Raw genomic sequence first — 72,089 nt, forward strand, 5'->3', positions numbered from 1 at the left:
GGGTTGCAGAGGTTGACTGCACAGGTTTCACTCAGAGTTGGCTGTATTTCTGGGGTGGGTGAAATGACCTCGATAAGTATGTGGCCTGATGTCAACCCTGGCTTGAAGTGGTTTCCATCATATACAGTGGTTAGAGTTTGGTTCAATGGCTCTCAGTATCCCTACAGTACAAATTGTTCCAGCACCCCTGGAAGTTGGCTGGGGATTTTGACCTTGCATCTTTGGTCCATCCTCCCACATAGTTCACTAGTGGCCTATGGATAGGGCTCTACCAAAGTCACTGTCCATTTTGGTCAATTTCATAGTCACCGGATTTTAAAAATCATAAATTTCATGATTTCAGCTATTTAAATCTGAAATTTCATGGTGTTGTTATTTTAGGGGTCTTGACCCAAAAAAGTTACGGGGGAGTCACAAGGTTATTGTAGTGGGAGTTGCGGTACTGCTCCCCTTACTTCTGCGCAGCTGCTGGCAGTAGTGCTGCCTTCAGAGCTGGGCAGCTGGAGAGAGGCAGCTGCTGGCCAGGAGCCCAGTTCTGAAGGCAGCAGCGCAGAAGGAAGGATGGCACGGTATGATATTGCCACCCTTACTTCTGCACTGCTGCCTGCAGAGTTGGGCCCTCAGTCAGCAACTGCCACTCTCTGGCTGCCCAGCTCTGAAGGCAGCAATGCAGAAGTAAGGGTGGCATGGTATGGTATGTTCACCCTTAATTCTGCGCTGCTGCTGGCAGGGCGCTGCCTTCAGAGCTGGGCACCCAGCCAACAGCCATTGCTCTCTGGCCACCCAGCTCTGAAGGCAGCACAGAAGTAAGGGTGGCAATACTGTGACCCCCCTCCCCCGCAGCTCCCTTTTGGATCAGGAACCCAATTTGAGAAATGTGGGTCTCCTCTATGAAATCTGTATAGTATAGGGTAAAAGCACACAAAAGACCAGATTTCACGGTCTGTGACACATTTTTCATGGCCGTGAATTTGGTAGGGACTTATCTATGGAGGCTTGCAGACTAGACTCCATAACTTACAATTAAAACTTAACTGGTAGTCTCAGGCCTGGTCCGCACTAACCCCCCATTTCGAACTAAGGTACGCAAATTCAGCTACGTTAATAATTCGAAGTACCTTAGTTTGAACTTATCGCAGGTCCAGACATGGCAGGCAGGCTCCCCCGTCGATGCCGCGTACTCCTCTCGCCGAGCTGGAGTACCGACGTCGACGGCGAGCACTTCCGGGATCGATCCCAGAAGATCGATTGCTTACCACCGGACCCGGAGGTAAGTGTAGACCTACCCTCAGATATGCACATAAGTTCCTATCATTTTGATTTCCATTCTTACACCATCCAACATGTGGCCAAACCAGGAAGGTTTCACTACAATCCCCATCAACCATTGATTAAGCTCCAAATGCAATCAATTTTATATAAGATGTGTGTGCACAGACATTTTTTGTTAAATGGACTAAGAACATAGAGCTGAAATTCCATTTTCAAAGCCAGTACAATTACTCTCTATCAATTGACCATATCACAGTGCAGAATTCTATATTGTGCATAGCTAAGTATGATATGAAGAAAATTTATCCTTTCTAAAATAAAATATAATCTCTTACCTTTTTAATATCATTGAGCAAGTCTATTGCAGCTGCTTCAACCTTTAAAGAAAAAAACAGTTCTCTTCCATCCTCCTTTTTATTTTTGGACATTAGAATATCACTTCCACATGAAGCCAAAAAAAAAAAGAAGTAAAATCAAAGCAATATCGTGCCCTCATATTTTTTTCTAAATGCTAGAAGCCTGAAAACCAGGAAATGCACAGTTCAGGTTGCTCATGTATCCTTAACTCTGCCCTATTTCAGCAATGCCTGAGTACACCCCATTCACACACACACACCTTTACTCTGCCAACCCAACAGTTGCTGATATGTACAAGCTCCTTTTACAACCCATTCACTCTCATCCACAGGAATCTATCTTACATTTTTAAGAGACAAAAAGCATGGGGGAAAGGTTTCCAACTTCCCTCTGCCATACCACAATATGTTCTTAATGTAAAACACCACTTACTAAGATCATCGACAACCTCCAGAGATCAAAAACCATGAGTTAGACTCCCAAAATAACCAGATATTTAAAAAAAGATATTCTGTGGTTTTTTGGTCTGTCCTTTGATTTTTGAAATCCATGTCCGTCCCCAGTATGTGTGTGACAATTACTGTTGCCCACTGTCCCCAATTTATTGGGTAAGATGACCCCTGCTTCAGGAGCTCTCACCGCCACATCTCTTCATCCGCTGCCCCCACCCTCATAAATTCAGCTCCCCTCTGTTCTCCCTGGGGGTTCTTCCCCTCCCTCTCCCAGGCTGGGAGGAGCTGAGTGGGGTTCCCTCTCCCTTTTCCCAGCCTGGGTGGGGGGTCAGCCCCAGGGGCTCTTCACCCCTCTGGCCCATCCCAGGGCGGTCACTGCAGGAAGGGGGTGCAGGAGGAGCAGAGGCACCATCCCATTACCATTGCTCACAGGAGGAGAGGGGGTGGATGGAGTGGAGCCAAGCTGAGCCACTGGCTCTTTAGCTCCCTCCTCCCTTCCTGTGAGCATCGCCTGGGGTTGCTGCAGGAGGGTTGCTGGGGGCGAGAGAGCTCTTCCTGTAGCTGCTCACCCCCCGGGGGCAGGCAGGCAATCAGAGGGTTCAAATTTACTAGAGGGCTGGAGCATCTGTCATCACCTGACTGGTTCCAGCCCCACCCGAAATCATGTCACAGGTGAAAAATCATGAGAGCTGGCAGTACTGTAAGCACGCAGCTGCTCTTGCTTGTGTTGCTGAGTCACTCCCCATGCAGCCCCTCGTAGAGCGCACTGCAGCAACATAATCACGTGAGGAAAGCATGGGAAACGATGGCAAGGTCAGTGAGAGAAGTTCACGTTTGCCCCACCAAGCATAGATGGAAAAAAGTGCTCTTGGCTTCCTCTTCTACTTGGATGACCAGCCCCAGAGCTAATAAAACACCTTAGCAGCAAGCACCTTTGTCACATCTGGCAGTTCTACACCCTCCAATACGGGCACGGATACAAGTTCAGCCAACTCTTCTGGTTAGTTCCCCCAGTCCAAAGGGAAAAGTGAACTACTATGGAAGAAAGAGGCAGAGCGAGGGAAAGGAAAAAAGTGAAGAGAATTAGGAAAGGAAAGAGCAGGACACAGAACCCAAGAGACACAGTGAGGGGAGAAAAATTTTTGGTATGTAGAAGATCTGTTACCAAAGTAAATGCTGACATTTGATTTATATTTCAGGGACTCAAAAGGGCTTCAGAAAGCTGAGCATGGGTGGCAGATGAGCCCAGTATTCTTACATATAGGGGAGGAGTTTTTCACATCAAAATGCTGGCACTTAGCGTGGTTTTTAATGTTTTAACGTGCATGTCTCGTGGGAAATGTTAGAGAGTTTGGGCCTTAATTGCTTTGGTGCTTCTGCAATGTCTTAAAATCTTCTAAACGACAGGAAACTGTTTCAGATATTTCCAGAATGTCCAGATGAGGGAATCCCAGAGCCCCATTTCTATTGATTGTACATCAGTAGCAACTTTCAACCTTGGTCATGTTTAAATGGTAGCATATTTATGGAAATGGGGACCAGGAATAGCAGAGATGTGTCCCTGCACAGCTCAGGCACTATGCGCACATTCACCCCTGCACCCTTTGTTTTTGCCGAGTATGGCTCTGCTGGGAGATATTAACTCAGATACATTTCTCTCATCTCCATTCTCTTCCTCCTGCGGCAATCCATCACCATGAGAGGACACAACCCTGCATCAGCAGATGATTCTGAGACCTATCATGACAGTCACCAAATTGGTCAGCTCTCCCTCCTACTCTGATCCACTTTAACCATTGCACAGATTCGGGCATCCTCCGCTTAGGGAATAGCACATAGGGGTAATATAGAAGAAAACCACATATAAATACTAGATGCAAGCCATTCGAAATGAGGGATGCAATTAAATGAATACAGGAATGCCCATGTCAGCATGTTTGCTGTTGCCTTGCTAGCAGGTAAAATTTTATAATATACCTGGACTTCAGCAAGGCTTTTGACACAGTCCCTACATGACATTTTGATAAATAAGTTGGAGAAATGCAGGCTCAACAGAACTACCATTAAGTGGATATGTAATTGGTTAAACAACCCCAGACAAAGAGTAACTATTAATGGAATGATGTCAGATTGGAAGGAGGTCTCAAGTGGAGTTACCTGGGAGCTGTTCTGGATCTGGTGTTGTTTAACATTGTTATTAATGACCTCGAGGGAGGAATAGAGAGTATACTGATCAAATCTGCAGATGACACAAAGCTGGGGGGGAGAGAGGGGTTGCCAACACTTTGGAGAATAGAGCTAAAATTCAGAGAGACCTTGAGTAGTGAGCTGTAGACAACAAAATAAATTCAACAAAGAGAAGTGTAAGATGGTACACTTCGGGAAGAAAAACCAAATGCACAAATACAGAATGGGGGATAACTGGCTTGGCAGCAGCACTGCTGAGAAGGATCTGGGAGTTGTGGTGGATCACAGCCTCAACAGGAGTCAGCAATATGATGCTGTTGGGGGGGGAAAAAAAAGCAAATGCAAGTTTAGGTGGCATTAACAGAGGCATAGTATGCAAGCCACGGGAGGTGATAGCACCGCTCTACTCTGCGCTGGTTAGGCCTCAGCTGGAGTACTGTGTCCAATTTTGGTCACCAATGTATAGAAAGGATATAGAAAAACTGGAAAGGATCCAGAGGTGAGGGACAAAGAGGATCAGAAGGATGGAATGCAGCCATACAAGCACAGACTGAAGGAACTGGGTATGTTTAGTTTGGACAAGAGGAGATTAAGGGAGGATATAATAGTGGTCTTCAAATACTTGAAAGGCTGCCATGAAAAGGATGGAGAAAAGTTGTTCTCTCCTGACACAGCAGACAGGACAAATGGCAATGGCTTCAAACAACAGCATAGCAGATTTAGATTAAATCTCAGGAAAAACTTCCTAACTGTAAGAACAGTAGGACAATGGAACAGATGCCTCGGGAGGGTGTGGAAGCTCCTTCACTGGAGCATTTTTAAAGGAGGCCACATAGCCATCTGTCTTGGACTGTTTAGACACAACAAATCCTGCATCTTGGCTGGAGCTTAGACTAGATGACCCTTGCAGTCCCTTCTAACCCTATGATTCTATGATCTAACAGATGGTTCGTTCATATAACAACTATGCATATCAGCGCTACAATTCTGCTAAGCATTCCTACTGGTGCTCACAGGCAAACTCACTAGAGGTCATAGCCCCATTCTCCAGTAGCAATGAAAGTCACACACACAGATCACGGGCTGCTTAAGGCCTTAGTGGTGTTACCCTTGGGTTTTCCCGGTGCTTGGAGTTTACAGTCATGTCCATGTCCACAAGGTTTACTCTTTCTAGGAGATAGCATTATTTTGGGGATAAGTGTGAACATGCAGCTGGGAGCCTAAAGAACAGCACAAGGTTTCTCTCACACAATCTTCCTAATTATAAGGGTTTAAGCAAAACATTTTAAAATGACATTTTCCATTAGCATACTCAATAAAATGCAGCCATTCCCAACAGGAAAGAAAAGCAACTTACCAAATCAATCTGTCCCCATTATTCAGATGGATGACTCTTAACTTGTGCACTGCCCGAGGGCTCTCACAACTACACGGAATGACCCCAGGGTGGAGCTATTGTTTCATCAGAACGACTTGCTCGCAAACTTTCTTTTTAAAATTACCAGCCTTTCATTAGGCTAGAGTGTTGGTGAAAGGTGCTGGACTGACCCTTGGTACCTGAACTTTTCAAGTCATCCACAGAGCTGGGCAGTGGACAGCGAGAGGGCACAGTAGCTCACTCTCTATGCCCAGTCAGTCCTCGTGTCTCTGCTGAGGCAGCAACGTACAACACCATCAATGCTGTTGCATACACGAGTCTCCTCCTTACTCACATGGTGCTTTTGAACTAAAATCAGTTCATGGGAGCAGGAGCTGCTCTTCTGACGCGCACACCAATGAGCAGACTGGAATACTGACTAGAACAAAGTTTCTCTGTTTCAGCTCAGCCTCATACTTCAACATTTCAATTTAGATTTGAAACCGAAGGCAAAAGCTGGTTGACGCAATAAATATAAGGAATATGCACCTGTCAACAATTATTTTGAGCCATTTTAAATATTTCCCTAAAAATGAGAAATTGGTCTGAATCATGGTTTTCAACTAATACAATAACTGATATTTTACGTAACACCTGAGAGTGCCAGGGCCAACGGGGAGGGACAGAGTGAAGGCGGGAGATGTTGGGGTAGAATGTGAAGGGAGTGGGGGAAAAGACCAAGTTAAAGAAGCTGATAACAAAAAAACCAACAACAAAAAAGAAAAATAAAGGGGATGGGACTGAATGGGGAACTGAAAATAGTCAAGGACGCAATGGAATGTGAGTTGTTCATTAAAAACTGATGATTCACTGCGAGGCCCCAGTTTTACATTTTGACCTGAGCCTTGAAATCCCTGTGTGACATGTAACTTACATTCCCCCCTTCCACATCACCTCTGAGGCTAGGTCTACACTACCTGCCTGAATTGGCGGGTAGAAATCGATCTCTTGGGGATCGAATTATCGTGTCTCGTCGGGACGCGACAATCGATCCCCAAATTGATGCTCTTACTCCACCAGTGGTGGTGGGAGTAAGTGCCGTCGACGGGGAGCCGCGGAGGTTGATTTTGCCGCCATCCTCACAGCGGGGTAAGTCTGCTCCGATAGGTCGAATTCAGCTACACGAATTTGCGTATCTTAAATCGACCCCCCCTATAGTGAAGACCTGCCCTGAATGTCACCCTGTGAATAAAAGGAGAGAACCTTCTTCAAGATGGTAAGTCAAACTGCAGCACATTAAGGGAATGAGCCTTTTAAAAAGGGAATAAAAAATATGTGGGCTGGAGAATGTAATGTATAGAGAAAACATATGGGTTAATAGAGTGACCCCAAATGGGTTATTAGCTGGCAGCTTTTCACATAATATCCCACTGCTTGTTGCCTTTTTAAATCGTGGGGCCATAGTCTTCTACTGTGAATCTAAATTTCAGCCAATATTTGTATGGTATGCAGTATTTATCTACATATACACACAGAGTATGTATTGTACATGCACCCCCTTCCCCCCCCCAAGATTAAATGGTCTATGCCAGTCTATATGTGTCCGTAATTACAGAGAGCTGAATAGTCCATTTGACAGAATCTTCCTCTACATTACCTCAGTTACATTTTTGGTGAGGGGAAAAGGAGGGGTGGTTAGCTGAAAAACATCTGGCCTTGGCTTCCTCTTTCAAAACTCTCCCTATCTGTTGTTAAATAGATTTTTTTCTGAGGCACCAACAAGAATTTAACAAAACAAACACAGAATGAACTGTCGTGTAAAAACCGTGATAGCACAAAAAACTCCAATGCTAACAGGAAGAGACAGAAACATAGTTAAAAACCATGGACAGTAGCAAATTTGCTTCTATAGTGTACATTCTCCCACCAAATCTTCTTCCATGCTTTCCATTAGGTCCTGGCTTGTATGAGACAGTTAGCAGCGCTTATTAAAAGAGGAACAGAAATTAAATGCATCTGGTTTTGAATCCAAGTAATTTCAGCTGGCCCTTGAAAAGCTTGCATGCCTTTTTATAAAGGCCTGACAAAGACAAAGGGTTATTGTCTCACTAAAACATGGCAAGGACAACTGCAAAGCAATTATGAACAGGCTAACATCATTGCATTGTGGACATTTTCACTTCCCACTTTGGAGTGAATACTTAATTTTACTAACAAACCTGCATGATTCTTTTTATATGTGTAGAACAGAATTATATTAATCATGGATTTATATAGATATAAAATCATGATTAGTGTAATTATATCATCATTGCTGACTATCCCTTGACACAAGGATCATATCTGCTGGGGGGGAAAATGTCATTGATGAGACTTAAGATGGCTGAGGAGTCCAATCTGTGCTCTACAAGTTATTCCACATAGGTGAAAGATGGTTGCTTGGAGAGAGCACAACTTCTGGCTGGGATGTTGTACACTTTCCTTCCTCCTCTGCCATTTCTCAGCCTCTTGAGAAAGGCGATTCTCTTCAAAATGGGCTGAGGCTTGATGTATGATGCAATGCCACTCTAGTTTATGGTCAGCCAGCTCTTCCCAATTTGTGGGGTCAATGCTTCCCTTCTTAAGATATACTTTCAGGGTGTCCTTGTAGCATCTTCTCTGTCCTCCGTGGGTCGTCTTACCATGACTAAGTTGAGAAAAGAAGACTTGCTTCGGAAGACGAATATCAACCATCTGTACACAATGGCCAGTCCAGCAAAGTTGATATTTCATAATCTTTGCCTCAACACTGGTGATGTTAGCTGCAGAGAGAGTGCTGGCATTGGTGCAATGATCTTCCCATTTGATATGGAGAATCTTGCTAAAGCGGTGTTGGTGGTACTCCTCCAGATGCTGAAGAAGGCTTTGATATGTCACCCATCTCTTGCACCCATAAAGAAGAGTGGGGATATCTACTGCATTATAGACCAAGATCTTAGTTTCCATCAGCAGATCTCTGTCAATAAAGGCACAACGAAGCAACTTTCTGAAGGATGTGGTGGCACAACGGATCCTATGTTTGATTTCCACATCAAGATTGGCTGTCTGGGAGAGGTGGCTATAAAGGCAAAGGAAATGCTCAATGTTTTCCAGGAGTTTATCAACAATGATGATTTGTGGGAGAAGGGGGACAACTTGTGCCCGGGCAGTCTGGTGGAACACCCTACTCTTCCCAATGTTGAGGGAAAGTCTTAGGCTATGATAGGTGCCTAAGAAAAGATCTAGGGTGGATTGCAAATTATCCTCAGTGTGTGCGAGGATAGCAGAGTCATCGGCATACTGAAGGTTGGTAGTAACAGTCTTGGTTACCTTAATTTTAGAATGAAGACGCTGCAGGTTGAAGAGCTGGCTGCAGTCATGAATAAGAATCAAGATCACGGCAAGATAGATGGAAAAAAGGGTTGGGGCAATAACACAGTCCTGCTTGACACCAGTATGGATTGTGAATGGGTCCATCTCCTACCCATTACAGAGGACAGTGGCAGTCATCCCATCATGAAATAGCTTTAGAATGCAAATGAACTTCAATGGACAACCAAACCTAGACAGCACCTTCCATAACTCTTCATGACTAATGGAATCAAAGGCCTTAGTTAGGTCAGTAAATGCCATAAAAAATGGCTGGTGTTGTTCTCTTGCTCTGTGAGCAAGGATCTTCCTGCCAATGGAGAGGAGGGCAATGTCTTGGTAATTCCCAAACATTGACTTGTCCCCTTTCTTAAAAATGGTCACAATATTGGCATTCTTTAGGTCGGGTAGAATTTCCTCATTAACCCAAATTCTAACAAGAAGTTGATGAAGTTTTTGCACAAGTGCTATTCCACCAGCTTTGAAGACCTCCACAGGGATGCCATCTGGGCTTGGCATCTTGTTGTTTCTAGTCTGAGTGATGACGCGCCAAACTTCCTCAGAAGATGGGGGGGTCGGCAAGAGGTTCTATTACTGGGTGTTGAGGAATGGTCTTGATGGTGGCAGCGAAGACTTCATATTCACAGTTCAGTAGAGTCTCGAAGTGCTCCTTCCAATTCTCCTAGAAGACTACATTGTCCTTAAGAAGGGTGGAGCTGTCCTAAGATTGCAGAGGGGTTGTGTTGCTTGAGCTTGGCCCGTAGATGGCTTTCCTTGCTTGAAAAAAGCTTCTCATGTCATGTTGATCAGCAAAGCTCTGGATCTCCATGGCCTTTGCTTGCCAGCACTGATTCTTGATGTCATGCAGCCTCTTTTGAACTACAGCTTTAAGCCAATAAGTCTCTCGTTTTTGCTTGTTAGAGGGTTCATTTTGCTAAGTGCAAAATGTGCTTCTCTTCTGATGAATAAATGCTAGGATTTCCTTGTTGCTCTCATCAAACCAATCCTGATGGCGGTGAGTGGAGTATCCAATCAATTCAGCACATGTACAGTAATTATAATCAGTGATTAATTAATCCATTTAGGATACAGTATTACATTTGCTATTCTATTAATGATTCTCAACAGACAAATCTAGTTTACAACATCTTAAGCACATTTTGTAAATTAGTAAATGATCCAAAAAGTAATATCACAAAACACAAATCAAAAAGACTTAGGGCCAGCCTCACATGAACTCATGGAAATGTTAGTGCACAATTGTCCATTATGGGAGTTTTTATCCTTTCTTCCAAAGCATCAGACAGTGGCTGCGGTCAGACACAGGATATTGGACAAGGTCAGTGGCTTTCAACCCTTTTTCATTTATGGACCCTTAAAAAATTTTCAAATGGATGTGTGGACCCCTTTGGAAAATCTTAGACATAGTCTATGGTCCCCCAGGGGTCCGTGGACCACAGGTTGAAAACCACGGAACTAGATGGACTGCTGTTCTGATTCAGCATGCCAGTTCCTATATTCCGACCATCAGACATATACTCAAATATCTTATTGAGTTTGGGTGCATAGTCCATGGCAGGATTGGGCCCCCAGTGTATACTACTAAAGACAGTGTAGTTTTACACCATGCAAGGCTATCTCCACAGAATTAATTAAGATATCTTGTTATCCTAACAACTTAATGTGTCATCCTTTCCCTCTTTCCTTCCTCCCTACAGTTTTTACCAAACTGATTCATTTGTGCCTATAAACTCCTCAGGGCAGGGGCTATGTTTTCTTATCTGTTTGTACCAAGCCTTCCAAATGGGACCCTGATCCTGATTGGGGTCTCTGTGTGCTACCAGAATACAAATCATAATAATAATAATCAGACTATACATTGTGATGCACAAACAGGAGTAAGTACTTCCCTGTTCCCATACCCCAATCTCTGCAGTGAATACAGGATGAGGGATAGAAAGTGATCTGTTAGTTTAGAAGCTTGGTTCATACAACACATTCTCAGAGTCTCAAGATCCAAATATAAATGGAATATAGTCGGGTTGCAAGCCACAGAGTTATGCACATCATCATATGAGTTTAGCCAACAGCCCAGATATAACTAAATATGCAGGGCCTGATTCCCCTTTCATTTTTACTGGTGTAAATGAGGAGTAACTCCCCTGGAGTCAAAGCAGTAACCATTCCACACCCCTTCGCAGCCTTACCAGTGGTCTAGGTCTGGGGCACCATCGTTGTTGGATTATAAGCATCTGTTTCCTGCTGTCTTCCGCTGAATTCCATCTCTTCTTTCCTGTACCTCAGCCTTCCTCCAACTCGGCTGACAGGTACCTCCTTCCTCTTCCACTCCCTCTCACCTTCTTCCCAGGCATGCAACATCTTCCTCACAATCTCCTCCCACCACATCACTCTCCTCCTACTTGTTTCCCACCACACTGCCATTAGCGTCTTCTCCTTGCTCTACCTCCTCTGCTTCACCTCGTCTGTGCTGTATCTCACATTGTGTGTTTAGGGAGTATCCTAGACTTTATGAGATGCTCAGAGAATTCTTTGTAGCAGGGATGGTAGCTGTCTTATGGTTTTGGAAGGTGTCTAGAATGGTCATGGGCGCTCAGGGTGAAATTCACCCTTCTGTGGAGGGCCAGCATGAAGTATCTGCACTGCATAAACTGCGTTTAAGAGAAGTTAAGTGGAACAAAGGACCTTTGTGGGAACTTTGAAATTGACCTCACTACACTGTTAATCAATAAATAATCATGTTTGTAAGAGGGAAGAGAATCAGATCCATTAATACTTAGACAAGTGATTTTAAAAAAACTGTGGTACATATGCATCATCTTCCCCCCTTAATCTCAGTTCACTACTTCTATAGTTTTCTTTCCTCTTAAAGACAACCCCAGTTAGGAAAGGCAAAAGATCCTAAGCGTTCCTTGTGTACTGAGCTCCACTTTTCCTAAATCCTCACTGGGAACATCAAAACAGAAGGAAATAGTTACCTATGTAAGTATTTTATCCTTAGAGGGAAAGAAAAAATATCTCTGTGTCTGATTACTTAGATGTCAATGGAGCTATGCCAGCTGCACATCTGATCAAAAGTATGGATGGACTGATAAGAAAGCAGAAACATTAAATAAATACTACAACACTGAACAGTAAGAAGTCTCCTGACCCCCACTATTGGCTGGATGGAGAAAAAGAAATGGGATCCCTCTGATACCACAACTAAGAAATATAGAGAGAATAGATAGCTTTGAAGTAAACGGAATCAAAACCTAAGCAATGCTTTATTGCGGTAGCCAGTAGCCAATTAAACTGGGAACTAGTACAAACAGATTGAACGAGACTCTCTTTTAACAGAGATCTACGGTAACAAGACAACTTCTTTCACATTTTTGGAAACAAATATTTAAACCATAAATCAAGTAAAACATCAAAATTATTCATTGAAACATCATGAAATACAATAATATTTTTTTAAAAAACTGCAGAAATCTACTCTTTATACAATGTTCTGCAAAATTTGTAAGAAATTTTTATAAATTAAAATAATAAAATGAACTTTATTTTTGTTTTATAAAGCAACACACGCTATTTAAAAACAAGTATACGTTACTTAGAACTGCGAATAAAACTGGGTGAAAACAAGCTGGAAATATGAACACCACCAAAAACACACAACCAAGCTTCACCTCTTAGGAAGGCCTTCTGCTATAGAAGGTGCTATGTTAATTGTATGTACAGCTTTAAACATTGCAATATACCACAAATAAACCTTAATAAGGTCAAAAATAAGACCCTTTGCAAAAAGGGGTGAGTTGGCAAATCCCAATCCAGTCGCACAAGTTACAAGGAGCAGTAACTTCAGTAGATATTTGACATAAATCAGAATCTACTTTTGCTTCCTCTCCCCAAATATATGTAAACTTTTAAGAGTACTTTAAGTAATTCTTGAAAATTAACCTCTTGTTTGGCTTAGAAATGAAAAACTCCCTTTCTTCACTTTTTGTTCAGAATCTGACTTAATCATCTCAATGTATTCTGTTTAGGGAGCTGGAAGAGAAAATCATTATGTACCATGTGAAAATCCACACCATCCCTCAGTTCAGTCATAGTACAGTATATTGCCAAATCTATCCAATAGGATATATATCATTTCCATTTGGTTTAAATTCTTAAGACATATATTCTCTCTTTACAAAGTTCCATCACATGAAACCAAATTGCTTATTTATTGTTATTGGAGGCACAACAGGACCCCAATTAGACCATTTGCTATAAAGAATTGTTCTTTAGATGTTGTGTCTGTAGAGGCTTTACGTGATATTCATAGATTTTCAGAGCTGGCCCCAGTTTTAACGCAAGTCCAGTCAATACATCATTTCTTGTCATCAGTAGCAATGATTTGCCGTCAATTTCCTAGAAAAAGAATTAACGAGTAATTAAGGGTAACGTACACATCTAAAAGATTACAAAACTATTCTCAACAGACAAGAGTATACTAAAGAGGATCATTCATCAAAAACAGAAATACTATGCTCTATTTTTTCATAAACTGTAAACATCTGTAAACAAATGATGACATCTGCTGATGGGCCGATTTTCAAAAGTGCTCACCCCCTGCAGTATCTATTGACTTCAGCACCTCTAGAAATCACGCTATTTATTCAGGTGTCTAGCTAGAAGCATTCGTATTTGAAATTTTTCCCAGTTATTTGTTTCAAATTCACAGATGCTGGTACATGTTTTAATTAGTAGGTACAGAAGGAAGGGTGGTCTTGTGGCTAATGCAGTGACCTGTGGTGCAGAAGATCTGAGTTCAAGTCTCAGCTCTACCATAGATTGTTTTGTATGACCTTTGGCAAGTCACTTGATGTCTCTGTGCCGCAGTTCCCTGCCTTTTAAAAGAAGGTAATAATATTTCCTTTCTCCCTTGCTTTGTCTGCCCTGTCTATTTAGAGTGTATGTCACTGTGGCGCTTTTGAAAATCCCACCCCAAAATCTGAGGCCACTTTTAAAAATTTGCCTCAAAGTGACTTCTCTAAGGTCACAGAGCCAGAAACAGAATCCACATCCCTCGAGTCCCAGTGCTGTGCTTTCATCACAAGACCATCCTTCCCCTCACAATACTGCAGGCAGTGCTTAATTTGTGCCAAGGCTTGCCAGGGCTGAGTGCCAGCACCTCTGGGCTTGCTGCATCAGTTATGAATGTAAATAAATTGCTGGAGCCCTGGCACCTCTTTCATTACAAATTAAGCACTGACTGCAATGATACTGTGTGGCACAATCCACAGGACGCAAGCTACACCTACAAGGCTCTATACATGCATCAAAGAAGTGTAATGAGCAATACCTTTCTGGCATTACATGGTGTAGCTGGAGTGCTTTCTGAGGTCAGCAAGTCCCAGTTTGCCTACACTGTTTTATGTTCTTTTTTTCCACAAAAACAACAGCATTTAATGATTTAGAACTTGTTAGCAAATAACTTAGACCCAGTTCACTCCCTATACTCATTGCTATTTGCCTATACAGAAAACGACCCACCAGAAATGCAATGTTATTTTGTATTTACATCTTCCAGTACTACACATTTTTCCTTACTAATTGAAATGAACCAAGTTTGTCCTGAGAATGTTAACTTCAGAGCATATTAGCTATTGGGTTCACAATCCAAACAAAAGGAAAAACATAAGATTCATGCTAGTGTAAGTATTGATTGGCCTGAACTCTGATCGTTCTTCACTTTAGATAACTATTAATAAATGCAAAGTCCACAGAGAATTCACAACAATTTTATAGACAAAATATATGCATTAATGATAGCCCAAGAATTAATTGACAAGTCTATGGCACCCACATACAATAACTTTGGAAGAACTGTTTATAAATATTTTCAATTAGGCTGCAGCAAAAGAAAAGTAGATTTTGGTTGAAACTTCCCCCACAACCTCATTACTCTGGTTAATCCCTCAAATGAAGCTCATCATAATTTAATATTTCTGATAAATGTGTGTTTTCAATATCGCATTATTCAAGTATAGTAGCTGCCTCTTACCAATTGTTGAGAATTTTAATGGTCAATAATGGTGTCTACTCTTTCTTCTCCATTCATCACAATTCTCTTGGTAGTGATTTTGATGCCATTAACTATTTTGCTGGTCGTTATGACTGATTTGAAGTTGCCTTTCCCACTGTTGTTCAGTGACGTGATAGAGGATGAAGAGCAGCCCCCAACTCGCTGGGAACCAAATGAAGTAAATCCAGTCCCTGAAATAGGAGACACTCCAGCAATAGAGACAGAGTATCCTTCACCACTTCTGCTTCTTCTTCCATGGAGTCCTCGCCGAATGCCAGAAATTCCATCAAGTAGATCATCCCAGAGTTTCACTGTAAAGGAGTCCATTCCTCTCAACACATCTGTGTGGGGGCTACTGAATGGGAATTCAGTATCAAAGTGACTCCCACCCCTGCCTTTCTCTCTACCTTTCCCTCCACCTTCACCTCTACCTCTTCTGTCTTTTCCACTTATACCTCCTTCACTAGACATGTCATAGACATCTCGTTTTTTGGCATCAGATAAAACCTCATATGCCTTAGAGACTTGTATGAATTTCCTCTCTGCTGCCTCTCTGTTCTCTGGGTTTTTATCAGGATGCACCTTCAATGCCAGTTTTCGGTATGCCTTTTTAATGTCATCTGCAGAGGCATTTCTTTGAAGACCTAGAATGTCATAATAATTCACCATCATGTCAAGATGTTCTCAGCAGCAAAATTCAGTCTCTGTCCTCAGCAACCATTGGCAATCCAGTGAAACTCTAATTCCTCTTGGCACTCTCTCTGTCCCTCAAGTTTAATCTGGTTGAGTAATATCAGAAATTTTTTAAAAGGCAAACATGTTTATATTAAAGTGATTTACAAAATGTCTCTCCGTGCTCCTCCATGTTTTTGTTAAGGTATCTTCGTTAGAGAGAGACATGGAAAACTAGCTATTTTCCAACCAACAGTCTGCTTTCAGGATAGCCATGAAGAGGCCTTTGTTGGAGTGGGGATTGTGACATCAGAGATAAGTCAGCTAATAACCATGCTAGGGACTTTAGTTCATTTGCATACTGCAATCTCATTGCTTAAGGTGCTGTGACCAGTGGTTATGAAGAGTCGAATTTAGCATTATTGAAATATAACCCTCTGGCTACATGACAGACATGAATATTATTATTGTTTTTGGTAGCTGGCACTGAAAGTTTTGCTTTCTCTGTTAAATATACAAAGTCGTAACATGTGGCAAAGGGTTACATGCATCAAGTCACCCACACACACCAGCTGCATTGTCAGGACTTGTGTTTTCATCTGCTGAAGCAATGCAGGCATACTAGCAAAGCTCTTCGAATTCAGCCTTGCAATGTGTTGCAGTCTATTTTAGTGTCTTGCTCTTTGAGCCAATTGTTCAGAATGTTTATGGCTCATATTTTCTGTCTCAGTATTTTGCATCTTCCGGCTTCTCTAATTCCCTTCTATCCTCAACTCTCTCACAGTTACAGCAACCCGTTCCCTGATAATTTGCTATTTTCACTTTTTTATAGTAATTTCTTCCACTAAAATCGACTTACATCCACTGAAATGAGAGAAATATTAAGATTTAATAATACCAGCAGAAGTATAATCACCTTATAATTAACCACTTACACTAGTATTCACAATATACAGTTTTTTAAAAAAATGTCTTTTTCCTCATCTGAGAGAGACAAGGGGGGTGAAGTAATATCTTTTATTGGACCAACTTCTGTTGGTAGAAGAGATAGGCTTTTGAGCTTCACAGAGATCTTCCTCAGATCTTTTTCCTCATCTGTAAGACATGTTCAGGTTTTAAAGCAGCTTGGAGCCATTTATCAGTGTATTTTAAGGATGAGTATTCAGAGATGTATTATACATCCCTTACAAAAAAGTGTGGACTCAGTTACTATTATGCAAAAGGTGGGATTCGAGAACAAAGCAAGCAATCACATTTTCCAACAATTCCCTAATACATATGTTGTAGCCAACCACTATACAAAAGAATGGCCCATGTGTTCCCTCTACTTAATGGAAGCAGTACAGTGGAGAACAATTTTCCATGGCAAAGGTAAGGCAAGGGGTTATGTGGGACGCTTCCCTCCACACACACAGTCACTTTCCCCCTGCAAGTGTGTGGGGAGAGAGCCACATTATATGCATGCCTGCCCGTTCTTGCCCTCAGGCGAGTACATAAGTAGGGTGGAAAGTCCTGAGATAGCATTAACTCCTGGTGCAATTTCACAGAGGATAGCCGGGGGCAGCAGCCAATGCCAGCACAGCTAGGGATCCCTCTGTGTTGCCACAGCTGGGTTCCTGATGATAAAGATCTGAGGACCCTTAGAGATCCCACAATTAACAGAAACACACAGAGATAAATGGAACCTGAACTAGCAGCTTTCCTCCCAAAACCACAGCTGCTGTCCTACTTTCATCATAATAAAAACAGCACTTAGCACTTCTATACTGCCTTCCATCAGGTGATCTCAGAAGCTCTGCAGATATTCTTGAGAGTCAGCCTCACAAGAGTGCAGTAAAGTTGGCAATTGTTCCTGATGCATTACTGACAAGGCAACAGAGGTACACAGAGAGTAAGATTCTTGACTGAACTCACCCAGGCACGTCTGTCAGAGGAAGAAAAGCCAGAGCCCCTGACTAATCGGACTGTCTCTTTCTTAATCATAAATCTACCCTTCGTGGGGTGGTGGAAAGGAGTCACAGGTGATGTTCTTGATGGTGTTAGAGAAGTAACAGACTCAGTCAAATCTCATCTGTCCTATTACTCATCTTTAAATGTAAAATATGCTGAGCAGTTAGCAGCAGCTGTAGAAAGAGGCTCCTCAAACCCTTCCAGAGAATTACCCAAGGGTTTTTCCCACAAGAATGAAACTAAATTTAGTCCCCAGGCTGCACTGATAAATCATCATCAGCTGGGACTTCATTTCTCAGGCTTTAAGATCAGTTTGATTAATTCAGTAGCAAGAAGTTAATTTTATTCCTTTTTGAATGCCACTTTTTTTTTTTTTTTGGAAAGCCTGCATTTCATTTTAGCACTGGATGGCTCTATGCCAAATAAAGAAGGCTAGAATGGAATTTTGACAGGCTTCTTGTCTGTGAGAGGAAAAGTTTAGAGCTGCAACGTTTGAAACGCGTTATGGAGGTGCTGAAAGGATGGATGGGTGGAGTGAGAGACAGAAGTTTTGTATCAAAGTTTAGAACCATCGCCATTAAATGACCAAAGTCTTTTAGTGCAAAGATTTCAGGTACATCAGAATGTAACAGGCAAAGAGGCAACCTACAGGTCCTGAAATCTGTTAAATATTTGCTAAAACATGCATGCTATAAATATATCTTTTAAGCCAAATTAAAAAGATGGTTGCTGAAATGTATGATTTTTAAAAAATATGGTTTATTTATATATATGTTACATATACATATGTTACATATATAAAAAGATTCCAGATCGCTGTCTTCTCCTTCAAAATTGTTCTTATCAGCTGCAAAAAACATTAATTTTGCAAAAATTGTAAAAATCAAGCAAAGAAAATAGAATGTCAGGAAGAGATTATTACTATGCGGTTTTTACAGCTGTAATTTCTATCTGGCCAATATTTTGTAATTTATCAAATCCTGAACTAAATGAAATAAGCAGCTTTTAAGAAAAACTTCCCCTCGAAGGATGCAGAGAATAAAAATAAAACTGTTTCCAAGTAGGTACATTCCCATATCTTCATTATGGAGAGAAGATTTTCACAGAAGAAGACATTGTTATTTATTTGTTCTTTTGTTAAAAGACATTTTGGCCCAGGTGTTCAAACTTGGGTGCACCAAGGCCTCATCTCCAGAAGTACTACACACCCACAGATGTCACTGACCCTGTGTTATGACTGCTCAGCATTCTGGAAAATCAGGGCAATTATCTGGGTGCCTAAATATGAATTTTGGTGCCTAACTTTGAGCACCCAAGTTTGAACATTTGGGTCTCAGTGATCAGGAACGGTGCCAGACTAACAGACCTGGAGATGTATGGTCTCTTGCTACAAAAGAGGCAGGCACATCATGGGCAGTTCTAGTGCAAATTTCCCTTCACTGCCCCACTGCTGCTCCTCAGCTGTGTGCAAGTAGCCCAGTTTCAATGATCCATTCAGTCATTAACCTCACAGCTGACAGACTGCCAGCAAGTGTGTCAGTCAATATCAGTAATGATGATGATGGTTATGTGAATGCTTGTCCACTCAATACAAGATACACCAAACTCATTCCACATGGACTTTAGGTCCTTGTTGTGACTTTTGTCGGTACTGAACCATGAAACAGTGACCTGTAGGAGAAAGGATCCATATTGCATTAACAGCTTACTGAGTGATCAGTCCCTGGCTACCTTTTTCATTGATTCTTCTTCACTGATCCTTCCCTGTCACATCAAGACAGCTACTGTGGAACCTTTCATCTAAGGGGAAGTGTCACCTTTGGCTTCACTGCTTCTACTCAGATGGCAGAAATGCTGCAGGAGTAGGCTGTTCCAGCCATCACCTTGTTTCCCCTGAGATAAAAAGCATACCAGTATCTTGTGCCTCCTCTCCAGCAGCCCAACTACTGAAGATCCAACATCTTTCTCAAGGCAATTACAGGCCGGTAAGCCTGACTTCAGTACCAAGTAAACTGGTTGAAACTATAGTAAAGAACAGAATTGTCAGACACAGGGCCGGCTCTGGCTTTTTTGCTGCCCTAGGCAAAAAAGCCACCTGCGCCCCCCCGCCAGCGTGGCAGGGGAGGGCGCCGAGCCCAGCCGCGGGCCCGCAATCCCCGACCGGCCGGAGCACCGGGAGCAGGACGGAGAGCCCGGCTGGGGCTCTCCGCTCTCCCCGGTGGCCAGAGCGCCGCGGGGAGGGCGGCGAGCCCTGTCGCGGCCCCGCTCTCGGGCCGGAGCACCCCGCCCTCGGGCCGGAGCATCCCGCCGCGCCGCTCCCCTCCAGGCGCCGCCCCAAGCACGTGCTTGGTGGGCTGGTGCCTGGAGCCGGCCCTGATCAGACACATAGATGAACATGATTTGTTGGGGAAGAGTCAACATGGTTTTTGAAAAGGGAAATCATGCCTCACCAATCTACTAGAATTCTTTGAGGGGGTCAACAAGCATGTGGACAAGGGGGAATCCAGTGGATATAGTGTACTTAGATTTTCAGAAATCCTTTGACAAGGTCCCTCACCAAAGGCTCTAAAGCAAAGTAAGCTATCATGGGATAAGAGGGAAGATCCTCTCATGGATCAGTTAAAAGGTAGGAAACAAAGGGTAGGAATAAATGGTCAGTTTTCAGAATGGAGAGAGGTAAATAGTGGTGTCCTCCATGGGTTGGTACTGGGTCCAGTATTACTCAATATATTCATAAATGATGTGGACAAAAGGATAAAGAGTGAGGTGGAAAAATTTGTAGAAGATACAAAACTACTCAAGATAGTTCAGTCCAAAGCAGACTGTGAAGAGCTACAAAGGGATCTCACAAAACTGGATGATTGGGAAACAAAATGGCAGATGAAATTCAATGTTGATAAATGCAAAGTAATGCACAGTGGAAAGCATAATCCCAACTATACTTATAAAATGATGGGGTCTAAATTAGCTGTTACCACTCAAGAAAAAGATCTTGGAATCATTGTGGATAGTGATCCACTCAATGTGGATCACTCTATGTGCAGAGGCAGTCAAAAAAGCAAACAGAATGTTGGGAATCATTAAGAAAGAGATAAATAATAAGACAGAAAATATCATATTGCCTCTATATAAATCCATGGTATGCCCACATCTTGAATACTGCGTGCAGATATGGTCGCCCCGTTGCAAAAAAGATATATTGGACTTGGAAAAGGTTCAGAAAAGGGAAAAGAAAATTATTAGGAGTATGGAACAGCTTCTGTATGAGGAGAGATTAATAAGATTGGGATTTTTCAGCCTGGAAAAGAGATAACGAATGGGTGATACGATAGAGGTCTATAAAATCATCACTGGTGTGGAGAAAGTAAATAAGGAAGTATTATTTATTTCTTCTGATAACATAAGAACTAGGGGTCACCAAATGAAACTAATAGGCAGCAGGTTTAAAACAAACAAAAAGTAGTATTTCTTCACACAACACACAGTCAATCTGCTGAACTCTTTGCCAGAGGATGTTGTGAAGGCCAAGACTATAACAGAGTTCAAAAAAGAACTAGATAAATTCATGGAGGATTGGTCCATCACTAGCTATTAACCAGGATGGGCAGGGATGGTTGTCCCTAGCCTCTGTTTGCCAGCAACTGGGAATGGGCAACAGTGGACGGATCACTTGATTACCTATTCTGTTCCCTCTGGGGCACCTGGCATTGGCCAATGTGGAAGACAGAATACTGGGCTAGATGAACCTTTAGTCTGATCCAGTATGGCCATTCTTATGTTGATGTAGCAGAGCAATGTGCTGTTGCTATGCAAGAAGGCTACTGCTTTTCCCCCACATTCAATTTCTCTGTTTCCTGATTACTTGTAACGACTTTAATCAAGGAACCTTTCCTCAAACCAAGAGAGCAAAACTCCCAGGCAACAAAGCAGCACGCAACTGAACTTAAGAGGTAGGGAAGTACTATTCCCATTTTACATATGGTGAAGCTTAGGCACAGAGCGTTTAAGTGACTTTCCTGAGATCACACAGAAAGGGCTGTGGCCAAGCCAGGAATAGAGTTCAGATTCTTCAGGTCCCAGTCTAATGCTTAGATCACAAGAGCAGCTTTCCTCCAGCTACAGTGCATGTCCTGTAAAATGAGGATATTGTTTAAAGATAATAATCCCAGTGGTTGCCACCCAGAATGTTCCCTTTCTAGGAGACTTACCATGCACTAACCTTTGTACAACCAGCCCGTATAATGAAAATGTGAGGAGTCAAAGGGCAGTGACAGTCAATCCAATCCGATTTACCTGTTCTTGAAAAGCATTGGCTTGTTCTTCAAATCCTGCTGTTCTGAAGTAATTTACGACATCAGTGACAGCCCAGTCAGCAGGGTCAGGAGGTCTCCCATTCTCTACTGAACTACAAAATGCAAATGTAGACAGGTAATCACTATGTGTGCAACCCACGTACTCTTTCCCCCAGAGGAAGGCATCCTTCAGAACACTCTTAAAGAAATGACAGTCACTCACATTCTTCCCCACTTCAAAGACCCAGCGTCAAGGACACCAGAGAAAGGCGGGATACCTCTCCCTTGAGAATACATTACTGCTAGTCCTCCAATTGGCCAGATGGGGTCAATAGAGACTCCTCCTCATGTAAGGGCTGAACATGCTGCCTTCACAGCTCTCCCCAGTCCCCTACTGGCCTTGGAGCACAAGACGTATCAAGTTTGGGATTGAACACCAGTCTCCCAAGACTTTGTCTGCTATTTGTTTTCTCCTACCAAACTCTGTTCAGATGATTTCAGTATTTTGCCAATGTGCATATCCCCAGTGGAATATATACATAAACTCTCTTATGAATCAGGGATGCATCTGCACTGTTAAACACTCTACATGCTCCCATTATCCAAGTCTTTCAACATTGCCTTTAAGACTTAACAAATCTATGGATTTTCTAATCAGCTAAGAATCCTAGAAAACATCTGTTAAACACAGTCAGAATTGATTCCTTTCTGTGGCTGACCTCAGCCAATTGCTTTCAGCAGCATCAGAAACAACAAATCGTTCAGAATGTTACCCATTAGTTATTAATTCAGAGTGATTCCAGACAGCATTGCTTATCCTTAACCTACCTTCTTATCTCAGATAACCTTTTTGGCTCTGCAAGTTGTTAATAAAACCTGCACATAACTAGCTTGACTCTGGCTTTCACCCAGTAATTTCAGGAGATGAACAGCAAATAGTCACTCACAGGAAACACCTGCTTTTATAAAGTGCTTCTACAGCTACAGCTTTCAATGTACAAAAGAAGTTCAGCCACAGATATTCTCCATTTTAACTGTGCCATCCCTGTCAATGGCTCAGTTGTAGCATCAATGAGGAAATAACAAGAACTAATTTATATATATATTTCTGAAATCAGGCGAAACACTTCCACGGTCTCAAACGATTAAAGGGGTTCCCAAGAGAGAAACAGAGCCACAGCCAAAGGTCTTTATAATACATATTTTGAATATGAATATAAATAATTAGAAGCCAAAATTCAGCCTTTAGATACATGGCCCAAGATCTCATTGTAACCACTGGGATTTGCATGCATGTGTCCCAGGTCAGAAATCTGGCCCGGAGACTTACTGCTCTAGCTTCCTTTGTTTGAACATGAAAGACAAGGACATTTACAATATCTTTCATCTTTGGGCAGTCTTTAGCCCTGGAGTCTAATCCCAGGTGCACAGCACATATATACATATCTATGTATTTATAATTCACTCATCGCTATGGAATGCAAAGGCTATCAAAGCTTATGTGAGCATACAAGTACTCAAGAAGACTGTACTATCTATTGGAGTGGATTTAGAAATTTTAAAAATTAATTCTCTTGCTTCACTTTTCCTTCTCTCGTCTCTTCCTGCATCTGTCTATACTGAGCTATGTTTGGATTGCTAATGGGGAAAGCAATGCCCAGGTGGTGAATCTTGCATCTGACCTCAAAACTCGTGAGGTTCAGAATCACTGTGATGGAAGGGAGTTCCTGCTGCTGAGAAGGTCTAGTCCCTGCCCCGAAGGGTCTTAGCTTACCACAGCAAGAGTATCTGTCTAGATATCTATATGGCCCCCATCAGGGTAGTAGCAGCAGGGCTCCACCATTCCTGATGACTATAGTGGTTGCTTGTGGTCTTAGGGATTTATGTGATCCCTAAAATAGCAAAGGCCAAGTCCATTTCGGGCCTTGACAGTCAGGATTCAAGTTGCAGATTGTGGCCGGTATTGGACAGAGTCAAACAGCATGCTGAGCACCAGGTGACTGATTGCTCAGGAGATTGATTTTGGCCTATTCTTCCAAAGGTTCCTCTTCCCACTATCACCGCTTCCATCTCGCCCGGGCTTAGTCAGGCAGCAACGCTAGACCACTGTGCATTTCAGAGTGGCAGGAAGATCGATTTCACGGAAAGAGGCGGTGATTATCTCTGTCAGCACAGACTCCACAGTGTCCTAACTGCTTTTGACCAGCCACAAAGAACAGGGCAGAATTGCAGATGGTGGCTCAAACTTCACTGAGCGCTTTGGGGGTCTCCCAGTTGTGTGATTGGCTGTTGCTTCTCCTCTGACTCCTGGGGTCTATATTTGTATGTGACCACAGAATTCTGGATCTTTGAAGTTGCATGGTAACATTGCTTGTATATTAGCATTTTAGCCCCTTTAAAACATTTTCTGTCATTCATTAAATATAATACAAAAGCATTCCACAGCAATAGCCCAAAAACCACAGTAAGTTAAGGGCCAGGCTGAGAGCCCTTCACAAACAGACCCACTGATTTCAATGGGGCTAATTGTGGAGTAAGATACTATTCACTGCAAGCAAAGGATTTGCTAACTGGGATGAGTACTGCAGAATACTTGTAGTATTTCTCTTAAATACAGAATGCATTTTAGTTTAAGATTTTTACATAAATCTCTGCATTTTCCCCAAGGTGCAGAATATGCCTCTCACATCACATTTACAATCTGCATCATCGCGCCACTTAAAATAAAAATTGAGCATTAAAAAAGTATTGTGAATTTTAAAAGTGCTTAATTTTCCATATTCTTTCTACATAGCAAACAAAAGATTTAATGTGCAAAAATGCCTACTAAAATTTTGTTTACTAACAAATACATTTTAATTTCAAGCTTATTGTGCTTCAAGGCATGTTTTAAAACATTTTATTTTTAGGTTTTAGTTCTCCATGCTATTGCTCTTACAGTACAGGAAATATTTATGCACAATGGTCAAGACTCACGCCAGGTATAAATACATTAACTTCAATGGAGCTACACTGGTGATTAACTTGTCCCAATAAATGCCGGCTTCTGCCTCACAAGTAGCAGCATCTTGCTGGACCTCAAGTGAGAGGTGGTTTCAAAAACTACAGAACTTAAAGCTTGGAAGGAGTGTGGCAGAATCCAGTTGAGACTGGCTGGACTTATAACCTTTCTTGGCTCCCAGACTGTGGATTGAACAGCTTCCTCATTGCTTAATTATTGTGCAAAGCTCAATTCTTTAGACAAGGAAAGGGAATGTGTGAGAATCATAGCTTAAGCCATAAATACGTGTTTATGTCCGGCAAACAGGGTGCCTTAAAACCTTAAAGGGGCTGGCGTTTTATGACCTGACAGGTTGAATTGCCTGGTACCAGATGCACTGATTACAAATAAAGTTGTGGCCTGTTTGCTTTTCACCACAGTCTGTGTGTTGTGCCTTTATTGCCATCATGTGGTGGAAGCAGAAAGGTCTGGAAAGATACAGCAGCATCTTGAAAAAACAGCTTTTACTAAAGCTATTTATAACCTCTAACATAGTGCCAAATGCTTATTTTGTACATAAGCACACACATGCTGTATACATTCACTTAGAAACCACAGCTTCTGTTCAATTTAATTACATTACCCACCAGCTTTAAATAGCCACCTTCAATTAGCAGCTGAGCCTCTCCCATTTGAGCCAAAAGGGAAAATAATTAAATATAAGCTGTCCTTGTTTTGATTACTTTCCCCCTGCAACACCTATGGCAAAGGTGAGGCTTCTAATTGAGGGTGGTTTCCAAATGGACATACATGGTATGATCCATGTATAGTTACTGCATAAATGTGTATTGCTGTGCTGTAACCAGTGCTTAAAGTAGATCTAAATAGGAGGGGAAGCTCACCAGTTTTGATAGCTATCATCAAAGGTCTTGATGTTACATGGTAATAAGGTGTTGCATCATCATCTTGTAGCGATGAGATGCAGCATGCAGGAAGAGATTAGGAACCATTTATCTAATTTATCTACCTGGTTTTATATCGTGCCCATCACCGTGCAGTCTATTTCCTTCGGGGGAAACGAGAAGGAATATGTCTGAAAGCAATTTATGTCCCCAAGCAGCAGGCCTGCAGCTAACCGAGCCAAAGTATGCGTCTGCGTGTGTACACGCATGCACGCAGCTTATTGGTCCCACCCAGTGCCACTATTTAGATCTGACCAGGGTGAAGAACCTGCACGGATGTCAAAAGGAATAAAAATAGCAGGTCTTGGAGGTTTTTAAACAGGAAAGTTGGGAATACGTTATTTCAGACAAGACATTGCATCAAATGTACGTATCATCTCCATCTGTCATCATCTCTGGATGGGAGGAGAAGCCAGCAGGGGAACAGAACTCTCTTTGGAACAGGTGGATAGATGCCTCCCAGCTGGGACACTTCTCCCATCAGGCTGCTGTGCCACCCACTGGCAGGAAGCCTGGAAGCCCCAGGCAGGTACCTGGCCTGCCAACTACCCCTCTTCTGATCCCCTGTCTGAGCAGTTCTCACCCCCTCAACAGAGGAGGAGCTCCCCTCATGCTATCTCCTTTGTTAATCCCTGGTTGTAAGGATGGAAGGTGCTGTGTAACTGCAACTTTAGATGCTTACTCTCAGCATTTGTACAAACATAAATTCATGAAAGCTCTATATGACTGGTCATGTGAACAGCAAACATAAATAAGAAAAGAAAAGTGCAATGAACTGCAAAGATTAAGGCCCAGAATTTTAAAGGTAGGTAGGCATTGCTGTGCTCAGCAGTGCAACAACTAAATGATTTAGGAGCCTGAATTTCATTTTCAAAAGGGGATTTAGGAACATCTACTGTCAATAGGATTTATGCTCCTGAGGCAGCGGATTCACTACAGATTGGAGAACAGCCTGGCCAATGGCTGCATCTACCCTAGGAGCATACACAATAGCACAGTGCCAGGAAAAGGTGCACACAGGTGACCAGGTGGTGCCCTTGCAAATGTCTGTGATGGGTAAATTCTTAAGTAGGGCTATAGAGGTGGATTATGCCCTAGTGGAATAGGCAGTGACCCTAGGTGGGGATGCATTTCCAAAGCTTTGTAACATGCTCAAAAGCATCCTGAAACCCATTTAGATAGTGTTTGGGTGGAAATGGAACATCCCGTCACTCTCTCTGAGAAGGTGACAAAGTCTGGGAGAAGCTCTGTACAGGTTACTCCTACTCAGGATAAAAGGCAAGAGCTCCTTCCATGTCCAAAATGTGAAGACTGGTTTCCTCCCATGAGGCATGAAGTTTTGGTAGAAAAGTGGTAACTGAATGTCTTTGTTTATGTGAAAGTCTAATGAAACCTTAGGTAAGAAACAAGAATGGGGACATCAGGTTGCCTTGTCCTGGTAGAATACCGAGTACAGTGGATCAGCCACAAGTACACCTAGTTCCCCTACCCTTCTGGCCAGCTAATGACTGTGACACTCTATATCTCGGGGGAACACCCTGCATCCATCCCCATGTTCATTCTTATAATAGGATTGTTGGTATCCAATGCAAAGTTTGTCATGTCGGGTGTCTTCAGAAGGCTCATGATACACTGAGCTTTGTTGTTATAGTAATGTTATAGGTTGTAATTTCATGTATATAGTTATGAGGCTAAAAATGTGTCCTCGTGGCTTAAAACAAACCCAGGCAAAACTCTCCAGGAGCAGAGAGGCAGTTCACACCTCATCAGGGCAAGTATGGGCCAAACCCAGCCCAGCCTCACAGGAACAAATGACACTGGCCTAGGCAGCAACAAAGGATCTGTTGGACTCTCGAGCGAGTCATCCCCCTTCCCTTGGTCAGTCAGGGACTACGATGAGGTAATGCTCACCTGACCCTGAAGGGGGGGGGGGCACAAAGCCAAGAGGGAAGAAAGAACATGATAAAAGGGAGAGTCATTTGCCATGCTCTTCCTCTCTCTTCCACCTCCATTTACAGACATCACCACCAAGCGACTGAAACGCTGATCAAAGGGGAGAGCCTGGCTGCAGGACAACCAGCCAGCATCTAAGTTTGTAATGGTAAGCGTTAAGATCAGCTTAGAATGCATTTTGCTTTTATTTCATTTGACCAAATCTGACTTGTTGTGCTTTGACTTATAATCATTTAAAATCTATCTTTGTAGTTAATAAATGTGTTTGTTTATTCTACCTGAAGCAGTGTGTTTGGTTTGAAGCGTGTCAGAGACTCTACTTGGGATAACAAGCCTGGTACATATCAATTTCTTTGTTAAATTGAAAAACTCATATAAGCTTGCAGCATCCAGCAGGTATAACTGGACACTGCACGACGGAGGTTCCTAGGGTTGTGTCTGGGACTGGAGATATTGGCTAGTGTCATTTGGTTGCACAATCCAAGCAGCTTACATGCCAGAGGCTGTGTGTGAACAGGCCAGGAGTGGGGGTTCTCACAGCAGAGCAGAGTAAGGCTGGCTCCCAGAGTCGAGGACTGCAGTGACCTAGCAGATCACCGGTCCAGATAACACCAAGGGAACGTCACAATGACTATGAGGAATGAGGTAACTGAAACAAGGGAACAGCTTCACATGGATTCAAATGGGGTTTTTCTCAAGGCAGTGAGAAGTAGATTCAGGTTCCAAGGTGTAGTAGGCTTTTGTATGTTATAAAAATGGCTAGAGAAGCCCTTAATAAACCTGGCAGCAGGAAGATGTGTGAATACTAGACACCCCTGGACTGGTGGGTAGAAAGTTGTAATGGCAGCTAGGTGGACCTTACTGGAGCTCAGAGACAGGCCCATAGTTTTTAAATTTAGCCAGTGATCAAGTATGTACATGTGGAGAGACTCAGAAGGGCAGAGTGGCTGCTCTGCGCACCAGGATTGGAAACGCTTCCACTTTTGCAGGTAAGGTTTCAGTGGTGGTTTTCTGACTAGAACATACTCCCAATTACCCAAATAGTGTAGGGGTGACCGAACTGTAGTCAAACCCTACACACTACTGTAATAATCTGTGTACATAATATGCCTTGTGAGGTATCATTTGAAAACTAATAACCCACTGGTCAATAATATCATGGTAAAATGTTTGTAGTAACGTTCTATGTAAAGTCATAAACATAACCTGAAATGAGGTCTGAAGCGTGTTTAGCAGATAAGTCTGGGTAAACCAGTTTCTCAAAGACAAAGGACAAAATGACACCTCTAGCCAAATGTCATCAAAGCTGTTGGGCAAAAAGCTCTCAAGTGGCCATTTATTGGCAAGGAAGGGGGCAGGAACAAAAAGAACAAACAAACAAACAGCGTGAACAGCAAACCTCTTTCACCTAAACACTCCATGACTCCAGCCTCACAGCGGGAGTGAACTTTATCTAGTGGTAACCCTCAGGAAAATCCATTTCAAAAGGGAACTGAACAGTAAAGTGAGGGGCAAAACCACCCCAAGGTATCTCCTCCTATTTGATTTTCTCTCTTTCACCTAAGACAACAAAAGAAACAGCCTTTGGAGCAGATCTTGGCCTGAGAATTCGGTCAGCAACATTCCTGGGAACATGTGGTACGGATTTCACCTTGACCAAGTCTGGTTTGTTAAGTTTTAGCATTAGAAAGCACTTTATCTTTATTTCTATTGTAACCATTTCCGACTTTAATGTCTGGAACTTGTAGTCACTTAAAATGCCTTTGTAGTTAAATAAACTTGTTTTATTGTTTAATCAAAACTAATCCAGTGTTGTGTTTAAACTGAATTGAGTGGGTAACTCTCCATTTAAAGTAACAAACGGTTGGATATTGATTCCCTTACAGGGGCAACAGACCTAAGATATCTGAACTGTCCAGGAGAGGGCTGGACAGTGCAGAACACACATTTTGGGTGAAAATTCAGGGCTGAATTCAGTTGGCCTGTCAGATAAATGGCTCCGATGTCTATGTGGTGGGCGATGCACCAGGCTCTGGATCTTGCTCCTTTTTGGCAATTTACATGGTAAATAGACTGCTCTGTAGACTGTCATTACTTTGACTCAGAGAATCTTTGATCTTGGGTAGGCAGCGTTAGCAAGCATATCAAACTGCTCCGAGTTCAAGGATGCTGATTAGAGCAAGAGTCCATTTGCCTTGAGCTGTGCAGTGCTGAAAGTGGGTACCCTAACTTAACATGGAGGCAAGTAGTGATGATCTTTGTGGGAGGTCAGAGAAAGAATGGAACTCCCACATAGAGCTTGTGGGGGGTCTCTCAACCAGTTGAGAGAGTTGAGGACTCTATGAGGAACAGACAGCTTGTGCTTGTTGGGAGTGTAGACAGATTTGAGCCAGGTTTGAAGACACCAAAAGTCCAATCTTGCATGGAGTGTCACAAGCTGCCCTCTGTCCCAAAAGTTGAAGGGCTTGCTGTGGTTTGGGGGCTCTGATGTAGTGTAGCAATGAGAGTGACTTTGTGGGGAACCTGTCTGGGGGGCAGGTATGCTCTGGCAACTGCAGTCTAGAGTGGCTCCAACGCAGTCTATGTGTGGACAGGTATCAAGGCAGACTTTTCAGAATTGAGATGAAGGCCCAGAGAGTGGAAGAAGGGTAGGTCCTTGCTGGTTGCTGACTGTACCTTGAGGATGGAGCAACCCTTGAAGAGTGAGTCATCCAGATAGGGGAGGATGACGATTCCCATTTGTTGAAGATGGACTGTGGTGACCAAGAAGACTTTTGTGAAGACTCTCTTGCTGGCTAAAAGGCCAAAGGAAAGAGCCCAGTGCTGGCAATCGTTGTTGCCCACAACAAACCATAAGTCTCATCAGTGAGCTGGATTATTAGCCTTATGGAAATACGCATCTTGGTAGTTGAGGGCAACAAACAATTCCTCTGGATCTAATGAAGATACAGTTGCTGCTAGCTGAGGAATATCTCTTGCGGCTGAGAAGGTGAGGGGTTTGAGCTCTTTATCGTGAAGGGTCCATCTGGACCAGTACTATTTTTTTTTTTTGTTAACAGTGTTGACCACTAGAGAGTTTGGGATGGGATGGGAGAAAAAGATACTCTGAACGCTTGGCTGGTACTTAGTAGTTTTTGTTAGCCCTCTTGCAGGTAGGCAGGATGATCACTAGAGTTTGTCATATTGGACAGGCTGGCAACAGTAGAGCATCATTGCTAGGCAAGGCAATCTTTCCTCGAGGGGAGGTATGCAAACCAGGGGATGCTGAGGTTCCTATATCTATTCCAAGGGGATCTGCAGGGCCTCTGATATTCTCTTCATTAGCTCTTGGAAGATCTTGAAGTCATCTGCATAGGATGATGGAGGGGGCATAACAGTCCTATCTGTTGAGGAGGAGGACTTCACTGATGGAGATACCTCCTCCTCTGACCTTAATTCTTGTGCCCCAGGAGGGTCTGGCTGGGGAAGAGGGTCCCTAGGTACCAGTGGCTGTTGTTCTGGTGAGTCCCATTGTGTGACAGCAGTCTGTACTGCTGATCACGATAAGGGGTCTGCCACGGTGTGCTCTACTCACCGCTTGAGGTGCCTCCTCCTGGCTGCTCTGGGGATTAGCTCTTTTCAGGTCCAAGGCCCCCTTCTGCTGCTCGCTGAACACCCTGCTGCCACTCTCTCTTCCAGGTGCTACTCAGGGTGCTCTGCCTTCATGGCTTGGCCCACCAGCCTGGTCACTATAGTCCTCCCGTTCCAGGGTATCAAAGTTTTTCCTTACATTCTCAGGAAGTCTTCTCATTCACTGCCCCAATGGTGTCACTCCCCTAGTGGCTGGTAGGGGAACCCAGGCCTGCCTCTATTCCAGATTCCAGCTCAGGGACTCTATAATCAGCAGCCAAGGTCTGCAACATCCTGAACCTTGCTGTCTTTTCCCTGTGCCTTTCTTACTCCTTCTGGCTCTCCTGCTCTGGCTTTGCCACCCAAATTCCTTCCTCCCAGGGAGTAACTGCAAACTAAATTCTATAGCTCCAAACATGCCTCCCTTTCCAACGGAAGTGACTGCAGACTACTTCTTGCAGCCCCTATCTGTTATCAGCTCCCTGGCTTCATAGAAGCCCCACCTGTTCCTGCATAGGTGAGCTTACTGTAATTAAGGCTTTCCTTTCAGCCTAACTATCCCCCCAGCTTGCAGACTAATAGGTTAATTGGCCCCTCTGGACTACATTAACCCCCTTCAGGACGAGTATGGGAAACATGCCCCATCACAGGGCCCCAGGGTCACAAGCTCACTATGGTGAGGTCCTGCCAAGATTGATGGGACAACCACCAACTGGTTCCTGGGGTCTCGTCCTTGGGATATACCTAGGGGAGAGGGAAGCTGGAATGGGAAGATAATGGAGTCTTGGATGGGCAGTCTTTAGGACCTAAGGAAGACAGTACCAGAGCAGGGACCAAGAGGAATCTGTGTTTGGAGGGCTCCAATCCAGGTACCCATGATGGTGCTGCACTAGGATGCTTGCCGATAGACTCCTCAGTATGTCTGCTGGAAGTCTTTTCGGTGGTACTGGCATGTTGATACTGGAAGAGGTGGAAGCCTTGGCAGTACCCATACTGGGATGCGGAGTTTCCCTGCTCTCTGGACTTTGGGGTGACTTTGCCTTTCTTTCAGGTTCCCTGTCAGGAGAATGGTAGCTTTCATTTTTAGAAGGCTTTGAAGCCTCTGAAGCTGCCCCTTGGTCTGTGTTTATCAGAGCCAGAACCAAAGAAGCTAGAGCACCCTGAGAGGCTGATGCTGATGTACTGAAGGGGGAGGGGGGGTTTCAAAGCCCAAAGCTCAAGGAGCCCTCCTTAAGAAGTAGCTTCAATCTGTTCTCCCTTAGCTTCTTGGATCTGCTCTTGAAGCTGAAGAAGACCTTATCCTTTGATGGGATGTAAGATGCACCGAGGCAGCTGGAATGCCCATTGCTGAGGGGAAAAGACCTGTGGCAGGTCTGGCAGGGTTTGTAGCTTGGGGTTTTGGGTATAACCTACATAGGAATAAGGGCCACAAACCAGCAGAGGCCAAGGGTGATGGAGGCCCTGACCACAAACAAAAGAAGTGTGGGATGATCCCCCACCCCAGAAAGCAGAATTTTGTGCTAGAAATTAAAATAAGAAAACAGCAAAGTAAATAAAGAAAATATTAAAATATAAAAGAAGAAAACAAGCAAGCCGGATTAAGGCTAGCAAGCGAACACTGTGATATTCTGACTCAAGCCGCAATGGGCTGAGAAGGAACTGGAGCAGTGACAGGTCAGCCCCTCCCTATACACCTCTGGACCAGAGCATCGGGATGGGGAGGAGACAGGTGCAGATCCATGGGCACTGCTGATTAAAAATTTCCAATCGAAAGTGCACGGGCACACACGCACCTGGAGTGGAGTACCCATAGGGACAGTTACTCAAAGAAGAACAAAGCATTTTCCCCCACAGACCATTATGAACTTGACATAATCAGGTACATGGTGCATATTTGCTTTATGTTTGTTTTCCACATGCAGAGTGCAGAAAGGAATTCCATAACAGTCATGGTTGAAAAGACGACAGCAGGATGCCCCCTTTAACCAATGTAATGTCTGTGATCTCTGTTTCCCAGCTGGAATGCAATAAAGACAACTGCAAATGGGGAAAGCTTGCAAACCAATAAATACACCAGTTCCCTCCACCCTCAACCATTAAAACTAATGGAAGAATTTAAAGAAATTTTGGTTTTTGTCTACATATAACATTCCCCAGGAATTCACTTACTTTTTGACATCCAGCGAGCCATTCTCCTTGTTTTCCATGTCAACAGACAGCATGGAGAGGGTAGAGGTTTCTTTAAGTTCAGCAACTAATCAATAAGGAGGGGGAAAAAAAACTGTGTTTAATAATCAGTAAATACAAAAGAGAAATATAATGTAACAGAAATGAGTGTTCTCCTGCACAAAGCCACCTTCCCTTTGGAGAGAAAAGTGCAGTCAGGACCCTGCTTTCCTCAGAAGCTGGTAACATCTTATAAACTAGGAAAAGCTGATGAGCAAACTCCAGAGGTGCTCTCTGCTCTACAAACAGGAACTGAACATTCGATTTGACTCTTTTCCAAAATAAGTGCTTTCTAATACTTATTTATAGGGTTTTCTATGCCCCCCTCCCATTACTCTAGCATCTCACCTATGTGTATAGAATTTATTCTCACAACATCCTTGTGAGGAAGGAAGTATTGGTGCCCCATTTTACAGGTGGGGAAACTTCGGCACAGATGAGCTGGGTTATTTACCCAAGGTTACCCAGGAGGTTTGTGGTAGAACCAGGAATTAAAGCCATGTCTGCTGAGGCCTACTTCTGTGCTCTTCCCATACGACTATCCTTCCTCAGCTAGTGAAGTGTCTTCAGTAGCTGTAGTGAGTGCAGAGGAGAGAAGTGGGGACTCATAGTTAGAGTGAAATTGAAGAAAATCCAATTTATTCTCCCTTTTTCCCCCGCCCTGCAGTGTGCAGGGATATTTTCGCAGTACATATTTTTGCACCACTATTATGTTCATGGGAGAAGTGCAGAGGTGACCCAAGACTTCCCCCCCACCCCCCCGCAATTCACTCCTGTTTCACAGAGCACTGGGTAACTAATTAACTATTCAAGACGTTCTTGCTGTGGCATTAATGGATGCCTATGACATGTCACAGAGCCCTTTGAAGGAGAAAAGAATGGGAATCCATTACATCTATGTAAAGTTTACAAAAATCTAGAATATAAATTAACGTTTAAAAACATTTGAAAAACCATTACTATATTTAATATATAATTAACAGGATGCAGAACACCAAATACAACTATTACAAACTAATCAAAAAGGTGTTTCTTTCTGTACTGTAGATCAGATCATTTAATACAATTCCCCCCAATCACGTCTCACTCCATCTAAGGAGATTATTGCAAAATGACAAGTGCAACAATTATTCTATTCGCAAAATGTTCTCCCTGATACTGTGAAACAAGATTAAAAGAAGAAATAAAGCTGCAGGTGTGTGGTATTTTCATTTACAGCACACACAAACAGACAAAAACTTGCAGTTCTTAATTACTGAGATGATCTGTTGAGAGTTGCTTTCTTTTTTTTGCAGTATACAAGGAAAGATTTTGGAAACTGAGTTACACACATTCACCATTTTATAAGCATCTCAGAAATCATTCACTAGGCAACATTACACCACATTGTCATTTTTCTAGGAAAAAAGTAAAAAAGAAAAACCTACCTACAAGCAACTAAAACAAATCATTTTTACAAGCTTATCAAGAACAGCAAAAGAACCCCCAAGGATTTCTTTCATAAAGTAGGCTGGCAAAGGAATTCAATAAGGAGGTACAATTTGACACAGTGAAATAAGATCAGGCTGGCTCAGAGCCAGCATGACGTTAGGAACCACATACAAGCTGCACCAACTGCCTTCTGTTTCATGGCTGACTTTTTAAAGACACAGTGCTCTGCCTGCTCACTTTAGCTAAATACCTTCAGCATAATTATTTAATGCTATAAATCACACGTCTCCTGCTGCAGAATCCACTTAACAACTGCCTTGTAAAAGAGCCACAACTCTTTTGAAATTAATGAGTCTTTCCCCCTACCCTCTTTTATCAAACAACTGCTTCCTCACAACTGCTTACACTGTTAAATATTCATGAGCAGTTTCCAACTAGTTTAACCTGAGTAAAAATAAGGAGAAAGCACATTTCAGATATTGCAGGAACAAATATGCTGCCGAGGCTCTAACAATACTTGCCCTTGGAAAGAATCTCAAAGGGTCCAGTTTTAGCAATTTCTTTTTCAGGAAAGAGTTCCTGCAAGGAGAGCAGAAAATCCTCCCAAATCATTATACAGGGGAGTAATACAACTTAACATTCAGTGTAAGATTCGTGATTTGCTTCTTGGGACCTCGACAGTGTAAACCTTTCCCACCCACCCCTACGACCAAATGCAATGTATTTAGTAACAGTAAATTCTGTTAGGAGCAACTTTGCTCAAACTGTAAAGTAGCTGATCCAAAAAAGAGGTCAAGACTATCAAGAACCTCTGCTCAATTCCCACTCCAAAGATGGTCTCTCCAGAGCAGTCCTGATGCCCTATGGCTGGGTGGTAAGGGGGAAATTTTGCACTACTGTTATCTGTGCCATAAATATTGTGTGAATGGCATACTTTGGTCTCCAGGCTAGTAATCTGATATCTTCATGAACATTCCAGTCACTGAAAACGTGGTATTAGTGGTTTTGGCCAAAGTATTATACGGAAGGGTTAAAGTCCATTTCCCTGGCAATTTCACTTTGCCTGCATTATGCAATGACAGGTAAATAAAAAAAGCACACACAAACCTTCAAACAGTACAATTTTGTGTTAAGACACTGCAAGTGGTGGTGGTACATACTTTTTTGTTTTTTTTAGAATTTATTTAGAATAAATAAATACACACAGATAAATCAAATGGAGTAATAGACACTTATGGGGCAGTGTTACACAGCAAAGGAACCCACCTCCATTTCACATCTCACTTAATGTACTGGAAAATGTGGCATAAATACATGTTTGTTAGACAGTTTAGCTGCACAAAGCAATTCTCTTTGTTTCTCAAGAAGTGAGCAAGTTCTAAATGAGGACATCTTGAATTTGCTGCATGGGTTGGTTTCTAAATTTGGTAATGAACTGACATTTGAGGATACAAAGTTCAGGCAGCTATTCCCTCACACCCTCTCATTCCTTCCATCATGCTGTTCAATTAATCCTTAGAGTATTTAAAATAAAGTTCACACTGCACACGTGTTCTGCCTAAAAGTCCTTTAAAAGCAGAAATATGAATCCAATACATTAATGGCCTATGGAAGAGTTCGATGCTGAGCCCTAATCCCCAGGTTCTATTGTTTTTAATCAGTTATGAGGTAACTTAATTCAATTAACAAGGAGATACTGTTTGGGGAAATATTGTTGGAGAGGGTGGGGGCAGGCAGGGGACGGATATGGAGTCTTGTTGGACTGTTTGGCTTCTGTTACTAGTGAAAGGTATTTTCCAGGCCACACTGGGAATGAAGTGAACTAGGCAGTTCTCAGTTCCATGTCATGGGGTCAGCCGTGGGTGGCCCTAAGTTTATTTTATCTGCACAAGATCAAACATTCAGAAATCAGTGCAGATATTGTACATTAATATCCAAACGTCAGCTTTCTACTGAGAAGCTTTCCAGGTTCCTGGAAGAATCTGCAGTACAAGAAAACCAAATACCTCACACATGCATGGCAGCAAAGTGCAGCAATCCTTTAGTGGAAGAGAGAGATGCTGGAATTTAGATCTGGGAGAGCAAGACAGAGCCAAATGTCTTTTCTTTTGCAATGACATGGGGGAGAAAAAGTCAGCAAATTTGTTCAAAGGGAAAATCAAGTGAAACAAAAAATCAAATCACTTTCACTTTGGAACTTCAGTTTTCTGCTGGACTAGCTAGGCAAACTTCTCTTGAAAGAATGAAACAATTAGTGTTAAGCTGTGTGGAATGTAAACTCTTAAGAGTGTGATAATCCCCTCTTTTATTCTTCTTTTTAAAAATAATGCATGATCCTTCTGAGCTCATCTTCAATCCAGCAGCAAGTCCTGGCTCTCCACACAGGACTGTTGTAAGTTGCTCTAAATATACTTCAGGGCAAAGCATGCATTTTTAAGGAAGCTGCTTAGGGGAGGAATACAGCAGTAACTGAGTCAGAAGAAGGAAACTGAATATTAAAAAAATCCCATTCCCTCTGAAGTGCACAGCAGACCTCACTTACCTTTCTTCATAGCCAGCAAAAGGCTGCCTTCCTCCAATATAGCTGCACCCACATGCAGAGTTCCAAATAGAAGATGCTCTGGCCAATCACAGACAATCTGTCAGGTAGTGTGGCATGCTGGGAGCTGTAGTCCATAACTCCAGAGCAAGAGTAGCAGTCTAGATTTTACTGTCACTATGAGATCGCAATAAAAATATGCAGACCTACCTCTGAGACTCACTAATTGGGAAGGAGACTTCCTCCATGCTGCATTAATTTTTAAAGCATTGATTAAAGGGGCAGGGAACCTGATTTACTCTTTGCTTGTAAACAATCTAGTAAATTAGCACTGTGAAAGTTACTTTTACTATGACTATTTAAAATACACTTATGATCATAGAATAAATTATGATAAGAAAGACAGACTGGGACTCCAGGAACGGAGGCGAGAGAGAGAAAGAGAGAGAGAGAGAGAGAGAGAGAGAGAGAGAGTCAACTGGATATTTAAAATCTTCATATTGGTTTTCCTTATATTTCCTTGCAGTTAGACAAGAGAGGAAACATACTCAGAGATTTTATACAAACATAAAAAGAAGGCAAAAATCCCAAATTCCCCTTCTTAATAAGAATCTTCCACAACGCTGTAGAAGATGAAAAATATCTGACAGTGAAGAAATCATCTGGCGGTTTTGTTGTTAAAATTCATTCTTGCTAGGATGTAGATGGCAATTTGAAAGTGGCACAGATTTAGGCCAATCCATTGCCAGTCTACCTGCATAATACCCATAATTATCTCTTAGATCATTAATAGCAACAAAACAAAAGTCCTAATTCACACAACCTGCTTTCTCATCCCCCTCCAAACTATCTGTTCTCTGGCTCTAAATATTCATTAAGTTGCCAACAAAGGGCTGCATTTCCCCCTCAATTCCCTATTTTCCTGTAGTTTGATTATCATTCCTTAATTGCATTAGGATAGAATCTGTTACTTACCTTAGCACACAGTTTTGAGATTTTAACTTTGGTTGCCTTGCCCTACCATGCCTTTACGAATGTTAATGTCCCAAGCCACACATGCCATTACATGTGCCAGGATCAAAAACTGCTGTTCCTGAATTGGACAAAGTGGTCACTGTAGAGGAGCATGAGGCACTCTCTCTTCCCTGAGGTCCCCTGCTGGCTGAGTGTGGTGCTGCTGCTAAGCAGGTGTGTGTAGTGAGCTGGCTAAAAGCCAGTGGCTGCAGAGAGGTCAGTGGTTTTGTAAGGCACTTCTCAAGTAGAAAACGTGTGAAGAATACAGTAGTGTAATTTGCACAAATCTGGCATTCAACTGGTGTGCATAATGAGTGCAAACGTATACACCAAGGCCCTGATCCAACAAAGTTAATTAGATGCTTAGGATGCTCCCATGTTTAAAGTTAAGTATGTGCTTATAATGTGTTGCTGGGTCAGGGCCCAAGATCGTCTACTCTGATTTACACTCTGTGCAGCTACTTCAATGGAGTGACAGATGGTGTAAATCAGGGCAGAAGGGAAGAGGTGTTGAAGGAACAGCAATGAACAGGCAGGAGGAAATCACATTCTGGGGTGCAATCTAGACCAGTGAGGGGTTGTGTCACCACCTGCCCTGCAACCCGGGTGTCTCACAATGCTTTGCTGCTGTTGCTCCCAACTAGGGTGACCGCCTTTTCAAAAGGCAAAAGTGGGACACATGCAGGAGCCCCGCCCCTGCTCCTCCTCTTCCTTCTGAGGCCCCGCACCCTGGCTAGGCCGGGAGTCAGAGCCAGACTGTGGTAAGAGCTGTCCAGGGAGCCCGGGCCACTGTGGGGAGCCCCCAGATCCTCTACCTGATGGGGGGCTGGGGTGACAGAGAGCAAGCTCCCGGCCTGTATCCCCGTTCCCCGGGGTGCGCCCCAGGGAAGGTGGAGGGTCCGGGACACACCATAGAGGCCTGGGCTCCCTGAGCAGCTCTTACTACTGCCCGGCTCCTGGCTTTGCCAGGAGGCAGGGCCTTGTGAGGGGAGACTAAGGCCCACCTCAGTTAACTGCTCCCCTCCTCCCTGGAAGAGGCTGGTGCCACCCCTGAGCCTCAAGTGGCTTATTACAAAATTATTATGATGGCATGACTGGTGTGAATACAAGTGTGCGTTCAGTCACAGAGGAAGATAAAGGAAAGGGACTCCAGCTATATCTTACACCTGTTTTATTGGTGTTGGAAGGATTAAGCACAAGGGAGTGTCTTGTCCCCCTGTTCCTTCTCACCTTTTCCTGAGACAATAGTTGCTGTTTCTCTTTTTTCCCCCCATCCATTTTCTCTCTCATTTCTCTTCCCTGTCTATTCTCCTCTTTTGGTCTTTCATCTTATCTATTCATTTTTACATTTGTAGTCTTGGTAGCCATTTTACTCATTGCTGCTCATTTACTCATCCGCCCACTTCTCCCACTCACCACATGGGAAAGTGGATGTGTTTCCTGCTGTGTTACATGCTCACTGTGTGTGGCGGGAGAAGGGGGTGAATATGGAGTCCTGCAGTTTTCCCACTCATTGTTCTCTTCCTCTGCACTGCACCTGCCTTAGCTAGTTTGATGCCATGATTGAAGGTTGTTGAGGTAAGAACTGCTCCTAGCTCCTGAAAAACTAAACAGCAATTGCTAATTTCTTTTGACAAAATGCACCTTCAAGTATCTTCCATTTACCTTAGAGACAGACCTTCACTTGTCAAGAACACATTCCCCAAAGAGTGTCAAACCATTAACAAGAAGGTTCAGAATGGGTGATACCTGTAAAGAAACATAGATTGAGCTAAGAATGGTTTTTAGACCTGTTGACCATAATTCCAATTTAGAACTTGCTGCAGTAAATGTTTTATTATAGGCTTTACAGAAAGGACGAGAGCCCACGATTGTCTTTGTTCATCTACTCCACCAGAGGGCCCTTTTTCCTGCACGTGATGTTTTGATATCTACATACCGAAATCCAGAAAGACTTCAATGAAGGGCCCTATTCTTCCCTGGTGAAGCGTCATTCTGTGTTGGCTCTTGGGGTACCCAGGACTGTGGGTCACCTTGTTACCCCTGCCTCCAGTGAGAGGGAGACCTGCTTGTGCTTAACTGGGTGTCAGCTCCCTGACACGACCGGCCTGTTAGCCACCCAAGCACTCTCATCTGGGCTATGCCAACCCTTACTGTGCCTTGCAGATTAATAATAGATATACCATAGTCCCTGAGCCCCTTCAAAAGGTTCCCCCGTAGTCAGGGGTGAAAGTAACTTAAAAGACTTACCAGGACTCCAGAGTCCTGAGCAGGGGACAGGGCCTCAACCAGAAGAGGCGTGGCCTTTAAATCACCCCTTGAGCTACCAGCTGCAGAGGCGTCTGGGAGCCCCAGGGCTAGGGGGTGATTTAAAGGGTCCGGGACTCCAGCTGCCACTACAGCAGCAGCGCTTCAGGCCCTTTAAATTGCTGACGGAGCACCAGGGGCTCCCAGCTGCTGCCACTACCCCAGGCTCAGGGCTCTAGCGGAGATTTAAAGGGCTCAGGGCTCCGCTGCGGTAGTGGCAGCTGGGAGCACCTGGCCCTTTAAACCACCGCTGGAGCCCCACTGCCACTACCCCAGGGCTCTGGCAGTGGGGCTCGGGCGGCGATTTAAAGGGCCCGGGGTTCCAACCACCACTACCATCCTGGGCCCTTTAATTTGCCACACGAGCCCTGCTGCCGGAGCCCCCGGGGTAGTGGTGGCAGTCGGGGGCTCTGGCAGTGATTTAAAGAGCCCTTTAAATCGCCACCTGAGCTGCCTCCGCCACCCAGGCTCTGGCAGCGGGGCTTTGGTGGCAATTTAAAGGGCCAAGGGCTCCGGCTGCTGCTGGGAGCCACAGGCTCTTTAAATCGCCGGCCTGGGGGAGCTGGTCTGGTCCAGCACGGCATAACGGCTCTTGCCAGTACACCGTACCGTACTGGCTTACTTTCACCTCTGCCTGTAGTATTCATACCCATACCATTGAACAATCTCAGAAATACCAGGTCTGCTGTCCCCCAGGGAACAGCGTACACACCAGCTTGCATGATTCAACTCAGCGTCAGCACCAGGCTTAATTCCACAGCACTGAGATAGATTTGTAATTAAAACAACAAAAGGTTTATCATCAAAAGTTCAAGATTCAAGAGGTACTGAGTAAGGACAATGGAAACAAAAGGTTACACATAAAACAATTATCGTAACATTTATCTAAAGACAAAACTGAACTATTAGGTTAACTTCCTGTCTAATGAGGTCTTATCTCATCCAAAGTCTTCTGCAGCGTCTTCAACCAAGGCTAGCTGTGTTCCTGTTTTCATGAATGTAAACACACCGACAATTTACTTCCTAGGTGCAGGACCAGGGGATGTCTTTCTTGCCTTCCATTTATATTCCCCAAGTCCATGATCTGTACTCAGAGACAGTATAGGGTTGCCAACTTTCTAGTGGCACAAAACCGAACACCCTAGCCCCACCCCTTCCCAGAGGCCCCTTAGGAAGCTAATCACATATCTGTGGCTTCTGTATACACTCTCACCTCTGCTGTTCCTCATGATGAAATAGATGATCTCAAGAAGGCCCCGCTGTGTCTAACTGAGCAAGTTAATCAGCCACTCCGGCTGAATACTCTAGTGGGAAAGCCCGACAATTCAAAAGGAGGGATGCCCGTGAGCACCAATGACAGTGGTTGGTATTATCACCCGTAGTTCAAGAGACTCTGTTAAAACTACTTATAGAAGTGACATCTTCTGCTACAAGTGTGGGGAGGATCATCACATGAAACGAGACTGTGAAGTGGAAGAGGATTTGCGGAAACCCACCCACAAGCTCATCCAAGCCAAAAAGAATTTGGGAAACTTCAGAGAAGTCCAGTGAAGGAACGAACTGGTGCTTCAAGGCAGATACACTCCACAAAGTGCAACCAACAGCTTGCTAATACCTGGAGGGATTTGCCCCAAGGACTGGTTGGTCTGGCTCCCATTGTTCCTGTTCAAGTAGTAGGTCACCATTCTATACAAGCCATTTTACAACACCTACCTTTGTCACTTGCCCATCCAACCCTTAGATAATTTGGAAAGATAGGGGTTGAATAATCAAAAATACCCATATAAGTGGCACTTGTGCAGATTTAGAGTGAGTTCCTGAGAAGCTGGACACTTTAGTCCTGGTGTGCCCAGACCCCTGCGTCCAGAGTAATGTTGCAATTGTGGTTGGAACCAACACTAGTCTGGTCCGGTGATTTTTCAAAGTATGCAAAGAAACCATGGGGGAATGATGCATCAATAGTCTGCCTATCCATCCAACATCCATGAGCCTATAAATGCTTCCAAGGAGAATCTCCCTCTATTTCTGATAAGGATGCTAATAGATATAGCAACACAGAGAAGAAATGTCCACATACCATCCAACGGTAGCCGACAAGTGACTGGGATCCCTAAGGTTCCTATTCTGCCTACTGATCAGTTGTTGTTACTGGATACATCAGAGTAAACATCCCCACCTGGAGGATTTGTGGTCAGACCTAGGTGTGAGTGACTACAGTAGTGTCTCCTAGGAGAATCATGGTTACTTTTAGAAATGTATCTGCTCACAAAATGATCCTTCAGCATGGGACAGTGATTACCCAGTTGTTCCTAGTTGATGTACTACCTCAGATGAATGCTGCAGCTGTCAAGAGCACACTACTGACTTGGCACCCAACTGTTCTTATTAGGGGATTCTCCAAAATCAGAACATAAGAACGGCTGTACTGGGTCAGACCAAAGGTCCATCTAGCCCAGTATCCTGTCTACCAACAGTGGCCAATGCCAGGTGCCCCAGAGGGAGTGAACCTAACAGGCAATGATCAAGTGATCTCTCTCCTGCCATCCATCTCCATCCTCTGACAAACAGAGGCCAGGGACACCATTCCTTACCCATCCCAGCTAATAGCCATTAATGGACTTAACCTCCATGAATTTATCCAGTTCTCTTTTAAACGCTGTTATAGTCCTAGCCTTCACAACCTCCTCAGGCAAGGAGTTCCACAAGTTGACTGTGCGCCGTGTGTAGAAGAACTTCCTTTTATTTGTTTTAAACCTGCTGCCTATTAATTTCATTTGGTGACCCCTAGTTCTTGTATTATGGGAATAAGTAAATCACTTTTCCTTATCCACTTTCTCCACATCACTCATAATTTTATATACCTCTATCATATCCCTTCTTAGTCTCTTCATTTCCAAGCTGAAAAGTCCTAGCCTCTTTAATCTCTCCTCATATGGGATCCTCTCCAAACCCCTAATCATTTTAGTTGCCCTTCTCTGAACCTTTTCTAGTGCCAGTATATCTTTTTTGAGATGAGGAGACCACATCTGTACGCAGTATTCAAGATGTGGGCGTACCATTGATTTATATAAGGGCAATAATATATTCTCCATCTTATTCTCTATCCCCTTTTTAATGATTCCTAACATTCTGTTTGCTTTTTTGACCGCCTCTGCACACTGCGTGGACATTTTCAGAGCACTATCCACGATGACTCCAAGATCTTTTTCCTGATTTGTTATTGCTAAATTAGCCCCCATCATATTGTATGTATAGTTGGGGTTATTTTTTCCAATGTGCATTACTTTACATTTATCCACATTAAATTTCATTTGCCATTTTGTTGCCCAATCACTTAGTTTTGTGAGATCTTTTTGAAGTTCTTCACAGTCTGCTTTGGTCTTAACTATCTTGAGCAGTTTAGTATCATCTGCAAACTTTGCCACCTCACTTTTTACCCCTTTCTCCAAATCATTGTTGAATAAGTTGAATAGGATTGGTCCTAGGACTGACCCTTGGGGAACACAACTAGTTACCCCTCTCCATTCTGAGAATTTACCATTAATTCCTACCCTTTGTTCCCCGTCTTTTAACCAGTTCTCAATTCACGAAAGGATCTTCCCTCTTATCCCATGACAACTTAATTTGCATAAGAGCCTTTGGTGAGGGACCTTGTCAAAGGCTTTCTGGAAATCTAAGTACACTATGTCCACTGGATCCCTCTTGTTCACATGTTTGTTGACCCCTTCAAAGAACTCTAATAGATTAGTAAGACATGATTTCCCTTTAGAGAAACCATGTTGACTTTTGCCCAACAATTTATGTTCTTCTACGTGTCTGACAATTTTAGTCTTTACTATTGTTTCGACTAATTTGCCCGGTACCATCGTTAGACTTACCGGGCTGTAATTTCCGGGATCACCTCTAGATCTAGATCACCTTTTTAAATATTGGTGTTACATTAGCTATCTTGCAGTCATTGGGTACAGAAGCCGATTTAAAGGACAGGTTACAAACCTTAGTTTATAGTTCCGCAATTGCATATTTGAGTTCTTTCAGAACTCTTGGGTGAATGCCACCTGGTCCCGGTGACTTGTTAATGTTAAGTTTATCAATTAATTCCAAAACCTCCTCTCGTGACACTTCAATCTGTGACAGTTCCTCAGATTTGTACCTACAAAAGTTTGGGAATCTCCCCAACACCCTCAGCCGTGAAGACTGAAGCAAAGAATTCGTTTAGTTTCTCCACAATGACTTTATCGTCTTTAAGCGCTCCTTTTCTATATCTATCATCGAGGGGCCCCACTGGTTGTTTAGCAGGCTTCCTGCTACTGATGTACTTAAAAAACATTTTGTTATTACCTTTTGAGTTTTTGGCTAGCCATTCTTCAAACTCCTCTTTGGCTTTTCTTATTACATTTTTACACTTAATTTGGCAGTGTTTATGCTCCTTTCTATTTACCTTGCTAGGATTTGACTTCCACTTTTTAAAGGAAGTCTTTTTATCTCTTACTGCTTCTTTTACGTGGTTGTTAAGCCACGGTGGCTCTTTTTTTAGTTTTTTTACCATGTTTCTTAATTTGGGGTATACATTTAAGTTGGGCCTCTATTATGGTGTCTTTAAAAAGCCTCCATGCAGCTTGCAGGGATTTCACTTTAGTCACTGTACCTTTTAATTTCTGTTTAACTAACCCCTCTCATTTTTGCATAGTTCCCCTTTTTGAAATTAAATTTGAAATTGAAATTAATCCTGAGGGATGGAAACAGCGCCTCTGTAGGAAAATGTTAGAGCATGCTGATGTCTTCTCCCGACATGAGTGGAATGTGGGCCATGTAAAAAGTACTCAGCATGAGATCTAACTGACTCTTGACCTTTTCTAGAAAGATTCCCTTGCCTGGTCCCAGCCAATGTGGAAGATGTTTGGAGACACCTACATGACTTGATAGCCACTGGAATAATTTCAGAGTCATGAAGTCCATATACCTGCCCAATTGTTGTGGTGAGGAAGAAGAGTGAGTCTCTCAGAATGTGTGTAGACTATAGAGCTATCAGGAACCTTGGTCTCCCTAGAAAACAAACTTGCAAACCATTGGAGTTCACAGTTCTACATTGTGGAAAATCAAATGCCTGGGCTACTTGTCTACCAATTAAAGCCTGAAAAGAATGGCGGCCCATTAAAGACTTTACATTGAAACCATTTACTTCCTCTGGGGCAACACATCAGAATGGATGCTCCATCAGATATCGAGCCTATCCCTGTACCCAGATCATCTTGCCAGAGGAGATCCCTGATTTCCAAGAGTTCCTCTTCCAATTCTATAAGTGGTGCTATTCTTGTGCCAGCCTCTGCTACCTAAATGGACATATTTGGTCCCCCCTCATGGAGGAGGTATACCCTGACTATATACCTATGTATCATGGACACTCAGATATGTCTTCTGGGTCTATTGTACCATCACTTGAATCAGATCAACCTGAAAGCACAACTAGAATGCCCCCTTTAAACTCTGAAGCTCTTCCATTCTTCCCTGTGGGAGAAGGCCTTAGGGAGTGTGTAGATATCTGCAGCAATCCCCCGGGACTTCTAGTGTAGGGAAAGAGGTTGCTACACATGTTGCTCCTTCTGAAATGGGTAATTCTGTGATGGGCGCTGCATCTGAAGGAGCTTTATTAATACCTCCTGTACAGGAGGAAGTTGGAATGACACATCCCGTAAGGAGGTCCCGGTCAGAGATCAGGCCTCCTCAGTGGTTAATGTATGTTGTGGCTGGAGTCAGTAGTGAGATGTCCATCCCCACAGTACATCGTGGAGTGGTTGTTCTGAAAGATTTTAGAACACCTGTGGAGTCCAAACCAGGACGTGTATCCTCTAAGGATGGGCTCAAGTGTTTTTCATAGTGGTGCTCACCGCAGGCTAAATGCCTAAAACTGTGCTTATTCTAGTGGGCCTATACTTTATCCTGCATTGAATGTTACCCTGGATAGCAGTAGGAATGTATGTATGTATTATATTGTGAATTATTCTTGGTTTTTCTTCTTTATTCTTGTTCCTTAATGGGGACATTAAGGATTTTTATGGTGTGGGGAGAATGTAGGTACCCTTTACTAGAGGGGCCTCTGAACTTAATTGGGAGTGTTCCAGTTGAGAAGATCCTGAGTGTTGCAATCCAGCCTTGGAGACTACAACTCCCATGATGCCTTGGGGAAGAGAGACACTTCCACTTCCAGGGAGTGAGAGAGAGCATACAGTGGGCTCCATTTTGGGAGAGGAGCTGAGATTGTTTAAGAACATAAGAACGGCCATACTGGGTCAGACCAAAGGCCCATCTAGCCCAGTATTCTGTCTTCCAACAGTGGCCAATGCCAGGTGCCCCAGAGGGAATGAACAGAACAGGTAATCATCAACCTGTTGCCCATTCCCAGCTTCTGGCAAACAGAGGCTAGGGACACCATTCCTGCCCATCCTGGCTAATAGCCACTCATGGACCAATCCTCCATGAATTTATCTAGTTCTTTTTTGAACACTGTTGTAGTCTTGGCCTTCACAACATCCTCTGGCAAGGAGTTCCACAGGTTGCAGGGCCGCCCAGAGGATTCAGGGGGCCTGGGGCAAAGCTGGGAGCTTGTACTCACTGGGCGGCGCTCCGAGTCTGCGGCGGTGGCAGCGGCATTTCGGTGGCGGGTGGCCCTTCAGTCGCTCCGCGTCTTCAGCAGCACTGAAGGGCCCCCGCCGCCAAAATGCTGCCGAAGACCCGGAGGCTACATCTACACTACAGGGGGGAGTCGATTTAAGATACACAAATTCAGCTACGTGAATAGCGTAGCTGAATTCGACGTATCGCAGCCGACTTACCCCGCTGTGAGGACGGCGGAAAAATCGACCTCTGCGGCTTCCTGTCGACGGCGCTTACTCCCACCTCCGCTGGTGGAGTAAGAGCGTCGATTCGGGGATCGATTGTCGCGTCCCGACGGGACCCGATAAATCGATCCCCGAGAGGTTGATTTCTACCTGCCGATTCAGGCGGGTAGTGTAGACCTAGCCTAAGTGACTGAAGGGCCCCCCCGCCGCCGAAGTGCCGCCGAAGACCCGGACCGCTGCCGGGTGAGGAAAGGGGTTCTCAGCCAGGGCTCACGGGGCCCCTGCAGGGCCCGGGGCAAATTGCCCCACTTGCGGCTCCCCCCCCCGGGCAGCCCTGACAGGTTGACTGTGTGTTGTGTGAAGAAATACTTCCTTTTGTTTGTTTTAAACCTGCTGCCTATTAATTTAATTTGGTGACCCCTAGTTCTTGTGTTATGAGAAGGAGTAAATAACGCTTCCTTATTTACTTTCTCCACACCAGTCATGATTTTATAGACCCCTATCATATCCCCCCTTAGTTGTTTCTTTTCCAAGCTGAAAAGTCCCAGTCTTATTAATCTCTCCTGCTACAACAGCCATTCTACATCCCTAATAATTTTTGTTGACCTTTTCTGAACCTTTTCCATATCTTTTTTGAGATGGGGCGACCACATCTGCACACAGTATTCAAGATGTGGGCGTACCATGGATTTATATAGAGACAAATTGATATTTTCTGTCTTATTATCTATCCCTTTCTTAATGATTCCCAACATTCTGTTTGCTTTTTTGTCTGCCGCTGCACATTGAATGGGTGTTTTCAGAGAACTATCCACAATGACGCCAAGCTCTCTTTCTTGAGAGGTAACAGCTAATCTAGACCCCATCATTTTATATGTATAGTTGGGATTATGTTTTCCAAGAGCATTACTTTGCATTTAACAACATTGAATTTCATCTGCCATTTTGTTGCCCAGTCACTAGTTTTGAGAGATCCTTTTGTAGCTCTTCGCAGTCTGCCTGGGATTTAACTATCTTGAGTAGTTTTGTGTCATCTGCAAATTTTGCCACCTCATTGTTTACCCCTTTTTCCAGATCATTTATGAATATGTTAATAGGACTGGGCCCAGTACCAGACCCCTGGGGGGACACCACTATTTACCTCTCTCCATTCTGAAAACTGACCATTTATTCCTACCCTTTGTTTCCTATATTTTAGGATGGAGCTCTGCCCAAACCAGGAGCAGCTGTGAAGAGCCTGATGGGGCTTTGATCAAGCAGGGAGTCTCAAAAGCTGTTGGTGGCTGCACTGGAGCCAGTTGTGCCTAAGTGTATTGGATGTATATTGTTTACAATTGGCATTTCTGAGTTAGCCCCATTGCACAGATTAGCATAGGTTTATTCCTGGAGGCTCCCAAGGCATGCCCTTGAATGTGCTGCCACGTGGAGGCACCACCAATTTTAATTTCCTTGACAAGTGAAAGGACTGAAGCAGAGAATTCCCACCTATTCCACATTGCCATTGGGATAGTCAGGATCTCCTTTACTGTCAACATCAGGCACTTGGGCACACGGGAGCGTTGCCTGCTCCTGAGTAACCCAGGAAGGAAAGGGGGGTACACCTACAAGGCTTAATTTACATGCCGTCGAAGAAGTGAATAAGCATCCTGTCTGACCGGAAACCTGGTTTCCTGCTTCTGCTGTGATACAGAATCTAAAAACATACTTCCATAGACATCCAGAACTGTAGATCGTATCTGTCCATATATTTCACAACAATAACAATGACCAGCGTGACTGTGGCTTTCATTGAAGACCTCACATGATGTTCTTTGGTGAATCCAAACATACATACCAGAATGAGGATATTCTTGTAGCCCCCTTGCCAGTTGGAATAGAGGGGTTCTTGGGTAAGACCTTCATAGTTTTTCTGGTTGGATTTTGTTTTGAGTAGGTTTGAAATTGGCTCAGTTTTGAACAGGAGCAAAGTTAAAAAAACGTTAATGGGGATTTCCCTTTTGTGCTATAAATGGCACAAGGGAAAAGACGATTGTGAACTGGGGGGACTGTGTGAACTGGATTCCTGTGTGTTCTGTTAAGCTGATTGGTCTCATTTTGATGATCTATACTGGGGTTTTTGCTGTGGTGTTGGCACAAAAAACAAGCAAGCAAACAAAAAGATGGACAATTAGTACTGACTCCTGAGGTTATGTCTATACAGCAATGTAAGCCCAGACTTGAGCCCAGGTTCAAGCCTAAATGCTCCTGTGTCCACACACCAATTGTGTTAACCTAGGGCTCGAACCTAGGGTCCCAGGACCCTACAGGGCTGGATGGTCTGAGCCTGTGTTAAGCTGGGACCTAGGGTCTGAGCTCTATTGCTTTCCTGTGTTCATGTGGCTCTATCTTGACTCAGGTTCTGGAAGTCCTCTGGATGTATCCCAGAGTTCCTTGGGGCAACTTCCTTAGGCCTCTCTATACCAACAGTCTGTGGCACAGTCTATTGCAAACAGAAGCCACAATTCCCTTTGCAAACAGCAGCAGCTTAGATCAGTGTTAACCCATTGTCTGCTGAACACTGGTCTGCAAGCACGCTATCAGAGAGCCTGCCTGGGCTTAAAGCTAAGCCTGTGCTTAAGTGTTTTGCTGGATCAAAACCTTAATGTACTTGGAATTAATAAAAAAAACTACCTTGGGAGACAATAAGGCTGCTAACCTGTATGTAACATTACCAACTCAGGTAAATAAATAAATAAATAAAAATAAAAAAAATCAGGAAAACATAGTTAAGTTACTACCATCAACATCCAAGCAGAAATCTCAACCCTCCTGTATGCACCTCAGAACACATTCCCTATACTACAGAGGCATATCTTAGCAATCCAAATAATAACATGAAATGTAACTAACGAATATTCATGAATATTCCTTTTAACTTAAAAAAATCTAAAATTTTAAAGTAATCATCATAACCTTAAATGGAAAGATAACTATTTATGTTTCAACCTAATAATCATGACACAATAGTTAAGGAAATAAAAAAGGTTATTTTCCACTCCATCACTGGCTTGTGATTGAACTGAAAAAATACAGACCCTCCTATGTATGCAGAAAAACAGAGATGTGATTAACTTGTTCCGAATAAGGGTTTGATTCAGGATGCACTTAAGTACCTGGTTAATTTTAAACACATGCTTAAATCTCATTGATTGAAATGGGGCTTAAGCATGTGCTTAACATGCTCTCCTGAACTAGGAAGTATATTAGCAGCAGAAAAATCTTCAACAACATAGGAACACAGCATACCCTGTAAATATAATTAACAGACATTTTATTTTAATCTGGCTGCCCTATCTTTTTTCATATAGGGTTTAATGCCCTTAAAAATGCTGCACTTGTTGCTCACATGAGCCTCCCCCAACACTTCAGCTGGGGTGAGGGCCTCTATTTGGCATAGTCTTGGTGCAAGAATGGCAGGACTTGAAACCCAGAGAACATGGCATACCTCCGGTACTGGGGCCAGTACCCCACACTGAGTGCTGGGAACCCACATAAACAACAAAAACCACCTACCTCTCTATCTATAGATGGATAGATATTACTAACAAACAAACTACTAACTATACCTGGGTTCTATATATCGAGAAAGATTTGCAGAAGAAAGGACAGAGAACACCAACAACTGTCACTGGTGGTAGGAAGGAACTGAGGGGGGGTCTAGGGAGGTTCAGCCCTTTATGCCTGTGTGACATGTGAGAGACAGCAGAGGGCGCTCAGGCCCCACAATGGGTACTGCTCGGAGAGCTGTGCACTGGAGCACACAGACCCTACAATGGAATGGACCGGTGCAGTCACCCAAAGAAGAGCTTATAGATTGTCATTAGCTGCTATGACAGAAATATTGGTTATATGTTAGAAATTTAACCTATTTTCCCATCTTCTCTCACCAGTCCCTTCTTTAAAAAAAACCCCAAAACCCCACCAAAACGCAATAGGCATTATCTTAACCAGAAATGATATTCAAAAGCCAAGCATTTTATACTGTTTTCTGTAACTTACTGTTTAAAATAGTAAGGTAAATAGAAAGGAGCATAAACACTGCCAAATTAAGTGTAAAAATGTAATAAGAAAAGCCAAAAAGGAGATTGAAGTACAGCTAGCCAAAAACTCAAAAGGTAATAACAAAATGTTTTTAAGTACATCAGAAGCAGGAAGCCTGCTAAACAACTAGTGGGGCCCCTGGATGATCGAGATACAAAAGGAGCACTTAAAGACGATAAAGTCATTGCGGAGAAACTAAATGAATTTTTTGCTTCAGTCTTCATGGCTGAGGATGTTAGGGAGATTCCCAAACCTGAGCCGGCTTTTATAGGTGACAAGTCTGAGGAATCGTCACAGATTGAGGTGTCACTAGAGGAGGTTTTGGAATTAATTGATAAATTTAACAGTAACAAGTCACCAATATCAGATGGCATTCACTCCAGAGTTCTGAAAGAACTCAAATGTGAAATTGCAGAACTACTAAATATGGTTTGTAACCTGTCCTTTAAATCTGCTTCTGTACCCAATGACTGGAAGATAGCTAATGTAACACCAATATTGAAAAAGAACTCTAGAGGTGATCCCGGCAATTACAGACTGGTAAGTCTAACATCAGTACCGGGCAAATTAGGTGAAACAATCATAAAGAATAAAATTGTCAGACACGGAGAACATAAATTGTTGAGCAAAAGTCAACATGGTTTCTCTAAAGGGAAATCATGTCTTACTAATCTATTAGAGTTCTTTGAAGGGGTCAACAAACATGTGGACAAGGGGGATCCAGTGGACATAGTGTACTTAGATTTCCAGAAAGCCTTTGACAAGGTCCCTCACCAAAGACTCTTACATAATTTAAGTTGTCATGGGATAAGAGGGAAGATCCTTTCGTGAATTGAGAACTGGTTAAAAGACGGGGAACAAAGGGTAGGAATAAATGGTAAATTTTCAGAATGGAGAGGGGTAACTAGTTGTGTTCCCCAAGGGTCAGTCCTAGGACCAATCCTATTCAACAATGATCTGGAGAAAGGGGTAAAAAGTGAGGCAAAGTTTGCAGATGATACAAAACTGCTCAAGATAGTTAAGACCAAAGCAGACTGTGAAGAACTTCAAAAAGATCTCACAAAACTAAGTGATTGGGCAACAAAATGGCAAATGAAATTTAATGTGGATAAATGTAAAGTAATGCACATTAGAAAAAATAACCCCAACTATACATACAACATGATGGGGGCTAATTTAGCAACAACAAGTCAGGAAAAAGATCTTGGAGTCATTGTGGATAGTTCTCTGAAGACGTCCACGCAGTGTGCGGAGGCGGTCAAAAAAAGCAAACAGGATGTTAGGAATCATTAAAAAGGGGATAGAGAATAAGACGTAGAATATCTTATTGCCCTTATATAAATCAATGGTACGCCCACATCTTGAATACTGCATACAGATGTGGTCTCCTCATCTCAAAAAAGATATATTGGCATTAGAAAAGGTTCAGAGAAGGGAAACTAAAATGATTGGGGGTTTGGAGAGGGTCCCATATGAGGAGAGATTAAAGAGGCTAGGACTTTTCAGCTTGGAAAAGAGGAAACTAAGGGGGGATATGATAGAGGTATATAAAATCATGAATGATGTGGAGAAAGTGAATAAGGAAAAGTTATTTACTTGTTCCCATAATATAAGGACTAGAGTCCACCAAATGAAATTAATGGGCAGCAGGTTTAAAACAAATAAAAGGAAGTTCTTCTTCTCACAGTGCACAGTCAACTTGTGGAACTCCTTGCCTGAGGAGGTTGTGAAGGCTAGGGCTATAACAGAGTATAAAAGAGAACTGGATAAATTCATGGAGGTTAAGTCCATTAATGGCTATTAGCCAGGATGGGTAAGGAATGGTGTCCCTGGCCTCTGTTTGTCAGAGGATGGTGATGGACGGCAAGAGAGAGATCACTTGATCATTACCTGTTAGGTTCACTCCCTCTGGGGCACCTGGCATTGGCCACTGTCAGTAGACAGGACGCTGGAATGGATGGACCTTTGGTCTGACCCAGTACAGCCATTCTTATGTTCTTATGTTATGTAAATATACATTTGTGCAATATTGATGTGAAAAAATTAAAATGGATAAATTTGAGACCGTCTTCAGTTACTGTTCTGTTCCTTAATTTTCTCCCCCCCAAGTGCTTTGGGTCTTTTAGAATTTAGATTAACATTGATTTATGCTTTTTGCCTGTAATTATTATCCAAATAATTATATGGCCAAATATAGATAAATCTTATTTTGTTCAACATTCAGCTGTTTATAGGACTTTTTTACTCAGTCAATTTGCAAACACTTTCTCCATAAGTTTCTCATTGATTCTTATATTGAAGGATTTCATATTATTTGGTGTCCAGCTTTTAAATAAATGTTCATTTAAAATTTCCAAAAAGTTTGCTGATATGATCTCCTGAGTGTATCACCCCCAGACTCTACAACAGAGACACAAGGAATGTTGATTCTCTCCTATCACACCTATTTGACTGTAAAGTTAAGTACAGATGTGGGAAACACAAAACATACAAAATGCAATAAGTTTCAGAACAAAGGGTAATGCAAGACCACTTGGCAAGCAAAATACCCTTAAAATGAAAGATTTCCAAGATAAAAAGGATGTGGGGCTAGAATGTATTTTATGAAAGACCAAAGAAATATATGAAGTGTCTAGGCTAACATTTTCAATGCAGGGACCTAAGGTTTGGTGCCTAAGTCCACATTTGGTCTCTTAAATAAAAGCATGATCCAAAAACATACTGAAACCAATTGGAAGATTCCCACTCATTTCACTGGGCCTTGGACTAAGGTCCAAGTGGCCAGATTTTTAACTCAGTGGGAGCTGAACACTTCTGAATATATGGCCACTTATTAAGTTCTTAAATGTGGATTTAGAACCTAATTTTAGGCTCTTATATTTGAAATTTTGGGCCTTAAAGTGTTGTTTTAAAGGTCAGAACCTGACCAAGTCAAAATAAGAGACATACGAATATTGGTGGTTGTGGGCTTAGTTTTACGGGTGTTTTCTGTCACTCTACCCTTCCCCTTCTCTCAGCCTCCAGAACCCAGCAACCCCTTTGTTGCATTACTTTAAATAAAGGTGCCCAGACTGGCACCTTTTGTAATACTTCACTATAAATCAATAAAACCCAATGCTGTTTTTGGAGTTCAAGCCAGACATCTCTTTTCTGCAGTTTTAGAGCTTAGTTTGCTTCCAATTCCTACCGCAGATGCTTATTGAACAACAATGATGTTATTTGGGGGTTTAATGCAGGCTCCCCCTTCTTCACAGTTAACATTCAGGGCACAGGATGGCCTCAAAATTAACACACTAACGCAGAGAGTTAGCAGGGACCAGTCTTACGCATTCAGACCATGCCTACCACAATGGAGACCCAATTCTGATTGTGGTCTCTTGGCATTACTGTAATTTTTTATATATAAAAACCAAGATCATGGCACTGAGGTCTTCTGAATATTGCCTTTTCATCCTCTGCACTGGCTGCTTGGTACAGAGCTGTTTGAACTGAGGACAGCATAGTACTGAGATTTTCATCTTTTTTCTTTAAGGTTCTCTGTTCATGGCAAGTTTATTATTTGGCTTGGGGCGAAAGCTGAAGAACAAATACAAGTCCGTCAGTCAAATGCCAGTCAGCTCCTGACCTTTGAAGTGCACGTAACAGTAATGGGATCACACGCTGCTCAAATTAAAAAAAAACTGGGCTGGGCGACTTATTCCAAGAAGATTTACCAATCGGGGAATATCCAGCTTTATTACCATTGATGGAATGAAATATGAAGAGCTGCTTTTGTCCAAATTGGACTCAAACATTTCCTTTTTAAAGATGGTTATTGATATAAGAATGCATGATTGCAGTTTAAACACAAATATTGCTATAAAATCTGTTGTACAATTATACTTTATTAATAAAATATCACCTTAGAAATGTGTATTTCATGTCACTGATAGCCAGAAGAGGCTGGCCTCATTTGTTAGCTATACCATGTTTTATAATGATGCAGATAATTACAAAGGCATACTGCAATCACAGAAATTGGAGGTTTGAATAAATACATTGGTGTGAATTGGAAGGTTGGGTCCAAGGCTATTACCCAGGAACTCTAGCATTCTAGTGATGTCACTAACTTTTCAAACACAGTTGCCCTACAAAGAAAATGTCTGCCTGCTTCTGAGTGTTGTGAGGATAAGTTAATATTTGCAAAACATTTTGAAGCTATGAATATGTAAGCACTAAGTATTTATTACTAATGCTGTGTGCAGGGGTGAAAGTAACTTAAAGGACTTACCGGTACACTAGAGTCCTGAGCAGGCCTCAACCAGAAGAGGTGGGCCCTTTAAATCTTGATTTAAAGAACCCAAGGCTCTGGCTACGGTAGCAGTGACTGAGAACCCCGGGCCCTTTACATCACCCCCAGAGCTACCAGCTGCAGAGGGCTGGGAGCCCCAGGGCTCAGGGGCAATTTAAAGGGCCCAGGGCTCCAGCCACCACTACCGCAGCGGAGCCACAGGCCCTTTAAATTGCCGACAGAGCCCCGGGGGCTCCCGGCTGCCGCTGCTACCCCAGGGCTTGGGCGGAGATTTAAAGGGCCTGGGGCTCCACTGAGGTAGTGGTGTCCGGGAGTTCCTGGCCCTTTAAATCACCGCTGGAGCCCTGCCGCCGCTACCCCAGGCTCTGGCAGCAGGGCTCAGGTGGCGATTTAAAGGGCCTGGGGCTCCAGCAGCTGCAGGGAGCCCCAGGCCTGTTAAATCGCAGGCCTGGGGAAGCTGGTCCAGTCCGGCACGCTGTACCGGCTTACTTCATCTCTGGCTGTGTGTAGTATGTTATCTGACATACATGTCCCAGGAGGCAAATTTCTGTTCCCTACGATTCTTCAACAAGCATTTTACACAGGCTTGTTTGTTCACACAAACTCAGAAGTTAATGTGAACTTTTCCTATTTGTCCTGATCCAGACCTTAATGAATATGCCATCTACTGGCCAATTCAGTTTATTTAAATTGTGTCATCTTGTTACAGAGAAGCTAAGCAGAAATAGAAGTATGGTTTTTGTTTTGATTGTATGCTAAAGTATTTTGGAACTTCATTTCCATAGTATGCCCCATTTACTGTATAATATTATGTTTGCCAGGGCCTGGAGGTTGAAATGGCCATGTTTTTCTCTATAAAATAGTTGGAGTAATAAAAAGACATGAAGTCAAGTATCAGGGGGTAGCCGTGTTAGTCTGTATCTATAAAAACAACAAAGAGTCTGGTGGCACCTTAAAGACTAACAGATTTATTTGGGCATAAGCTTTCGTGAGTAAAAACCTCACTTCTTCGGATGCATAGAGTGAAAGACATGAAGAATCAATTCACTAAGAATTCCCCTGCCATTTATTAAAGTGGGAAAATCAGATTTTTTTAAAACTATTTGCAGACCAATTATGAGAGGAGCACAGAGAATCTTAAATTGTGTCTTAATTGCACAAATTTGGTATTAGCTGGAATATTATACGATAGGCTCATTAAGAGGACTAAACTGAGTAATTGCAAGGAAAAACTTCTTTTCTGAGAAGAAAAAGCTAAGGAAAGTGCACATACTAACAATACCGTTTTGATTGAGTTTCCTATGTATTGAGAGATCGTTTTGGAGTCAGCCCTAACTACGTTAAAAAGTGGATTTACTATTTCTACCACTTTGAGTTGAAAGGCCACAACTCTTACCTGATCACGACTTGTAGACACTTACCCTAACTGCTTGCTTGTTGCCCAGTCTGCTGTCTAGCTCGCCACAGGGCTGTTGATTAAGCAATTGATCAGACATATTATGCATCTTCACAAGCTCATTCCCAATCAAATCTTTACTTTTAATTCAAAACAAAAAGCTTTGCCAAGGTTCTTTATGAATTCTAGAAACTTAACAGGCACAGCTATAATTACTGAAGTATTGCTTGGGCTAAGATCAAGGCAGCAAACAGTACAGGTCTATTACAACAGTAGCAACACTAGACTAGTATGTACTAAAATTTGAAGCACTGAAAATTAAAATTGGTCATTACTAATTAACAAGCAATAGCAGAATAAAGGTCACTTAATGACTTCCCTGACATTGGCCCTAATTTTGTACCATGTTACTTGCTGATAGCTGACTGCTCTAACAGATTCAAATATTAAACACTGACTTTTTAAAAATTCAGGTAAAATTTACACTCAAGTACTTTGCAAAGTAAAATGGGTTCAGCTGCTTTGAGATATGTTAGATTGAAAGATTACATGGTATTCTCATCAATAGTTGTCTCGTTAGGGTGAAATGGACCTGCTGATGGTGGGCTTCCACATAAGGCACCCCATGCTATGGAATTCCCCAATGTGCCTTTATGCAGTGAGGGATGCTGTGGGGGAAGGAGGTGGCAATGAAAGGGGCCTCTCTACTTTGGCAAATCAGATACCAGATTTTCACAGATAACACAGGGGCAATCTGCACCATCTTGCCTCTGACTACAAAGAGGAATGCTTTTAGGGCAAACCTTACAACCAAAATCTCTAACAGATCTCTAACAAACCCCTTAACAGTAAGGGGTGGCTTCGTGTGTGTGGAAGTAACTGAGTCTCTTTCTGCTTACACATTTCATGGGTCACAAGCTGACTCGAATGAGTACCACAAACACGTCACCTCTACAATCCAAAAAGAAAGGGTTTTGTACTGGTCCACCTCAGGAGTGATGTCTTGACCGCCTCAGATCACAGAACCATGTCCAGACTGAGAGTCACCAATGTGCTGTACCGGGGGTACTGGGCTATATAATTGGTTATGTTTTGACTATATACAGTGTACGTTTTATAGTAAGAATTAAGGTATTAGAATAAATGAATACGATAGTGGATACTAATATTAGCCATTTTATTCATGCCTTGCCAGTAACAGACAGGATCTTGTCTGTGTCTATGTTAATTAGATTAGAGGAATTTCCAAGGCCCCAATGTAGGAAAAGATAGTTGCAAGATAGTAAGGCCTAATTTACGATGCTTTTCCTGTTCAACATAAAACACTGCTATGTGTTACCTTTTGAAGGTCTCTGTAAAGAACTGTTTGTGTGAATGAGGAATGCATGCATCAGGCAAAGGTAAGGTGTGAAGGCTATTGTTGGAGCCAGATGGTCAAGGGAGGAGGAGTGAAGAGACTGAAGAGACTTAAAGACGCCAGAGAACCATCAACACGCATCCATGGTTGAAGAGGGGCAGATTGATGACCCTGAGGTGAAGGCTAGCACCCTTAAAACACAAGATAATTGATTAAATCGAAACCAGACAGATTGACCCTCCCGAAGGTGTTTTGGACCATCAAAAGATAACACCCACTGAGGAGTAACTAATCATAAACTGACACAGCAAAGTCTATAGACTTCAACAGAGGCTTTGGGTTCGTCTTGCCAACAACTCCAGGAGCATCGGATCGCGACCGACAGAGCCCAGCTCCCCTCTGTGACCAATCTGGCTGGCCACTAGATTGATCCAGACTCTGGATGGCAGGACTGGGTGCATGGTGTGTGTGTGTGTGTGTGTGTGTGTGTGTGTGTGTGTGTGTGTGTGTGTGTGTGTGTGTGTGTGTGTGTGTGTGTGTGTGTGTGTGTGTGTGTGTGTGTGTGTGTGTGTGTACAAAGCATTGAGAATTGCTGTATTCTCAATAAATGGGGCGTGTTGCCTTTGCCCCTATAAAAATATTTGGTGCTTTTTATATAAGCATAACAAATGTTTAAAACTGAATTGTAGGAGCATTGAAATAGATCCATGTTATCATTTGCATGACTTCACAGGAAAGTGTAAGTAGCCACCCAGTCTAGCATCCTTATGCAGAATTTGATTGGAGTGCAGAGTCCTGATGATGCAAGGGTGATTGCCCTAAATAGATCTACAAATTTCTTTGAAGCAGACAAGCCCTTCTAGAGTCTGCAGAAACCCGTGTAAATGTTAGCACAGGAGCTCTCAGATTCAATACAGCTTTTTACTCATTCACCCTCAACCTCAAAAAGTGACAGAGAGGAAAGTTATCTTGAGAAACTAGATCACACCTTGACCCAATTGAGCCAGCTGTCCAAGTAAGGGAACTTCCATATTATCCTTGCCAGACCAGCTCTATAGATTCTCATCTGTAAATCCTTTAGCAGTTTCTTATGGAAGGTGGTTTCCCTTAATAAGAGCTGAGAAAGGAGAATTCAGTTTGGCAACTGAAAAGCATAGCCTCATTCTATAATCTTTGGAACCCGGCAGTAAAAAGTGACTGTCCCAAGGTTGATGGCAAACAGTCCCTTCCTAATGGTAAAAAATTATTGGAGTCATTTCCAGATTAGGATGACATCTTCTAATCTGCTGCTTGACAGGCTGTGTTCATTCAATACAGTGCAGGAGAAGCATAAGACACATGTGATCTAGAAGACTGCAACAAATTTATCTAAAAAAAGCACAAACAAAAATCTTTAAACTGTAAAACGGTGTTTATACTAGGAAACTAACAAATACAAAACCAAAGTCAATAGGCCTATAGCAGCATAAAATAAGCTTTTTCAAGTTCTGTGACCACAACAATGTGAAAAAAGGAGCCGAGGTGCAGACAGACAGCAGTGCCTTTTAAAATATGAATTGCAGAATACCCTGTGGATAAATGATAGCCAGCTTCCATAACACTTTTTACTTTTATCAATAGTTTCATGGCTTATAAGGCACACAGTCTGTACAACAAGAATCCACAGAGATTATTTCGTAAGAGAATTATTTTAAATTAAAAAAAATAAAATAAATGTGAGATGATAAATATGGAAAATTATTTGCATTTAAATGACTAGCTTGGTCTCTCTCTGTTTTAAAAAATCCAACCTTCATTGTCTTCTGGCAGTGCCTTCAACCAGTACCATCCTCTTCAAAAACAACAAAGAGTCTGGTGGCACCTTAAAGACTAACAGATTTATTTGGGCATAAGCTTTCGTGAGTAAAAACCTCACTTCTTCGGATGCCACCAGACTCTTTGTTGTTTTTGTAGATACAGACTAACACAGCTACCCCCTGATACTTGACATCCTCTTCAAAACACCCAACTTTAGTGTGGAATTTAATAGGCTCAACCTGGTATGTTCAGTACATTACTCAGAGTCTTTCCCTGCTATTAGTAAATTCAATTTTAAGAAACCATGTATGTGAAGTGGTACAATTAATTAATATACAACATTCTGGTTCAAAAAGAAACAGCACAATATTTCATGCAGTGTTATAGATAAACATTTATATACAAAAGTGCAAATTACTATATTTCATACTATTGCAGTACTTAACATCTAATAATTTGCAAAAAAAAGTAAAATATTTTCAACACTATTTAAAAATAAGGGGTTTAATGCCACTGACAAGAGAATAAAAAAGCAATTTACTTAATGAGATACAATCCTTTAGGTTGGAAATGAAATTGCATATAACTAGAGTACAGTTCAAAATTACCTTATAGTTCAACACTTAACTCCTCAATTGTGTAAAATTAACAAGCCTTTATTTTTAGATATACAATTTTTTATATGGTAAAAAGAGATTTTGAAATTAAACACAAGTATCATGATAGTCTTGTGGTTATATTTTTATGGCTGTGTTTAAAGGAGAGAATTGCATAATATTCACATTGTCAAATGTACTCACTAATGCCATGGAAACTATGCTCCTTCTCTTCCCTAACACCCCCAAATAAAGTCTCATTTCCGTACTGATGTTTATTATGCCATGTTGGAAATTTATTTTACTTCCCATAGTTAACCGCTTGTTGATACAATTCAGAAATAGCATATCATCATGGCCGCTTCAATTTACGCCCATCTAGAGTTTAATCTGGATATCAAATAGACATGTTAGAATCAATGCCCTAGATTCCTCTGTTTTACTGTACACCCAGGGTGAATGATCACTGTATTTCACAGAATAGAAAATCTGTGAACCATATTAGGTTATAAATGACTGAAAATTAAAATAAACAATCAAACTGTGATCTCCAGCATTTATTAAAATCTTTTAAAGTTCATAAACGACAACAAAGTTACTGTAGAATTTATCGCATACAGCTAGCATACAACAGCATGTCCTCCATCTAAATGAAATACAAAAGATTTTAACATTTTTTATACAAAGAGTTTTTCTTTAATTTATTAATGTGATGATATATTTTTATTACATAAAATTTGCTACAGCAAAGTATCTTATACTTTTTTTGTACATATGTAAATATGGGTGGACAAAGGCTGCAATCAGTGTCAACCTCCTAATGACGTTGTGCAAAAATGCTTGACAACCTAAAGACATACAGAATGTTGGATGGTACAGCTCATACTGGTTTGTAAAATGTCTACAAAGGCTTTTCTTAAAGGAGTGTCATACAGATTAAAAGGATGTAATGTCAATGGTTCATCTGCACTGACATTCAAACAAATACAATAGCTATGTATCAATATAGATCGGTTTTAATAAAAACGAGTCATCCTTGTATGCATGTAAATTGATCATAAAATATGAGCCTAGTTTATTTTAAACTGTTTAGATGTGCTGTTTTAAAGACAGGTCACTGAGATATCCAGAATCAAGTGTACAAATAAAAATAGTATGGATAAGTTTAAAAGCAAAAAATAATGTGCTGAGCGACTGATTATTAATAAACACTGAAATAAATGTGTAAAAGTGCCAAAAGCTAGTACATGGCAGCAGTATCTTAAGTCAGTTGGTGAGAGTATACAAGCCCAAATTCTTACATCTGTGTGATCATACATTCTGTTTCACTGAAAGGAAGTAGGTTAGAAATGAAGACACAACGTAACTAAGAAAACAACTGTGGCGGTTTTTAACTATGTCTCTTTTACACATGAATGAAGCACTGTAATTAAAAATCAAATGTTCATAGCAGTTCTCCATCCTCAGTTTACTAATATAGTATACCAGAATAAAAACTTGGCAATAACCTCTTTTATTTTAACAGCTAACAAAACAAAACAAAAAAACTATATTCATCTAGCAATGCATCCATATTACTTCGGATTTGCTAAACCCACTTGTTTCCTCATAGCTAATGGCAGAGCACTTCTTGATTTTGTTTTTTAAACCAATGCCTTAAGTTAAAAAAAAAAAAGGGCATTAAACTAGGAATACTTTAGGAGACACAACATTGACTTTTTTTTAGTTAGCCATATTCTGTTACAATACTGACCAAAACTTCTTTTAAGAGTTTAGGGTTTATGGTGTTAAAAACCCATTTAATACCTACTGACTGAAATGCTGGTAATTTACTTGGTTAAATATGGTCTGGGACCCGGTGGAACTGTTCCTGCTCAATGAGATTGCGTACTTCCCATGGCACAGTCAGGTTATGGCATATTTACCTACTGCCCAGCTGAGAAATACAAAGGAAGGAGGCAGTGAAGAGAACTGCAGGTATGTAGAAAACCAAGACACAGGGTCTAGCTACTGTCCCCTACTTAAGCTGTCCAATTTATGCTAATTTTGGTCAAGCTCCAAGAAGTAATGTTTTTAAGTTAATTTAGCATAGACTTATGTGGCGATAAATACTACCTTCAAAAATGCTAAAAATGTTGGCTAGATTTAGTCTGAGCTACCAAAAATATATATATATATAGAATCAACTGTAGTCTCAGATACAAGACAGACAAGAAGTATTGGCTGGCACAGACTAGAAGCAACACTTATCTTTCACTTCAGTCTAAATCACAGTAGCCGCAACACCTTCCATTCCACTCACACAAATACGTTATTCAAAATAAAATGGAGCATTCTTGGGTAAAAAACTACTTCATTTTAAAAGGGGGAACTGAACATTACACAGAATCAAATGAAACGACAGAAACCAAAGATAAGTAGGAAAGTGGTCTAGTATTCTGTGATACAGCAAAACAGTGCTTGCTTAATTGTGCCTAGTTATAAGGGTTGGTGCAAACTGCACACATGGAAGATGGCAATAAAGACCTCAGTCAGCTTTGTGGAATGAAGTAACTAGGTAACTGTTTTGACATATGACTGTCTCAGCTTCACCTCATCAGTTAATAGAGTGCAAAGATCCCAATGTAAGTCCTGATGTCATCTTGTCTTCTTACACATACTAAAAATCAGCAAATTCTTTTGCACATTTCTCTGTTAGAGACACACGAATATCTTCTTCTTCATAGTCATCAAAGTTGCTGGTATCTCCAGGTCCTCTGCACTTTGGTATAAATGGCGCTTCTACCTATATTTGAGAGAAAAATCATGTAAGATGTCAGTTTAAAAGAGCAGACAAGTAAAAATCTACCTTTTAGATTTACTGATATGGTAACAGGCATAAAAAAAACCTTGATCCTCCACCAGCACTTCTTTATCACTGGCAAGTGAGAAAGCTTAATCAGAATAACTTTACCCAATATAATCCATTATCACATTTACTTAGGGCTTTCTAAAACGAACATATCAAGAAGCGTCTAGATGTATGCATAGAAATTTAAAAACATCATATCACTTATTGACAGACGTCCAACAAAAATTACTTTCGTCCAGAGAAAGATTACCACCCTTCTCAGTCACCATCTCAAACAAAAGCCTAAGCAAATACAGCTATTTCTTATGCTGCACTTGGAAGGTAAAAAACTCAGATTCCAATAGACAAGGGAAAATGAATTCCCTGTTGAGAATATTCTGCTTCCTGGAGATGATAAAGATAGAGATAATGCAGTGAGGGCTGCATGCAAGAGAATCTATCACAATGGTCGAAGAGATGGAAAAAAGGACTCCTGGCTAGCAGCACTACCTAGGAGTCCCGGGACAATTTGGGATCCAAACTTCCCAGATTAAAAAAAAACCCATCCAAAAGACTGGGCAATATCCAATAACAGGAGCACATATCACTTCAGCTGAAGCTGCCTGACACTTCTCTTTCTTACTAGCACCTTGTCTGCATTGAACATCAACTAGTTTGCTCTCATTCATGCCCCTATCTCAGCCAGGCATTAGGAAAGAAGAGAGCTTGCACTGAATATAATGGAAGGGTGTGTAATGGGGGGTGGGAGAGGGGTGTATTGTGAATCATCAGCATATATACTGGCTCAAAATCCACATCTTTTCACCATCTCCCCCAGCAGCTTCACATACATGTTGCTCAAACATATAACTTTCAGGACCCCTCATGACAATTGTTCCACATTATTCAGAGATCTCCCGAAGATGAAAAAGTCTGTTTAAATGAGAAGCGAGAGCCCATCCAACCAGTCCTAGAATTGGGACATAATCAATGATATGAAGGGGTACTGAAAGATTAAAAAAATCCAAGGAACTCCTTCGCTGTAGTTATTTTTATGAGGAGAACAATGATGTCATCTCCATAACACGCTCACAGCAGTTTAGCTTTAGCATGTCTCAAAAGGCTGACTCCTGTGATTAGATGAAGTACTGTATATACTTGTTCATAAGCCGAATATTTCTGGTAAAAAAGTAATGCATCAAAGAGCGGGGGTCGGCTTATAAATGGGCCTACACCAAAATTTGATGATTTTAAACTTTATGGAATCATTGAATTGAATATCTAATACATTGTTGTTTGTTTACCTGGCGCGTCTGCAGGCATAGAGCCCCTCAGCTCCCAGTGTCTGCAGTTCGCCGTTCCCAGCCAATGGGAGCTGCAGGAAGTGGCACGCCAGTTCCTGCAGCTCCCACTGGCTGGGAACGGCGAACCGCAGACCCTGGGAGCTGAGGGGCTCTGTGCTTGTGAATGCTCCAGGTAAACAAAACGTCCAGGCCCCCTAGCGGCTTACCCTAGCAGGCCAGGAGCCAAATATAGACCCTGAAATATAGGGTCGGCTTATGAAAGGGTCATACAGTCTTTGCTATTTTTACCTAACCATCTTGGGCGGTTGGCTTATAAACGAATGGGCTAATGAACGAGTATATACGGTAATTGGTTGGGTTTAACAGTTAGATAGGTCAGACTACACGGTTTAAATAAATAAATAAATAAATAAACAAACAAACAAACAAACACCAAGGTTGTTTCTATTCCTTCCAAAGATATTATTCACACTATTTAATATAAATAAGCTCAGAGACTCCTCTGTAATTTTCCCTACAGTTAATTCTAAGAGTAAAATTGAAATGAATGAGCAGATTCACCTCATCTGGGTAAGTTCATTAATCAGCTCCTTTTTGCAGATGCTCTAAAAGACATATTACTACCTCTTGTGAATGAAGAGCATTAAAGATGGATATTAGAAAGAGGTATATTTGAGGTTAGAAAATATGATTTATGAGGGAAGTTTGAAAGAACTGAGCATGTTTAGTTTAGGGAGGGCATGAGAGAGGGAGGGCATGATAACAGTCTTCAAACAAGTAAAGGTTGTTATAAAGGGGACAATGATCAAAACCAAACATCTGTTGAAAAAACAACACAGCAGGGCAGATTATCCAATAAGTTCTTGGAATGTATGTGAGACAATATTTTTATGTCAGAAGGTGGAGAAAGCTACTAGGGGAGAGGCTGTTCTAGATTTGAGTTTGACAAATAGGGAGGAATTAGTTGAGAATTTGAAAGTGGAAGGCACTTTGGGTCAGTGATCATGAAATGATTGAGTTCATGATTCTAAGGAATGGTAGGAGGGAAAACAGCACAATAAAGATAATGGATTTCAAGAAGGCAGACCTTAGCAAACTCAGGGATTTGGTAGGTAAGATCCCATGAGAAGCAAGTCTAAGGGGAAAGGCAGTTCAAGAGAGCAGGCAGTTTTTCAAAGAGCCATTATTAAGAGCAAAAGAGCAAACTATCCTACTACATAGGAAAGATAGGAAGCATGGCAAGACACCATCCGGTCTTAACCAGGAGATCTTCAATGATCTGACACTCAAAAAGAGTCCTACAAAAAGTGGAAACTAGGTCAAATTACAAAGGATGAGTATAAGCAAATAACACAAGGATGTAGGGATAAAATTAGAAAGGCCAAGGCACAAAATAAGATTAAATTAGTTAGAGACATAAAAGGTAACAAAAAAACATTCTACAAATACATTAGAAGCCAGAGGAAGACTAAGAACACGGTAGGCCTGGTACTCAATTGGGGGAGGGGGGGAATAACATAAAATGTGGAAATGGCAGAAGTGCCAAATGACTTTTTTGTTTCAGTTTTCACCAAAAAATGTAGTAGCAATTGGACATCTAACTTAATGAAAGCCAGTGAAAATGAGGAAGGATCAGAGGCTAAAATAGGAAAGAACAAGTTAAAAATTAGTTAGACAAGTTAGATGTCTTCAGGTTACCAGGGCCTGATGAAATACATCTTAGAATACTCAAGGAGCTGACAGAGGAGATATCTGAGCTATTAGCAACTATATTTGAAAAGTCATGGAAGACATGAGAGATTCTGAAGGACTGGAAAAGGGCAAATATAATGCCAATCTATAAGAAGGGAAATAAGGACAACCCAGGGAATTACAGACCAGTCAGCTTAACTTCAGTAGCCAGAAAGATAAATGGAGCAAATAATTAAGCAATCAGTTTGCAAACACCTAGAAGATAATAAGGTGATAAGTAAGTCAGCATGGATTTATCAAGAACAAACTGTGTCAAACCAACCCAAGAGCTTTCTTTGACAGGGTAACAAGCCTTGTGGATGGGGCGGGGCAAGCAGTAGATGTGGTATATCTTGACTTTAGTACAGCTTTTGATACTGTCTCACAAGACCTTCACCTAAACGAACTACAGAAATACAACCTAGATGGAGCCACTATAAAGCAGGTGCATAACTGGTTGGAAAACTGTTCCCAGAGAGTAGTTATCAGTGGTTCACAGTCAAGCTGGAAGGGCATATCAAGTGGGGTCCTACAGGGATCAGTCTTGGGTCCAGTTCTGTTCAATATTTTCATCAATGATTTAGATAATGGTATAGAGTGTACACTTATAAAGTTTGCGGACAACACCAAGCTGGGAGGGGTTGCAGGTGCTTTCAAGGATAGGATTAAAATTAACGTCTGGACAACCTGGAGAAATGGTCTGAAGTGAACAGAATGAACTTCAATAAGGATAAATGCAAAATACTACACTTAGGAAGGAACAATCAGTTGCACCCATACAAAATTGGAAATGACTGCCTACGCAGGAGTACTGCAGAAAGGCATCCGGGAGTCATAATGGATCACAAGCTAAATATGAGTCAACAGTGTAACACTGTTGCCAAAACTAATAATAATAATAATAATAATAATAATAAAAATAAAAAAGCGAACATCATTCCGGGATGTATTAGCAGGAGTGGTGTAAGAGACATGAGAAGTAATTTTTCTGCTCTATTCTGTGCTGATTGGAGTACTGGGGCGAATTCTGTGCGCCACACTGCAGGAAAGATGTGGACAAATTGGAGGAAGTCCAGACAAGAGCAACAAAGATTAAAAAAAAAAAAAAAGAAAAAAAAAAAGAAAAAAAAGACCTATGAGGGAAGATTTAAAACAAATTGTGTTTGTTTAGTCTGGAGAAGATAAGACTGAGAGGGGAACTTGATAACACTTTTCAAGTACATAAAAGGCTGTTACAATGAGGAGGTAGAAAAATTGTCCTCTTTAACCTCTGAAGATAGAACAAGAAGCAATGGACTTAAATTGCAGCAGAGATGGTGTAGGTTGGATACTAGGAAAAACTTCCTGTCAGGGTAGTTAAGCACTGGAATAAATTGCTTAGGGGGGAGTTGAGGAATCTCCATCATTTTATTTTTTTAAGAACAGGTTAGACAAACAGCTGTCAGGATAGTTTAGGTATACTTAATTCTGCCTCACAGTGAATGCTAGCTGACCTCCTGAGGTCCCTTCCAGCTCAACATTTCTCTGATTACAGTGCACCCCAGAGGCCTAGCAAAAGCACAACATGCTGCCATGTGGGAATCAAGTAAATCAGTCCTGAACATCAAGGCCTATGTTTGTTCCCTGTGGAGTGGCAAGAGCAACACACTTGTATATTATGTGATATCCTCCTATGGCCATGTTAGAAACAAAGTGGACAAGTTCCAAAGGGAGTTGAAACCATCTTCTTTGGCTCAAAGGACTGTCACTGCAATGTGAGGGCTTTCAGAATGGAGGGAAGGTATGCAGGACAAAAACTAAATCACACAGCTTTATACAAAGGGAATATTGCATAGGTGAATACTATGGTGGATTCTTTGTTGACATCAAGGGATTCTGATATCTCACAACCACCCAGAAAGTAAAGCTGAAGTGGTTTGTGAGATCATAGAACTCAAAAGATACCTATACAGTTTTGGTATCAATGTTTTCCTATAGTGAAATCCTTATATTTAATGGAGAAGAGTAACATTTTTGTAAATTTTTATATTGTTTTTTTATGATTTTGTCTGGTGATGTTTCCGCTGAACATTTTATGTCAGAGCCAGAATGTGTCTGTGCAACATACTGGTAGCCAAATAGTGTTTTTGCCATTTTTTGTTGCCTTTAAACCTTGCAATGGTTAATCTCATTTTAGACCCCAAATCATAGGGATCTCTGAGGATCACAACAAATCTGCCTGCTGGAATTTGTGTCAGTGAATCTGACAGACTGTCAAATATTTAAAAAGATTGCGAGCTGAAAACATCAGCTATTATTATTTAGTGTTAGATCATGACATTATGATCTGCATAGTGCAAGGGGTGGCATGTTACTGCACTGACTTGGAAGATCCTGGGAGGGAGACAGTGACTCCCTGCTATGCTGGGGAGGGAGGAAACTATCTAGTGTTTATACCCAGTGCAGCATAGGAAGGCTCTAACTTCCTGCGCCACGCCTGCACTGGGATGGAGGGAAGTAGCAGCTCTGCAGAACCTGCTTCCTTTCCTGTACTGCCATCTTTGATGTAAACATACGCGTGTCTGGACCACAGTAATACTCACTAAGATTTGTGAAGCTAGAAACCACAAATAGGAACAGGGCCGCATTGCACATGGCTTTATACAAACATACATCCCTGCTCTCAAGGCAGGAAGGAAAAAGTGGGTGCTCAACAGCCTGAATATATACCTAACCTATGTAACCATATGTTCCTATTGCCATTACCCTCATTCTCCTTCCAGTTGTTTCCAAATTATTCCCTAACAAAAAAACCAAACAGACTAAAATTGGGATTTTAAGCAGTGTTTATCAAAACCAGGGGCTTTTCTGCGACCACAGCCCCTTGGGCTCTGTGTGTGTGTGTGGAGTAACAGCCCCTTCCTCTCCCTGTTGCTCTTGGATGCACCACCTTAGTGTTGGTTGCGGGGCTGCCAGCAGGGGTTGGGCCCTACTCCCCTCTGGAGACACCTGGGGGACAATGCTGGAGGAGCAGGCAGCCAGTGAGTTCCACACCTTCCCAAGGGCGGTGGGGCTCAGGCTTTGGGCTCCAGTCCCAGGCTCCAGTTGCACAGTGGCCGGCACTAGGCTCCGGCAGCGTGGCTTCAGGCTCTAGCCCCCCTGCTTCCCTTAGCCCCTCATCCAGGGCTTAATTTGTCCCTAGGCGTGGCAGGGCTGAGTAAGTCTGCTGTGAAAAGTGATATTTGTATGTTAATATCACTTTTCTACAACGGACTTATTAGCTAGCGATAAATTACAATGATTTGGATGTGTATGTGTGCATATTTAATTGTTTTTCTTAAAGCTAATTAAGTATTTTAGGAAAAAGTGTGAAAGTGGCCACCAGCAAGAGTTGGTGGCCGCACTCCGATTGCCTCCAAAAAATTTGTCCTGGGAACCCCTGTTAGCTCAAATAAAAAGCCTGAGATGTTTACTTGCCCTTGCAATACAGGGTTATTTTTCACAATATTATTCTCAGATCCCTACCAGAGGAAATCTCTGAAGGTGAGCTCACAAGAGAACAGGGATATGCAATGGAAATACTGCTGAGCCTTAATTAAAGCTGTATTACCAGGCACTGTTTTAATAAATACCTATGCATGCATAATAAGAAGCTCTGACCTTATCTGAAATATTAAATAACTGACTGTATTATGCACAAGTGTAACACAACAGTACTATTCATACCATTTTAGTTGCTAAGGAACTATCTTTTCATTATGCAGAGTAGGTCCATTTTAGGCAAGTGACTTTACTATAAGAAAGCACTGGTGAAAACAAGTGACTGTGAAAAGATGGCGTCAAACATAATACTGGTAGTTAATCTCTAGATTTCAATACAGCCTGAAATACTAATATTGTACTCTACTATTATTGTTTTAGCCTTCTAATAATATTTATTTCCCATAATAATTAATTGCAAATCCATTCTTCATTAGTATTCCAAATCCTTTACAAGTGGTAATATAAAGTGATATTTCTTGCTTCTGATAAAAAAAGTTTTCGACAACAATAGGATAGTGAGGTTAAACATCGGTAACAAAATATTAAAATATTTAATTTATTATTATAGGAAAAAAATCACAGAGGAATCCCCACTGCATATAAATTGTGTTCTAAATGGGCATTTAAAAACACAGAGAAGAGAGAATTACAATTTTGTAATGTTAAATCTTTTCTTAAAATGTCTCCACTTAACACAAAGAATGCAAGATGTGTTAATAGTACCCTGTCTTATAGTAATTAATACATTAGTGATTACAACAACTACTGTTCTGTCAATTTGTGCAACCAAACAACCAGTTTCTTTTTATAAACTATTGTCAGATTTTAGGTTTGGCCTTTAAAAGAATTTTTAAAATTATTATTATAGCAGCACTTTCACACCTCTGTTAGCATTTGAATAAGACACTAATATTCACTGAAGTATGTCACTTGACTGTAAAAACTCATTTATGACAAATGTCTCAAAATAAATTATTTCTGCTCTCAAAATTTTCAGAACAAAACCAATGAGATTTTAAAATTTTACTACTTCCTATTTAAAAGACAGAAAAATACTGGTTTAACCTAAGAAACTGTTCATTTCCTACGTGTATGTCATCTGGGAACTGGCTAATTTCCAGGTGGTTAGTGATGCTACAAAAGTGGCACTATGCCAGAGGGGAGCAGACTCTGGGAGCTGCTGGGAGGCAGGGCCTGCAGTAAGTCCCACCCTGCTTCACTCACTCTGTCAGGAACCAAATTTTCCCCTTCCACCAGCCTTCTCAGCAGTTGTATCTGTGATGAGAATTTTCTTAAGGTCTCATTCTGGTGCAACTCCAACAGTGG

General features: G+C 42.1%; 2 protein-coding genes across 9 annotated transcripts in view; both read right to left on the reverse strand.

Moving 5' to 3' along the window:
- Window positions 1-12,279: 12,279 nt before the first annotated feature.
- Window positions 12,280-37,757, reverse strand: SAMD13 (sterile alpha motif domain containing 13). Of its 5 annotated transcripts, none has more exons than XM_034780116.1 (4): window positions 37,703-37,757; window positions 33,673-33,757; window positions 22,001-22,112; window positions 12,280-13,428 (listed from the first exon to the last, which is right to left on the reverse strand). In XM_034780116.1, the coding sequence occupies exons 1-4, from the start codon at window positions 37,710-37,712 to the stop codon at window positions 13,285-13,287; spliced, it is 351 nt and encodes a 116-aa protein (XP_034636007.1). In that variant the 5' UTR covers window positions 37,713-37,757; the 3' UTR covers window positions 12,280-13,284. The 5 variants fall into 5 exon arrangements, with proteins under 5 accessions (XP_034636007.1, XP_034636011.1, XP_034636010.1 ...); XM_034780120.1 differs by lacking the exon at window positions 37,703-37,757 and adding an exon at window positions 35,161-35,310; XM_034780119.1 differs by lacking the exon at window positions 37,703-37,757 and adding an exon at window positions 35,157-35,309.
- Window positions 37,758-61,918: 24,161 nt separating this feature from the next.
- The window catches only part of PRKACB (protein kinase cAMP-activated catalytic subunit beta), a 115,788-nt gene continuing 105,617 nt past the window's right edge, over window positions 61,919-72,089 (reverse strand). For all 4 annotated transcript variants that reach the window (XM_034779050.1, XM_034779051.1, XM_034779049.1 and 1 more), the window contains one exon: window positions 61,919-64,161. In XM_034779050.1, coding sequence (XP_034634941.1) covers window positions 64,036-64,161 — 126 coding nt within the window. In that variant the 3' untranslated portion in view covers window positions 61,919-64,035. The remainder of the gene's footprint in view (window positions 64,162-72,089) is intronic.

The sequence above is a fragment of the Trachemys scripta genome, chromosome 8, assembly GCF_013100865.1.
Source record: "Trachemys scripta elegans isolate TJP31775 chromosome 8, CAS_Tse_1.0, whole genome shotgun sequence".
Lineage (NCBI taxonomy): Eukaryota > Metazoa > Chordata > Testudines > Emydidae > Trachemys > Trachemys scripta.

Excerpts from the sequence above, each read along its gene's own strand:
- SAMD13 (XM_034780115.1), bottom strand. The coding sequence starts at position 15,757 with ATGATGGTGAATTATTATGACATTCTAGGTCTTCAAAGAAATGCCTCT.